The following is a 60,948-nucleotide window of genomic DNA, read 5'->3' on the forward strand; positions in this document are numbered from 1 at the left end:
TTAAATTGTTCCTTATTTTATTCATCTTTATTTAGGCCCTCCTGATGATTCACCTGAGTCATGAAATAGATTTGTTCTTATCTATGATCATTTTATGCTTGTAAATGCATTCCAATAACCAAGTGCTTAAGACTAACATTGCCCATCTGTGTTAGCAAACATCTTACTATCTCATGTACCTTTCATAACAAAATAAACTTTCAGACCAACTTAGAATTTGTCTGTTAATTCTTTTTTCTAGGCACAGTTTTCTCTCCGACTGAAGTGCTTTTTTTTATTTGTTTGTTTATTTTATGAATCAGAACTGTGAAGTATTTCTAACTCTGGGAAGAAAGGTCTCTGCAAAAGTCATCTCAGTTATTAAAAATGACCCAGATAACACTATTAGGGAATTCAGGAGATGCTGAGTTGGAATCCTCATTCTGCCACAGACTCTAGATGTGGCACATAATAGGTATTTAATAAATATTGATTGATTGAAATTACTTCTCTTCTGTGGATAATAATTTCTTCATCTGTAAAAGTAAAAAATACTAGAGTGAAAGCCCCTTCTAGTTCAGAGATTCTAAGAGTCTAGTTTTCTTTTTCTTGGAAGCAATAGGAATTAAGTGACTTGCCCAGGATCACACAGTTAGTAAGTGTCTGAGGCCCATTTTGAACACAGATCCTCCTGACTCCAAGGCCTCTATCCACTATACTACCTACCCTTCATTTTTATTTTTCCCCTTTCTGGCTGGTGCTACTTAGTGCCATAGACACAGCAACAGGGAGCCTAAAGCAGTAATCTGGATCGAATTATTTCCATAGCTGTCCTTTAACATTCAACTGTAACTCATGATTTAAAATGATATCCACATCTGGAGAAAGTCGATGGAGTCTGAATACAGATCGAAGCATACTATTTTGACTTCTTTGTTGTTTTTTATTTCTTGTGGTTTTCCCCTTTTTTTTAATTCTTCCTTCACAACATGACTAATGTAGAAATAGAATTAATATGATTATACATGTATAGTTTAGGTAAGATTGATTATAGTCTTGGGGAGGGAGGGTTGGAAGGAGGAAGAAAAAAGGGAAATCAAAATATAATAAAAACAAATGTTGAAAACTAATAATTTAAAAAAAAAAAAGAAAATTCAGTTTTAGACTACAACCTTAGAACATTATATCCAGAAGGTACCTTAGAGTTTATATCCAACCCCTTCATGTTGTAGGTAAAGAGGCTGTGATCCAGATGAAAGAACTGCCTTGCCCAAGATCATATAATTGTTGGAAATGGAATCTGATTATTTTATTTCTCACGTCTATTATTTCAACTACATTAACATTTAGTTTGTTTTCTATCAGAGATCTTTATAACGTTGCCAATGATTGGCCTTAGGCAGTATTTTATTACTCAATCTGATTCTTAATAAAGTTTCACATTTAATTTGTATTTAAATGATTTATTAAATGAACAATTAAATTTAATAAAACTTTAAAAATATAACTACTGTGTGCAAAGTACTAAGCTAGGTTTCCAGGATAAAAAAGGTAAAATCAAGAGTCCATCTCTTGTTCACAAAAAAGTAAATAAAACTACATACACAGTAAATTCCAAATTATTTCAGGGAATGTTCTGCACACTTTGATCCTTATAACAACCCTGAGAAGCTGGGATTCAAATCCAACTTTTCTGGCTTCACATCTAGTACTCTTTCCCCCATTCTGTGTGAAGCTTTCAATATGTAATCTAAGAGGGTCAGATGGTGTGAATTGAGTTCTGGCTTTATCACTTTTTAGTTACATGATAATTCACCTCTCTGATCCTCAGTTTCCCATCTGGGAGATGATTTAGATCATCTGTATAAATTTTCTGACATCTCCAATATTCTGTGACCTCTTGTGTTCAAATACTTCCCCAGAAACTTAATATATCTGTGTTATCGTTCATTTTGCTTAAACTTCAATTTCCTAATCAATCACCCATGTTTTTACAAATGGGAAAACGGTTTAGAAGCTATTGTTTTCTTATAACTACATAGTAAGATTGTGGCACGGATTGAACTAGAATCCATGTTTCCTGACATATTAAGATGGTGCATCTTTCTGCATTACTACTTGGTGCTAGGATCAAACTTAAAGATGAAGGTATATAACAGAAAGGTATGAAAGGGTCCTGCTCAGATCTAAAACCATTTCTAAAATTCATTCCTCACCCCCACACCTTTAGCGACTTGCTGGATAAACGGCAGTAAAACTTTGAGTGTGAAGTGAATGAGTTGTTGATTGGTCAGAACACACAGGGAAGCTGTAGCTTGCTCAAGGGCAAGACCTTGGTGGCTTTCGTGCCTTTGAAAATTGGAGCAATTTGAATCACCACACAGTCTCTTGTGGTAAGAAGCTTTGTGCTGAAAATATCATCCTATTAGTTTGGGACAAAGAAACACTGGCTAATGAGTGCCTGGATAAATATGAGGGCTGCTGTAGCACGTTTGCTCCTAGAGGAAACAATTCCTAAGTGTGGATCTTCATTTCCATTTGTTCTTTCCCTTTCTTCTAGTTTCATAGTTAGATTTTATTCAGCCATGCCTAAAAAACTGCAAAAAGCTTGGTCCCTAGTTTTACATACCCTTGCAATGGCTTTGAATTATTGGTCCTTCCGCATATATGATCCGCATATCCTACTACTTCATTAATTCTGATTGTTCTACCTCAGTCTATGTGAAGGGAATCACAGAATTTGATACAGGGAAGGACTTCCACAGCTATCTAGTCTAACCCATAAATAGTTTGACCACTTCTCAGTCTCCTTTTGGTGGATTTTTAAGCCAAATCATGCTTGTTAACTCATGAGTATTCCTCCAAACTGTGTTCTGGGTCCCCTTATCTTCCCCTCTATATTTCTTCACTTGATGATCTCATCAGCCCTTGTAGATTCATTGATCATCTCTAGGCTGATCAAATCCCCATGTCTACCCCTAACCTTTCTCTTGACCTCTAAATCTCACATTCCACCTTCCTTTTGGACATCTAGGGACATATATGTTTAATTCAACATGTCCAAAACTAAACTTCTTATTTCTTCTCCTAAAATCTTTTCTTCTTCCTAACTTGTCAATTATTGTTGAATTTACCATTGAGTCACTGAAGCTCAAAACTGAGGTGTTTAGTAAAGTTGTGGGGTGATCAGCTGTGAATGACTTTGCTATTCTCAGCAATACACTATTCCAAGCTTACTCTGAGGGACTTAGGGAAAATGCCATCTACAACCAGAGAAGGAATTAATTGTGTCTGAATACAGACTAAAGCATACTTAAATAAACAAACAAACAAAAAAAAAACAACTTTTTTTTTCTTAAGGGTTTTTTTGGGGAGAGAGGGATTTATGTTTTCTTTTGCAATGTGATTTTTATGAAAGTGTGTATGTGTTTTGTGTGTGTGTGGATGTGTCTTTCTTTCTTACCTCCAGAAACAAACACTAAATCTTTTCTTTGGCTTTAAAAACCTTCCTACCATTCTAGTCTCCTATATACATTACTTATAATCCTTGCTGTTCCTTAAATAAGATACTCTATCTCCTCATTGACCATTTTCTCTGGCTATCCTTCAGCCTGGATTTCTTTTCTTTCTTATCCAGACTTCTGAAAAAGGCAATCCTCTTTAATAATAATCTCTTTTCTGTGAATTAATCTCCAATTTTTCATTGTTTTAATATATTGGATTATATCCAATATACCTAATTTATATATTATATCCCCTACTAGACTGTGGGCTCCTTGAGACAGGGATTATTATTTTTTGCCTTTTTTTTTTTTTTTTTTTTTTTGGTATCTCAGGTGCTTAGCACAGTACCTAGTACACAGTAGGAATTTAATGAATGCTTATTGATTGACCTTATGAATATAACATGTGACAAGTGCTCATTTAGCCTGTGCTTTGAAGAGAGAGAACTCACCACTTCTCTAAACAGTTCATTTTGCTTTTGGACAGCTCTGATAATTGAAGAGTTTTTCCTGACTTCAAGCCTAAATTTGCCTATTTGTAATTTTCACCTTTATTGCTTCTTGCATTTAATTGGAAATGGGAAATTGCTCAAAATATAGTTTCTGGTGATTATCATTTCTCAGAAAAGTTTAATTAATAAAGTCACCTTATCAAGAAGGCCAATAGAGTCTCAGCATCTCCTCAGTAAGTAAATACTTGCTCTCCTTCCTCAGCCTAGAGATATGATAGCCAAATACAATAGGAATTTAAACCATAAGCTCTTTATTTGCAAATAACATTGTGAGTCGTAAAAATCAGTTTAGCTAGTTCAATCCAGCCTTAGGAAAGCTCTTGATGCTAATATGCTAAAACTTAACTGACTATCAAGTCATTTGCTGTGATGTATTAGAATTAAATTTCCTGTCTTCTGCTCCTCTTGCTTTATTAAGAATAATGCCCTAACCAAAACATTCTTTTTTTTTTTAACATTCTTAATTTAATAGTATTTTTCCAATTACATGTAAAAATAATTTTCAACTTTTAAAAAATTTTAATTCCAAATTTTTCTCTCTCCTTTACTCCCTCCTCCCAAGTAATTTGATATACAATTTGATGTACAATCATAGTAAAAATATTATTTAGTCATGTTGTGAAAGAAAAATCAAAACAAAAGAAAAAAATCATGAGAAAGCAAAAACAAAAAAAAATTAAAACTAATATACTTTGATCTATATTCAGTCTCCTTGGTCCTTTTTCTTTTTCTTTTTCTTTTTTTCTTTTCTTTTCTTTTTTTTTTTGGTCCTTTTTCTGAATGTAGATGGCATTTTCCATCTTTTGGAATTGTCTTGGGTCATTGTCTAATAACATTCTACAACATTCCATTATCTTGTTCCATTGGTAACATTGAAGTCTCTTATTGGTACCATGTCAATTCTGTCTGACTCTGTATAAGCTTGAGCCCTGAATAATTTTGTGCCTTTGACAAGAGGCACCTGCCACTGCATAGCCCAAACAACATCTATGGATAAATGGGAATCATATACTCTTACTTCTTCCCTTTGAAACTGTTCTCATCTCATCAGAAGTAACTGCTTACCTTACATAGTACTGTCATCCTTTACCTGAAACACTCCCCTCCCTTTAGCCTTACAATATTGTGGAGAAAGAAAATGGAAAAATAATAACTATAGCAATGGCATATATATATTAATGATAGCAATGGCATATATATATATATATCACTTAAAAGTTTGCAAAGCATATCACAAAGTACTTTTTTTTCTCATGACAGTCCTGGGAGGTAGGAGCTATTACTTTTAGCCATTGACTGTTTGATGGGAATCCATTCCTAATCTTTGATATCACAAATCAATATATACTATAGATACTTTTGTATACATGGGCACTTTGCCTCTTTCTTTGATATCTTTGGGGAATGGAACTAGGAACAATATTTCTAGGTCAGAAGGTCTGTACAGTTAAATAGCTTTGGGAGTTTAGTTCCAACTGCTTTCCAGAATGGATGGACTAGTTCAAAGACATATCACAATTCATTGAAATACCTGTTTTCCCATAACTCCTCCAGTATTTATGATCTTTTTTTTTTGTAATCTAAGCTAATTTGATGGAATTGAGGCAGTACCTCAGAGTTATTTTAATTTGTATTTCCCTACTTATTAGTGATTTAGAACATTTTAATATGGCTATTGATAGATTGGATTTCTTCTTTTGAAAACTATCTATTCATAGTCTTTGACCATTTACCAATTGGAAAATGACTCATATTCCTATCAATTTGATCCAGTTCCCTGTATATCTTACAAATGAGACCTTTATCATTCATATTTGATGTAAAGATTTTTTGCTATTATTATCCCGATTTTACATTGTTGAAGATAATATAACACCACACTGTCTAAATGCATAAATAAAATCTCTTTTGTACTATGCATTCTAAAAGCTTGACAACATATGTCTTACTTTCATACACTTATTCGTCAAGTGTAAAAGATACACCATCAATATCTTCATCTATCAGAATTCTTGTTTTCTTCAAGGTCACACTCTGATGCCACATATGCAGTGAAACCTTTTGTTTACCCTTACAGTCCCCAAACTGCTTGTTTCCTCTCTTATATTATGTTTATCTTTTATATCCTCTACCTCCATCCATAGACGTAAGCTTTTTGAAGTTAGGGAAAATTCCAAAAGATGGAAGGCATTTATATTTATTTATTTATATTTCATTTTTTCAATGAGCAAAAATTTATTGTTTTTATCCCTTCCACTCTTCCCTTCTCCTTCTTAATTCACTCAAACCATGGAAGTAAAGAGATGGGAAATCAGAAGAGAAGATCTTCCGACTCTTTAGACAACTGTTTATTTCTAACAGGAACTTTGAAAAGACTTTTCTACAAATAGTCTGATTCTCACTGAGTTCATCTCAAGTGAAGGCCATTGACAGATTGTTTAATATTCACTCTCTGGCATTAACTTACAGTGCAGAACAGATGAGCTTCATAAATCCCATAGCCAATGAACTGTTTCTAAATATGTCCATTCAAATACTAATATAGTTATAAATTGTTCAGTAAGTCAGCTGGGTGCATCAACTCAGCTTCAAGGGTTCTTGTACATTATTAGGAAGGATAAAATTAAGAAGTCAATTATCCTTAGTATATACATAATACAAAGAGTAAACTGATAAAGGAATTGTCAGGTTGGGTAGAGTGAGAAAGAAGAAAATATCATGTATTTAAATTCCCATATTAATATGGTATCACAGAACCACAGAATTGGAGGAGCTAAAAGATATCTTAGGCTATCTAGTATAATCCATATTTGATCCAGAATCTCTCCTTCACCAAATAATCACTCAGCCTTTACTTAAAGCCTTTAAGTAAGGAAAAGTCCAATCTTCATTCCCCCTCTCCAAATAGCTCTTTACTTCTGCAAAGTTCTACTTTTATCTGTTCAATTAAGACAAAAAACAAAAAAAAACAAAAACAAAAAAAAAAATACTTATGTGCATTTACTATGAAAAAATTTTCTTCTCTGGTATTTTTACCCATTGCTTTCTAGTTTTGTCTGTGGGAACAAGAAGGGGGAGAAACACATTCCATATTATAGGCTTTCAAATACTTCTCTTTACATCTCTTCTCAAGACTAAGCTTCCCTAGTTCCTTTGACAAGTCTTTAAAAGGAATAATCTTGAGACTATCCATCATTCCAGTATATTATTCTTTGCATTTTTTCCAGCTTATTGATGTCATTTGTTTGTTTGTGTTTTATCTTAATTTTCATGGTCAAATGCATGTAATACAAACAAGGGCATTAAAAAAATAGTATAAAAAACAGAACATGAATGTAAAACAAAATTAAGAAATTGTAAATTATTTCATATATTTATATTAACTTCCTTTATTTATTAGCCCAGCCTTAAAAATGTATATGTTGTCTTTATCATATTTGCAGTAATTTTATCTTTTTTACCATTCTGTTCATACTAAAAATTATTATTGTTTATTTTAAATAGTTGTAATCTACATCACAGCATTTTTTTGGTTCTGTTTTCTTCTCTCTGTATTATTTCAAATAAATCTTGCCATATTTATGTTGTTCACATTTGTCATTAAGTCATGAGAATATTTATATTGCATTCAAATATTATGATTTTTTCAGCAATTTCTTGATCATTAGAAATGTATTTTATTTCCAGTGTTTGTTATTTAAAATGTTACTGGCTGTAATATTTTTGTAGATAGATGCTAGTAGCCAGAGTGTGAACATTTTTGTAATTCTTACTGTACAATCACATATTGGTCTCCAAAAGTTTTGGATTAACTTACAACTCCAACAATAATGCAACAATTATCCTATTTTATTTTTTACTATTAGCCCTGCTAGCATTGATTTTTTTGTATTTTGATGTGTATAAGGTATAATATTAGTTTTTATTTATATGCCTCTGATTATAAGAAGTTTTGAATACTTTCATGCATTTATTTATAATTTATGTTTCCTTATTGTAGAATTTCTTATTTAATATCCTTTGATAACTTTAGGAAATTTTTTTATCTTATACATATTTTAGCAATTCTTTATAAATTTGAAAGTTCTGTTTTTCTCAAAAGTGCTTGATACAAACTTATATTGTTACTTCTTATTGGGAAAAAGCTTCTAATTTTACATAGTCAAATTTGTCTAGTAATTAATGTTTTTAGTTTTTTTTAAAGTGGGCATATACATTATGTGAATATCTTTTTCATACCTTGATATTTTTATCTTTTGTGCTTCAATATGAAGTTTATTACTATCTTATCTAATTCTATCAAGACTATTAATATTTTGACTAGTAACATGTTAAATCTACAGATTATTTTGGAAAGTCATTGTGAGTCATTATTATATTAACTTGATCTAACACTGAACCCTAAGTAATTTTTTTGGTAAAAATTTCTTTATATTTGACCTTGTGTAAGTCCCTTATAGATGTCAAAATTATTATTCTCAGATATTTAATACATTTTGTTATTACTCTATCTTAATGTCCATTTCTCTTTTTGTCACTTAGCTGCCCTCATTTGTATTGATAATATTGAATGAATGAAAATTTATTCAATGCAAAGAAAGTCCCTATAAGTCAAAAAACTTATATTGTAATAGGAAGAGACAACAAATAAAGGAATGCTAGCCAAGGAAGAATATTTTGGTTTCCAAAGTTACAGGAATGATGGATAAAATTATAATGGATTAGATGGACATACCCTTTTCAGTATCAATAACAGGGTGGATTTGATTATGGTTCTAGAATTAGAAAACTGGGGGAGGCAGTCAAGAATGCAGAGGGCATACCTACTGGTTATGAGAATGGTCACAGAGTGAAGTATAACTAGAATTGGGGGAAAGTTTCTTACAGAAGTTTGGATTTAGGTGAGATTTGAAGGAAACTACCAAAACCAAGAAACAAAGAGGAAGAGAATTCTAGGTGGGAGACAACTAGTAAAAATATATAAAGTTAGGAGATGCCCTATTTGAAAAATAGAAAATGGCTAGCACTGGATCATTGAGGACCTAGAAAAAAGTAGGAAGACTGGAATAAGAGAAAGGAACTGGCTTATGAAAGGCTTTAAACCTGAAACAGAACAATTTGGGTATGTATGTGGTGATAGGGGGCCATGGTTTAGGAAGAGCACTTTGAAAATGATCACTTTGATCAATCACTGATCATTCAGTCTCCCCAGACTGAAGTGGGGAGAAACGTGATGCAAGAAGACCAACTATTAAAATGGATTATTAGAATAGTTCAGATAAAAATTGATAAGAGCTTGCAATAAAGTGAAATAGAAGAGAGAGTTATGAAGGTAGAATTGACAAGATTAACAAGAGATTGGACATGAGAAAAAAAATTAGGAAGTGAAGATTCAAAGATGACCTAGATTGTGAGACTGGGTGATAGGGAAGATGGTGTTGCTTTTCATCATAATAAAGGAAGGTACTTTTTTTCTCCTGGAAAGTCAGTTGAGGACAGTTAGGTGGTACAGTGGATAGAGTACCAGCCCTGGGCTCAGGTAGATCTGAGTTCAAATATGACCTCAGACACTTAATTACTAGCTGTGTGAGCCTTATTAGCAATGTGATCAAGAAAAAAAAAAAGGATGATTAACAATATTAAAAACTACAGAGAGAGAGGTCAAGAAGGATGAGGATTGAGGAAAGATCATTAGATTTGGAGATTGAGATAATTTGAAGGATAACTCCAAGATTGGAGGATATCTCCAAGGATAACCTTGAAGGAGGCAATTTCAATTGCATAAAGATGACAGAAGCCAAAGTATAGTTAAGTTAAGAGCAAAGTGAAAAAGAATGGAAGTTTATCTTAAAGTACTCAGAAGAAATATCAAGACTGGATATATAGATCAGGGAAAGTGAAATGGAGGGAGCAGGAGAATAAAAAGAAAGCACTGATAGGAAAACCCAGAAAACATCTAGATGGAAAACAGTGTCACATACTATGAAAGAGTCAAGAAAGAAGAGGAATGAGAAAAGATTATGGGATTTAGCAATCAACAGGTCATTTGGTAAAAATTGGAATAGGTAGGTTTAGTTGAATGATAAAGCTGGAAACCAGATTCCAAAATATAGAGAAGTGAATGAAAGGAGAGAAAATGAAAGCAATGAGAGGAGACAGCTTTTTCAAGGAATTTGATTATGAAAGACACTACAAATGCACAAAAATAGCTTAAGGGAACAGTAGGATCAAGTAAAAGTACTAGCAGTTGGGGGAAAGCCTGTAGATTGGAAGAGGCTAAAGATTAGAGAGGGAGATTGAGAATGATTGCAGGAAATGAAAGGAATGAGATCAAGCCAAGTTGCCATCATTTTATTAAATGTTGTATTAGGGGAGAGAAAGGGGACCAGAATAATGTGGTTTTGAGATGTAGATTAAGGGAGAAAAGGGAGGTTAAGAGTGAAAGCCATTTATTTTCTCAATGTGAGATAAGGTGGCAGTGGTATCTGAAACTTAAATAGAAAAGTTTAGAGAATCAGAGTGAAATCATTGCCTGGAAAGTAGTGAGCTTGGGTATGGTGGTGGGAATGAAAGGAAGTTTATAAGTGTATATATGTGTATGTATATATCAACACATGTATACATAAATATATCTTTTCTTAACTGTAGGTTGCTTGGGGATGGAGGGCAAATGAAAGGGGGAGGAAAGAATAAAGTAAATAAGATGTGCAGCAAAGAACAAAAGAACAATTTACAATGAAATAAAGAAAAACACTCATGAATATAATTTATTCCTCAAAAATATATACATATATACTTTCTTTAACTGGTATTTGTTATTATATATTTTGAATCCTCCATGACAATATTCTCTTTTGTTTTGTATTGCTTTTCTGTTATTCTATTACTTTATTCTGTTTCTTCAAATAAAGTAAATTTGGGGAAAAAAATAAAAATAATGATGATGATTAAAAAAAAAATACCACTATGAGAATATACCAGCATTTGCTGGAGAAGATCAAGACATAGAGAAATTCTATGATGAACTAGATAAGACCTTCTAAATTAAATAAACATTAAATACTTGTTGATTTCATTACAAAAGTGTCCATAGAGGAGCACATACCAAAAATATTTCACTTTGAATTTTATTTATTTATTTTATTTGAATTTATGAAATAAAACAAGCATTTCCATAATCTCCTACCCCTAAGCAAAAACAGTAATTTAAAAATTATTTTTGTATGTGTACAGTTAAATAACCTTGCCTGAGATAAAACTTAATATTAAAATATAAGATGAAATTAATGAGAAAATGATATGCAATTATAACAACTTGGCATTTTTATTTTAATAGTGTTTTATTTCTTCCCAATACATGTCAAGACGGTTTTTAGCGTTCATTTTTTAAAAATTAATTTTATAATTATAAAAAAATTTTTTGACAGTACATATGCATGAGTAATTTTTTTTTATATAACATTATCCCTTGTATTCATTTTTCCAAAATTTCCCCTCCCTCCCTCTATTCCCTTCCCTAGATAACAGGCAATCCCATACATATTAAATATGTTACAGTATGTAAATCCAATTTTCTTGTTGCATGTTAAGAATTGGATTCCGAAGGTATAAGTAACCTGGGTAGAAAGACAGTAGTGCTAATAGTTTACATTCAATTCCCAGTGTTCCTTCTCTGGGTGTAGCTGTTTCTGTCCATATCTTTACGTCCCAATATATGGTCAATTTTTGTATAGGTTCCATGAACTGCTGAGAAGAAAGTATACTCCTTTCTATCACCATTCAGTTTTCTCCAAAGATCTATTATACCTAGTTTTTCTAATGTTCTATTTACCTCTTTAATTTCTTTCTTATTTGTTTTGTGGTTTGATTTGTCTAATTCTGAGAGTACAAAGTTGAGATCTCCCACTATTATAGTTTTGCTGTCTATTTCTTCTTGCAACTCTCTTAACTTCTCCTTTAGGAAGTTAGATGCTATACCACTTGGTGCATATATGTTTAGAATTGATATGGCTTCATTGTCTATGCTACCTTTTAGCAGGATATAGTTTCCTTCCTTATCTCTTTTAATTAGATCAATTTCTGCTTTTGCTTGATCTGAGATAAGGATGGCTACCCCTGCTTTTTTGAAGCCTGAAGCATAATAGATTCTGCTCCAACCTTTTGCCTTTACTCTGTATGTATCTCCCTGCTTTAAGTGTGTTTCCTGTAAACAACATATTGTAGGGTTCTGACTTTTGATCTAGTCTGCTCTCCGCTTCCATTTAATGGGAGAGTTCTTCCCATTCACATTTACAGTTAAAATTACTAATTCTGAATTTCCTGCCATCATATTATCCTCTGATTATGCTTTTTTTCCCTTGACCCCCCTGAACCCTTTCCCCAGTATTTAATTTTTGGACCCCACTTGTGATGCACAACCCTCCCTTTTTAGTATCCCTCCCCCTTCCTTTTAAGTCCCTTCCCCTTTCTTGTACCCTTCCCTTATTCCCCTTTTCCTTTTCCCTTTTCCTCCCCTCCCCTGTAATGAGGTGAGAGAGAATTCTCTGAAAAACAAATATGTCAGTTATTTACTCTTTGAGCCTACTCTGATGAGAGTAAGATTCACACAATGTTTCTCCCCCTCTCTAAATTCCCTCAGATGTGGTAGATTTTCTATGCCTCTTCCTGGGATGTAGTTTCCCTCTTTTTATCTCTCCTTTCCCTTTTTCTGATACTATCCCCTTCCCTTTACTACTTCCCTTTTTTATGTTATATCAGTAAAATCAAATTATCCATGTGGACTTTCTGTATATCCACTACAGGGATACAGTTCTCAAGAGTTCTTTTTACCTTTTTCTGCTTCTCTTGAGTCTTGTGGATGTAGATGAAATTTTTTGTTTAAGTCTGTTTTTTTTCTTAAGCTGGTAAGTTGTGCTTCTAATCCTTGTGGTTTTTCAGTCCAGCGTTATTTTTGAGGCTGATTTAACTAGTTGGTATTGAGGGAAGATGGGAGCTTACAAATTTGTGTGTATCTTCTCCACCATCTTGGCTCCGCCCTACTAGCATTCATTTTTTTACAAGATTTGAGTTTGAAATTTTTCTTCTTCTTTCACCTTCCCGCTTACTAAAATGATAGACAATTTGATATAGGTTATATATGTGCTATCATTGAAATCATATGTCCATACTGGTCACAGTTGTGAAAGAAAAAACAGATCAAAAGAAAAAAAAAAAAAACACACAGAGAAAAGGATGTACATGTGCAAAAATGTTTGTGGCAAAGAACTGGAAACTGAGTGGATGCCCATGAGTTGTAGAATGGTTGAATAAATTATGGTATAGGAATGTTATGGAATATTATTGTTCTATAAGAAACTATTGGCAGGATGATTTCAGAGAGGTCTGGAGAGATTTACATGAACTGATGCTAAGTGAAGTAAGTAGAAACAGGAGAACATTGTACATGGCAACAACAATTCTGATGAATGTGGCTCTTTCAAACAGTGAAATGATTCAGACCAGGTCTTGTGATGGAGAAGGCCATCTGCACTTGGAGAGAAGATTGGGGACTGTGTGAGGATTACAACATTGTCACTTTTTTGTAGTTGTTTGTTTGCATTTTATTTTCTTTCTCATTTTTTCCCTTTTTTGAACTGATTTTTCTTGTGCAGCAAGATAATTGTGGAAATATCTATCTATAGAAGAATTACATTTTTAACATATATTGAATTCTGCCATCCACTTCTGTTTTATGGGACATAAAGTTGCTGTCCAGGTCGACCTTTTCAGGTAGTCCAGTGAGTTTGATATTATCTCTCCTGGATCTATTTTCCAGGTCAATTGTTGTTCCAATGAGGCATTTTACATTTTCTTACATTTTTTTTCATTCTTTTGTATTTGATTGATTATGTCTCATAGGGTCATTGTTTCTACTTGCCTAATTCGAGCTCTTAAAGTGTTATTTTTCTCAATTAGCTTTTTTACTTTCTCTCTCATTTGGCCAATTGTATTCTTTAAAAAGTTATTTTCTTCAATGAATTTTTGTATCTCATTTTCCATTTGATTAGTTTTACTTTTAAAGCAGTTTTTTTTCCAAGCTAGCGACTTTTTTCATTAATTTCTTTCATCTCTCTCATTTCTTTTCCCATTTTTTTAAATTCTTGCTCTCTTATTTGATTTTTAGAATCAAAAAAGAACTCTTTTTAAAATTCTTCCATGAATTCTATATGGGCTTGAACTCATTTTCAGTTTTTCTTGGGGGTTTTGTCCATAGATGTTTTGACACTGTTGTCCTATTGTGAGTTTGTGTCTTGATCTTCCCTGTCATCATAATAACTTTCTATGGTCATATTTTTTGCTCATCTTTTTTGGCCTTTTTTCTTTCTTTTAAATTTGAGCTCTTTCCCCAGAGTGGAAGGGACATAGTCTCAGGTTTCTTGTGTCAGGGGCTGCAGGTGTTGACTGTTTATTTGATGCTGCCCTGAAAGGTTGAGGAGGGGGTGGCTGGTACTGTTGGAGCCTGGAGGGGAGCTGGCAGCTTGTCTGGTGCTGAGCTGGGGTCCTCATTGGGATATCTAGTATGTGTTTCTGCATTTCCCCTGGCTATACTGAAGCACTGGCTTTTAGCAGCTGAAGATTGCCTCTTTGCCTGGGCTGTGCTAACACTTCTCAGAGGTAGAGTCTGCCGGATACCCTGGCTATGTTGAAGCATGTGTATAAAGTCACACACTTATTAAGTAGCTTAAACAATATTTGAACCTAAGGATTCTGACTTCAGAGAGAGTACTCTCTACTGTATATTTTTGTCTTTAAACTCCAATAGAGATGAGGAAATAAAGACCTAGGGAATAACTTGTTCAAAGTTACACAGTTAGCAGAACTAAGCCTAGTATTCAGTGGTTTTAAAAAATATATATTTTACTCAAGTACTTCTGCAAAGAAATTGCTGATTTTTCTTCTTTAAGTGAAATACAAACTTTTTGTTAAGGAAAAAAACCCTAATGTAGTTTTTATCCACTGAGTGTGACAATCAGCCAATCCAAGAAGAGTCTTGAAATGGTAGTACAATAAATACTTGGAAACATTCATTTGCTATCAAAAATTGCACAATATTCATTACAAACATTAAGGGTTTTTTTTTTTGATAGCTCTAATTTCTGACTCTCCTAGAAGTATATTTCAGAGACAATTATCCTCATTTAAATTCAATTCTCCATCAAGTTGACCAAACAAAAAATAATTCATCTGGGCTAGGAATACAGAGACATTTTAGGAGTAAGCTATCAAGAATATGTAGAGATTTATAATATCATCCAGCCTCAGCCTTATACTCTTTATAATAAAAAATTGAGGCAGATGACCCTTCATAGCCCTCCTTTACTTAAATCCAATTCATTGTATGTCATGGCATCACATTCCAGATGTCATAGTTCTCTTCAAGAACAAAGGACAAACAACAACAGCAAAATAAAAATGAAGTTGATAGTATCGGAATTATTGCATTTATTGAGTCATTGAATGTTCTAGTTAAAATCATAATTACATATTGAGATTAGTCCTCTTATTTTAGAATTAAGGAACACGATGTACTGATTTTTACCAATGCAAACAGCATTGGATGGTATGTGTAATCATGGAATAAAAGATTCTTTGTCTTTACAAGTTTTACATTTCAGTCAGGAATATGAAAATCCTATTCCCTTATAGATAGTGAAACTGAAGGGACTTACAGTTGGTTATATGGTTAATAAATAATGAAGTCTGCGACTAATACCACTACTTTTTCCACAAAGATTCTGGCAAGAAGTCAATTTCTCATTATTTATCACTATTGGTGAATGTTTTACAAAGTACCTGTAACAGAAGGAAATTTTAGTTATAACTATCATCATTAACAATTTTGTGAAATTGGAATCCAGGGGCCATTTGAGAGCTGCAGGCCTATTAACTTCATGCAAGCAAACCTGTGACATTAAGATATTCTTTGAATTTAGATGGAAGCATTTTCCTCCTAGGTACTTATCTGATATGACTACAATCAGAAATAGAGAGTGCAAATTAGATCCTCTTACAGATGGAGAAACTAAGAAGCAGAGAGGAAAATTGGCTTACTTTCACATGTGCACTAGGATCCTAATTCTATCACTTAACAGCTGTACAACATCGAGGAGAGTTACTTCCTTTCTGTGGAGCTCATCTACTTCACCTGTGAAATGAAATGATTACAATAGATAATTTCTGAGGTCTTGTTTAGTTCTATGACCAAATTAGATAATGTTTGTAAACTGCTTAACACAATGTCTGGCACATAGTAGGTTTTCTTGACAAAGATACTAGACTACTTGGCCATTTTTTTTCTCCAGCTCATTTTACAGATGAGGAAACCGAGAATGATTTTATGACCAGAGCTTACTAAAGAGATACAGTCAGTAAGTCAATAAATATTTATTAAATATTTGCTAAATGCCAGGCACTGTGCTATGGACTAGGAATGTTTTCAAGAAGCTCACAGTCTAATGTGGGCGACTACACATAAGTAAGTATGTACAAACTAACTATATAAAAAATGAAATAAAAATAAACAGAAGAAAAATGGGAATTATGGGAATCAACAGAAGAAAAATTTAGAAAATGGGATTTTATCCAGAACTTGAAGGAAGTCTTAAGAGCTAGAAAACAGATGAGGGGGGAGAGTATTCCATTCATGAGGGAAAGCCAGAGAGAATTCCCAGAGTTAGGAGATGGAATTTCTTGTTTGAGGATGAAAGCAGCATCATGGATAGAGCAAGAGTGAGGAAGACCTGAGTTCAAATCCAGATGCAGACAATTACTAGCTATGTGATCCTGGGCAAGTCACTTATTCCTGTTTGCCTTAGTTTCCTCATCTGTAAAATGAGCTGGAGAAAAAAAAATGGCCAAGTAGTCTAGTATCTTTGTCAAGAAAACTCCAAATGGTATCAAATATTTGGGAATATATCTACCAAAGGAGAGTCAGGAATTATATGAGCAAAATTACAAAACACTTGCCACAAAAATAAAGTCAGATTTAAATAATTGGAAAGACATTCAATGTTCTTGGATAGGCCGAGCGAATATAATAAAGATGACAATACTCCCCAAACTAATCTATTTATTTAGTGCTATACCAATCAGACTCCCAAGAAACTATTTTAATGACCTAGAAAAAATAACAACAAAATTCATATGGAAGAATAAAAGGTCGAGAATTGCAAGGGAACTAATGAAAAAAAAGTCAGAGGAAGGTGGTCTAAGTGTACCTGATTTAAAGCTATATTATAAAGCAACAGTCACCAAAACCATTTGGTATTGGCTAAGAAATAGACTAGTTGATCAGTGGCATAGGTTAGGTTCACAGGACAAGATAGTGAATAAAAATAGCAATCTAATCTTTGACAAACCCAAAGATCCCAAATTTTGGGATAAGAATTCATTATTTGACAAAAACTGCTGGGAAAACTGGAAATTAGTATGGCAGAAACTAGGCATGGACCCACATTTAACACCACATACTAAGATTAGATCAAAATGGGTCCAAGATTTAGGCATAAAGAACGAAATCATAAATAAATTGGAGGAACATGGGATGGTTTACCTCTCAGACTTGTGGAGGAGGAAGGAGTTTGTGTCCAAGGGAGAACTAGAGACCATTATTGATCACAAAATAGAACATTTTGATTACACCAAATTAAAAAGTTTCTGCACAAACAAAACTAATGCAAACAAGATTAGAAGGGAAGTAACAAATTGGGAAAAAATTTTTACAGTTAAAGATTCTGATAAAGGCCTCATCTCCAAAATATACAGAGAATTGACTTTAATTTATAAGAAATCAAGCCATTCTCCAATTGATAAATGGTCAAAGGATATGAACAGACAATTTTCAGATGATGAAATTAAAACTATTTCCACTCATATGAAAGAGTGTTCCAAATCACTATTGATCAGAGAAATGCAAATTAAGACAGCTCTGAGGTATCATTACACACCTGTCAGATTGGCTAAGATGACAGGAACAAATAACGATGAATGTTGGAGGGGCTGTGGGAAAACTGGGACACTGATGCATTGTTGGTGGAGTTGTGAAAGAATCCAACCATTCTGGAGAGCAATCTGGAATTATGCCCAAAAAGTTATCAAAATGTGCATACCCTTTGACCCAGCCATACTACTACTGGGCTTATACCCCAAGGAACTACTAGAGAAGGGAAAGGGTCCTGTATGTGCCAAAATGTTTGTGGCAGCCCTTTTCATAGTGGCTAGAAGAATGGGTGTCCATCAATTGGAGAATGGTTGGGTAAACTATGGTATATGAATGTTATGGAATATTATTGTTCTATAAGAAATGACCAACAGGAGAAATACAGAGAGGCTTGGAGAGACTTACATCAACTGATGCTGAGTGAAATGAGCAGAACCAGAAGATCATTATACACTTCAACAATGATACTGTACGAGGATGTATGCTGATGGAAGTGGATTTCTTCAACATAGAGAAGAGCTAATCCAATTCCAATTGATTAATGATGGACAGAACCAGCTACATCCAGAAAAGGAACACTGGGAAATGAATGTAAACTGTTATTTTTACCTTCTGAATCCAATTCTTCCTGTGCAACAAAAAATTCGGTTCTACACACATATATTGTATCTAAATTATACTGTAATATATTTAACATATATAAGACTGCTTGCCATCTGGGGGAGGGGGTTGGGGGAGGAAGGGAAAAAATCTGAATAGAAGTAAGTGCAAGGGATAATGTTATAAAAAATTACCCATGCATATGTACTGTCAAAAAATGTAATAATTATAAAATAAAATAAAAAATTAAAAAAAAAAAAAAAAGAAAACTCCAAATGGGGTCACAAGGAGTTGCAACTGATTCAACAACAACAATAAGGAAGCCAGGGTCATTATTTAGCAGGCTATTTGCAGGGTGTAAGGCAAGATGAAGACTGGGAAGGCAAGAAAAGACAATGAAGGGTTTTGAATCTCAAACAGAGGATTTTACATTTGATCCTGGAAGTAAAAGGGAGACATGAGAGTTTATTGGGCAGGGAGGTGACATGATCAGAACTGTGGTTTAGGAAAAATCACTTAGACAGTTGAGTGGAGGATGGATTGGATCATGAAGATGAACTGGATCATGCAGAGCATTGCGGCAAGAAGATCATCCTTCAGTTGCAGGAGTCTGGGAATGAGGGGATGAGGTCCTGCCCCAGAGTAACTATAGTGTCACAAGAGAGAAGAGACATATGTGAGAGATGTTATGAAAGTAAAGCACCAGACCTTGGCAATAGATTGGGAAAGAATGAGGAGTGAACAATTACCTAAGTTTCAAATCTGAATGTCTGAGAGGTTTGTGCTGCCCTTGAAAGTAACAGGGAAACTGGGAATAAAGGTTTGGGGGAGAGATAATGAGTTCAGTCTTGAACATGTTGAGTGCAAGAAGTCTACTGGACATCCAGTTTGAGAGATCCAATAGTGGTCGGAGATGAGAGAATGGAGGTCAGTAGAGAAGTTAGAGCAACATAAGTAGACTGTTCATCATAGAGAATAACTTCCATGAAAGCCATATACAAATTAAATGAACCTTCAATAGACACAAAAACTTCCTAAGAGAAGTGGCTATCACAAATATATTATTAACAAACTCTTCCATATATATAGTGAGGCTACATGATAGTGTAGTCAAAAGAACACAGGGCTTAGAGTCAGGGAATATAGAGTTGGATCTCTATTCTTTTAGTTACTGTCTATCATCTTGGACCAGTCCTCATAGCCTTGTGATGGTTATAGATGTAGAGTCAGAAGGGACCTTAGATGTCATCTAGGAAAATTCTCTCATTTTACAGAAAGCTGAGACTTAGAGAATTTATGTGACTGCAAGTCAGTCACACAGTAAGTGGTATAGCTAGGATTCAGTTCAATTCAAAAACATTTATTAAATGTCTACTATCTGCCAAGTACTGCATTAAGACAGTCTCTGTCCTCAAGGAGCTTAGCATATGCAAATATATCCAAAGCAAGCTATGTACAGGATAACTTGTTCATTTTTTTTCAGTCATATCTGACTCTTTGTGACCCCATTTGGGGTTTTCTTGGCAAAGATACTGGAGTGGTTTGTCATTTCCTTCTGCAGCTCATTTTACAGAAGAGGAAACTGAGGCAAACAGAGCTAAGTGATTTGATCAGAGTCACGCAACTAATAAACCGAATTTGAACTCAGGAAAATTATTGAATGGGGGGTGATATGATCAGACCTGCATGATAGGAAAACCATTGTCATGGCTGAAGGGGGGATAGATCAGATGGGGAGAGAGAGGTCTAAGGCAGCCAGACCCAGCAGCCGGCTTTCACAGTGATCCAGGGGTGAAGTGATGAGGGGTTGTACTTCTACCTACTTCCCACTGCACCACCACTGTGTTAGCTCATGACTCTTAGGCTGGATGACTTCTGGGGACACTGGGCCTCTGACTAATGATCTTTAGTTGCAACTGCTCCTTTTGCTTTTCCAGGGTCAATGTGAGAAGAAAGCTGCAATAACCTGCTACCTCTAGAAACCCTGCCTAATGACCCAGACAGATGCTCATTTGTTTGACTTGTTCTGTCAAGCACTCCCAAACCTGTTTTCTGGCAGTAAAAAACAAAAACATCTGTTTGCAATTGGCAAATTTGAAACATTTATGAACAAAGTTGTTTTAACTTTCTAATTTCCTGTTTCTCAGAAACTCAGAAGCTGATTTCCCAGGTGGCTGATAATGCTGCTGACTCCCCTAATTAATTCTAGTGTCATAGAATTAGTGAAGACTTTAGAGTTCATTGAATCCAATCCACTTATTTTACAAATAAGTTGTAAGGCCGGGAAAAGTCAGTCTTAGCAAAGTTATCTTATAGATTGATTTTAGCAACTGAGTTTGGATGGCTATAATTGAACCAAGAAGAAGAGGTCAGACAGGAAAGGAAGATATTGGTGTAAAGAAATCTCATTTTCACTCTTGAGTCACTGAATCAAATTCCCACAGAGTGGTGATGTGCTTGTTAGCAGCTTAGTACCAGTCTAGGCCTCTCTGCAATCCCTTTCTTGGTATAATAACCACCACAGTGACCTAACTACCTACGTGGGGATTTCTTGCCAAGACATCTGTTTGAACCCTTAGTAAACAAAGTTTCAAAGTTGACAAAAGTGAGCTTCCTGATACAGGTTGCCTGAAATGACAATGATGGCTTTAATCACATGACATTTCAAAAAAAAAAAATTTAAAGGGAAAACAAAGAAGAGAAGCAAGACAGTGGTTATTTTTAAACATTTTGAGAGGTAGTTACTTAGAAATATAGGCAATGAACTTAGAAATTCAGAAATCACAAATCATAATTTTTGTTTTTATGCAGCACATTTTTGAGTGTTTGCCATGTGCCCAATCATTGTGATAGGTGTTACTGGTGACATGAAAGGAGTAGAAGACATTTCTCCTGCTTTTGAGAAGATTGTAATCTAAGAGGGAAGGCAAGAAACAAGGGACAAAGGAAGTCCACTAGGGAATTAAAAAAGAGAACAGATAATCAATTTTTAGATTATGTGATACAAAGATGAGGATGACTGAATACTATATATGAAGCTCCAGTGACTCTTCTACATTATTTAGAAATGTAACATGGCTTTGCTGTGTGTGCCCAATGACTAAAATTGTAGAAACTCATGTGGAAAATGCCAGAGATCTATTTCTGAGAGTACATACTCTGTCTCATCAATGTGAACAGCTTCCTCTTTCTGTGTCTCTGTGTCTGTCTCTCTCAATCTCTGTCTCTCTGTCTCTCTCCCTCTCTCTCTCTGTCTCTGTATCTCTCTGTGTGTGTGTCTCTCTCTCTGTCTCTCTCTCTCTCTCTGTCTCTGTCTCTCTCTCTGTCTCCTCTCTCTGTCTCTCTCTTCCTCTCTCTCTCTGTCTCTGTCTCTCTCTGTCTCTCTCTGTTCTCTGTCTCTCTCTGTCTCCTCTCTCTCTCTCTGTCTCCTGTCTCTCTGTGTCTCTCTCTCTGTCTCTCTCTCTCTCTCTCTCTCTCTCTGTCTCTCTCTCTCTCTGTCTCTCTCTCTCTCTGTCTCTCTCTCTCTCTCTCTGTCTCTCTCTCTCTCTCTCTCTCTGTCTCTCTCTCTCTCTGTCTCTCTGTCTCTCTGTCTCTGTCTCTGTCTCTCTCTCTCTCTCTCTCTCTCTCTCTCTCTCTCTGTCTCTCTCTCTCTCTGTCTCTCTGTCTCTCTCTCTTTCTCTGTCTCTCTGTCTCTCTCTCTCTTTCTCTCGTGTCTCTTTCTGTCTCTCAATGTGTCTCTGTCTCTTTCTCTTTATGTGTGTGTGTGTCTCTGTGTCTCTCTCTTCTCTAAGTCTCTCTGTCTGTCTCTCTTGCTCGCTTTTTTTTTCTGTTCATCTCAAGTAAAGGTGAAGATCTTATGAAACTTAGGCCCCATGCACTGAGCTGGGAATAAGGGGAGGCAGCTAAGTAGCTGGTGGTACAGTAGTTGGAATATTGGGCTCTACTCAGGAAGACCTCAATTCAAATTGAGCTTCAAACCCTTACTAGCTCTGTGACTCTGGGGAAGTCTGTTTGCCTCCATTTTTTAAATTATAAAATGGGGAATACTAACAGCACCTACCTTGAAGAGTTGCTATGAGACTCAAATGAGATAATATTTGTAAAAAATAAATAAAGTATTTAGCACATTACCTAGCAAATAATAACCACTACATAAATGACTTTTCCTCTTTAGGACTTGGAGTTTTGATCTGTTTTGTTTATCCTTTTTGGTTCTAAGCATTGGTACTTGTGGAAGAAAATTCCTGCTAAGAAGTTGAATAGTTAGGATTCCTGTGATGTTCACTGGAACCTCTTATTTCTATCCCCTTGTTAACATTCATAGTCTGCAGATGGGCAAAGTGAGTAGGTATTGGGTCCTAACTTTGTAACATCCTGCCAGAATTTTGAAAACATTTGAATTAACAATGCTGACATTTCAGTGAGTGTTGAGGGGTCCGGACAAACTAGAATCAGCTTACCTGCTTTTCTGTTGACAGTATAACTTCCTTGGGAAATTTTAAGCTCACTTCGGTATATTCCAGGTACAGATAGTCTTTATTTCTCCAATCACCATGTCTAAGCCTTGTCATAGGCTTAAAGGTATTTCCTCAAATATCTGTCTTAAAAAAGATTGGAAAATGACGATAACTTGATATCCACTGTCCAAGACAGCACTGCAGTCTGCATTCTCAGTTTGTCCTCTCACCTCTGCAGAAAGTCATAGAAGTCCAGATAAAACAAAACTATAATGAATTTACGATCAACCTGATGATCTTTGGAGGGTACAAGATGACCTTCTGCCCTGATCATGCTCTGGTTTCCCAAAGCTGGATCAGAAGATTGTAACTTCATGACAAATGCTACTTTCTCTTTGCTAAAACATCCAACATAAGTACATCTTCTAATCCAGTAGTTCTCAAGGGGTGGTCCAGATCCTGGGGTTTCTGGAACTCTTTTAGAGGGTTTACAATTCAAAATTATTTTTTAATTCTAATATGGGTAGAAATCTATAAATATAACCCACATAACAAAAAAAAATTAACGATATTCAATTTTTATAATATAATAATATTGAGAACAAAAATTTGAGAACCATTGTTCTAATCCACAATTATAAAAAAAAAATAGATCTATTATTCTAGAGATCACTTGAAGGAGGTGTTTTTATGGGCTAATGTTTATGCCTTCCATTCCCTTGGAAAAGAAAAAAGAATGTGGACTATTCCATTTTCCACATGATTATCTCTGATCTTGTATCTGCAGTTCAGCTCTGGTGGTAGGTACTTCTGTAGACAACAGTGGAGACCTGGATCCTACTGAAGTTGAGCCCTATGAATTATATTGACTCTTGAAATTATGGCCTTCCTTGGCAGATCTGCACAGATCTGATGACATCAGCTACATGAGAGTCTGTAGGTAAGAAGCTCTGAAAAGGTTTCTTTCTACTGTGTAATTTTCCTTAGAATCTATAGAACTAATCTGTATGAGTCTCTGTACATGTTGTTCAACTGTAAGGAGGAACTCAATCAATCAACACTAAATGTTAATTGAATCTATTCATGTCCTTGAATCAAAGAAATTGCTAAAAAAAAAAAAAAAAAGAGTTGTATAAAAAGGAGAGCTCTTTGAGAAGTAGCTAGTTTCTGAGGAGGAGGAGAGGAATCTTTCCATCACAGAGATGGAGAATAGGTCATGGGTAAATAGGAGAGAAAAGAACCAGCAGCCGGAAGAACTAGCAATTTAAGTTCTGGGCAATTGAACTGTTGCTGAGAAGGGAGATACTGAAAAGGGTTTTATTAGCCCAATTGACATTTTGGAATAGAATGCTTGGGCTGATATCACCAGTTATATTGACCTACTCAAGAACTGAGAAAGATTCCAAGAAAAGAGCTGCTCTTTCTCCAGCTTCTCTTCTCAATATTCATTAGATATACTGTCATCCGCTGCTTCGTTACTTCGATGTTTTTGGCTACCTGATTCTTGCCTAAACTACAAAGAGGCCATGAGCAACTGGAGTTAGTAGCAAAAGTAAATTAAGTCAGAGAATGAAACCGCTGCCCAAATTTTAAAATTTCCCTATCTGGGATTGGAGAAATAATTTTACTATTAAAATTCCAAAAACTTTTTTAATGTACAGAAATCTATTTTCTCTCCTTTCTGCCTCTATCCCCACCCTGTTGGTGGGAGGGATTGAAGAAAAACAAATATGCACAATTATACAAAACAAGTCCTTCACTGAACATATCAAAATATACATATATGATAAATATATATTTCATTCTGTACTACCACTCTATTACCTTTCTGTCAAGAGCTGGATAACATCTATCCCTTAGAATTATATTTGGTCAATACCATTGATTCTAGTGCTCACAACTTTTAAAATTGTTTATTTTTACACTATTATAATTGTATGAATTGTTTTATTGTTTCTGTTCATTTCATCCTTCATTAGTTTATGCAAGTATTCAAATTTATTTATTTTCATTTATTGATGTATAGTGTAAAATATTCTGGTTCTCACTTCATTCTGTATAAGTTAATTAAGTTTTTTCATGTCTCTGAAATCATGTATTTCCTTATTTCAGCCATTCTATAATAATGGGTATCCCCTTAATTTCAAGGGTTCTTGAGTACTACAAAAAGGCTAAAGATGTTTTTTGTACATGTCAGAACTTTTCCTCTTTCTTTGATTTCTTTTGGATATAAGGCTGCCAGTAGAATATCTGTGTTAAATGGTATACACTGTTTAGTAACTTTTCTCTATTATTTCAAATTATTACCCAGGATGTATGCCTAGCCTCACTAATATTTTGTCTTATTTGGGAGTCATTTTTGTAAATCTGATGAGAGTGAGATGGAACCTCAGAATTGCTCTAACTTGCATTTCTCACATTGAAATTGTTATTCTCTTAGAGAATTTGTTCATATGACTATAAATAAAGTTTCTCCTCTAAAAAACTGACTTTTCATATCCTTAAAGCATTTATCAATTGGGGAATAGTTCATATTCATATAAACTTGAATCATTTCCTTATATATCTAGGAAATGAGAAACCTATCAAAATAGCTTGCTATAAAAAAATTTCCACCAATTGTTTCCTTTTTAATTTTTGTTTTATTCAATTGGAACAAAATCTTTTTAAATTTTATGTTACTTTTTATTAATTATCCATTATGTGAATAATTTTGTCATCTCCTCTAGCTCGTTTGTGAATTTTTCTTATAGTTATTGATCTGATAGGGTTCTCTCTCTCCCCCTATGTTTGCCTAACATGCTTATGTTGTGACCTTTTGTATCTGAATCATATATTCTTTTGGTGTTTATGGATCTTATCTTGATATATGGTATAAGGAGTTGATCTAAATCTAAATTTTTCTATAATGTTACACAATTTTCCCAGCAGTGTTTAGATTAAGTAACTGGAGTTATTTTGTTTATTGAACACTAGAATCTTAAATTCATTTGCTTCTGTTTGTTGTACATTTAATCTGTTCCACTGATTAATTAAACTATCACATATTATGGGGATTTTTAAAAACAACTTCTTTAATAATGTTTTATCCATTACTTTTTTATTTGTATTATTATGGGTAACATTTCTAGTACCCAAGCCTGTAGAAGACTTCTTTCTAAAGCTACATAAGGAAACTGAAGTCAGTTGGATGCCTGAGGCATTATGGGCAAAATTCTGTCTTTAGAGTCTGGCAACTTCAGTGTCTGACAGCACTCTGTCTCTAGATAAATCTGTGTTTCTTTATGTGATTATACTGAGGTAATACCAAAAAATGTAGACAAAGGTCTACAAACAAGAATAACATGCTCAGCAAAGCTAAATATAATCCTGCAACTCTCCCCTCTTGATTTCCCCCCAGAAAAAAAATCCAGAAACAGAACTTCAATGAAATAGGGGCCATTTACACATTCCTAATAAAAAGAAATCAGAGCTTAAAAGGAAATATGATATACACATTCATTAGTCAAAGGAAAAATAAAAAGACAAATAAACAAATAAACAATTAGAAGGGACTTGACGTGAATTTTTTCTTTTTAAAGAAGGGAATGATAAAAGCTTTGATTTTTTTAGACTTACTATTACAAGGGCTCAAAGAGGTAGTCAAATGAGACAAAAGAACTATAATTAATTTTGCTATGTTTTGAATATCTTGTAAGAAAAAATAGAGAAAGTGAGGAAAAGAGAAAGTACAACACTTTGTGATTTGCATAAAATAATAAAAAGCAAAATAAACAGAACCAAGAAAACATTGTACATGTAACAGCAATATTGTTTTAAGAACAACTTTGATTTACTAAGTCATTTTGACTATTATAAATACCTTAACTACAAAGGATCTATACAGGATGATGCTTTCTGCATCCAGAGAAAGAACTGAAAAATATAAAAATGTATATGTGTGTGTGTATATATATATATATATAAAATTCATAAACAGTATAGTAATTTTCTCAATTTCATAATAGTATTTAGAATGTTTGCAGAATTCACAATTAATCAATAAACATTTATTAAGTATTTCTGTGCTAGACACTTATACTAAGCCCTGGAAAATGAACAAAGTCCCTGCTCTCAAAAAGCTCTAAGTTTAATGGGAGAGAATATACAAACAATTATTGCAAACAAGCTATGTATAAGACAAACTAGAAATAACTACCAGAGAAGGTATTAAATAAGGGGGATTGGGAAAAACTTTTTGTATTAAATAGACTTTTAAGTAGGACTTGACGGAATTCAGGAAAGTCAGGAGATGGAGATGGAGAAAGAAAGCTTTCTAGGCATGGAGAACAGCCAGTGAAAAAGCCCAGGAGTGGGAAGATGAAGTTTCTTCTTTGAGGAGCAGCAAGGAGTCCAATGTCATTAAATTAAAGAATACTTGGTGGATTACATAGTGTAAGAAGAATGGAAAGGTCGGGAAAGGAAGTTATGGTAGGCTTTGGATAGCAGAGGATTTTATGCTTGATCTTAGAGGTAAAAGGGAGCCACAGGAGTTTAAGTGTGGAGGGGTGTGCGATTGTTGTAAGTTTAAATAGTACTTTTTTAGGTTTGATTGTTTTTTTAATTTATTTGGGAGGAATGGTGGTGGTGTTTGGTTATACTGCAGCCATAGCTACAGAGGAGTACCCAGAAAGTTGAGTTGGAAATTCAGTGGCTTTTGGCATGTTATTGCTTACTTTATTAATAGAAGTAGTTTGTGGAGGGGATAGAGAGGCCACAGACTGGCATGGTCTGACCTGTGCTTTGGAATTGTTTTAACAGATGAGGAAATGGAATGGAGTGGGTAGAGACTTGTGGCAGGCAGATTAAACAACAAGGGATTATAATTATTTAGGTGTGAGGTGCTAAGGGTCTGCACTAGAGTAGTCAGAGAATAGGGAGTATACATGAGGTATTTGAAAGATAAAATTGACTGACCTCAACAACAGATTGGATAATGGTAGTAAAAGAGAAAGAAAAGTGGAGAATGTCACCTAGGTTTAGAGCTTAATGACATCTTTTGTCACTTGTGTCTGTATCTTTTCCCCTCCCAATTTCAGAAAGTCATCCCTTATAATAAAAACAACAAAGACTAAGTAAAAGGAGAAAAAATCAGTAAAAATTAATTAATACACTGGGATAATATCTAAAAATAAATGTAAAGTTCCATATCTAATAACATCTCCCCATTGTTCACCTCTGCAAAGGAGTGGGGAAAGATATTTTCTTATATTTCTTCTGTGGAACAAAGCTTGTTTTCAATTACAACATTCATTTTTGTGGTTTTGTGGTTCTTTCAATTTACATTGTTATAATCATTATGTATACTGTCTTCTTGGCTCTTCTCTGAATCAGATCATGTAAGTATTTCAGTGATTTTTTGTATGCATCATATTCATAATTTTAATATCATAGTAATATTTCATTACATCCACATATCACTGTTTGATTGGCTGTTCTCTAATCAATGAGTATTTGTGATGTTTCCAAATTTTTGCTTCCACAAAAAATGTTGCTGTAAGTAATCTGGTACATAGGAAGCCTTTCTTTTTATAAATAAAACTCCTATGGCTATTAGTGAATTCTTTGAGTCAAAGATTCTGGACATTTTAACTACTTTATTTGCATATTTTCAGTATGGTGGTATTCATTCACAGTTCCACCCACAGTGCACTGATATGTCCTATTTTTCTACAATCCCTCCAATATTTACTATTCTTATCTTTTGACATCTTTGCCAATATATTGGGTATAAGGTGAAATCTTAGGGTTGTTTTAATGTGCATTTCTTTGTTATTAGTGATTTGGAAAATCCACTCATATGACTTTTAATAGTTTATAATTCTTTGAGAAAATATTTGTATTTTTAACTACTTTTCTAAAGGAGAATGGCTCTCAGTCATATATTTTTATTAGTTATCTTTATATTTTGAATATGAGGATATCTATAAAGATTTTTCTTCCGTTCAACTGTTATCCTAGATGCAGTGATTTTGTTCATAGAAAAAAATTTCTATTTCATGTAGTTAAACTGATCTGTTTTATTTTTTGTCATTGCTTTTATCCCTTGTTTGGTTAAGAATTTACTTCTGAATTCACTATAGCCTTTTTTTTTTTTTTTTTTTTTTGCTAGAAACTTGTTTTTGGAAAAGAGGCATTGCTTTGCTGATTCTTTAAAGAAAAGCTGAAACAACTGTTGGAAGATCATTTGGGGAAAAAAAAACTGGCTCATCCTACTGAAAAAAATCTTCTCTAGTACTACTGTTGTCTAGGTTGGGAGAAGGGAAAACTCTTAGGGATGTCTATGGTCTTCTCTGGTTTATTTTATCCCCTATTTATTCCTTTTCCTGCTTCTGTTCCTGTGCTGCTTCTGTTCTTGTCTTCAGTTTTCCAATTCTGAAGCAATATGAAGATCAACTCTATGATTGTTCATGAAAAGCACATGCCAATCAGATTTTATGAAGGATCCCCACAACTTTCTAAATAAAATTTTCATTTTCTGGCTCCTCTTTATATGCTTTTTCTCCAATAAGGATGTGCTATGAAAAGTAGAAAATGAAGCATGGAATGATTACAGATTTTAAGCACTTTGTGAGTCAGTAGCAGATCTGATAGATAGAAAGATAGATAGAAAATGGAGAATGTTTTTACATCAGATCCCAGAATTCAATCTTATTTTTGATACCCTTTGCGTAATTGCTGACATTGAAATACAAATGCCTAAGGTAGCTCTCAAACTTTTTTGCTCATGGCACAATATTCTTTGCCATGAGAAATTATAACACATTAAATATTTATATTGGCAATAAGGAATGGTTCCTGAAAAGTCAACCTGGAGACTCATCCCATAGACTCTGGAATCCTTTTGACTTTCATTCATAATGTAAACATTATGAATTTCATCATATAAACATATGAATTTCATTTAATCATAAATGTAAACATTATGCCAAGACATAGATTTTCCATTTCCACTAGTCTAGACTGTTTCATAATTCTAGCCTTGCATTACTTCAGATCCAAAAAGGATTAACAAAATAATAATGTGCTTTGAAGTTATATTAATGAGGTCCTAGGTAGTTAGGTGGGAGTTAGCACTAACAGGATTATAATATTCCTTAAGGCAAGCAGGGAAGGGCACTGATGGGTACCATCCCAGCCTTAAGTGAGCCTTTGTTCTTAAGTAGATCTTTTGCTCTTTCAATTACAGTGCCATCCCAGATAGAAGTCTCCAGAAACCCCATTTTCATCATGTCTAATAGAAAGCCAAGTGATGATATCAAATTTCCAGGTTATATTTTCACTATAAAAGATCTACTCATAATCATCTACTCAAAGATCTTTGCTAATTCCTTTTAAGGGCTAGCCACTATGGGATACTCTCAATTCATGGTGTCTTTCTTCTTGTTATAGCTAGCTCTTTTAAGTGATAAATCCTTCTTAGGATTATTAGCCACTAGTCAATAGTGCAATTTACCTTCCCTGCTAACTCCCTTTTGGGGTTAGTCTGCTTAACTTCTTTATGAATTTAGCCTACCAGGCAATGGTATATTCCCACCTCATAGTATCTTCCCTTTAATGGCTTCTTCCTTCTGATTAATTGTGAGTTTCCCCTAGAAAACTTGTCTTTCCCCTTGTTAATTGTTTAAAAAAAAAAAAACTCTTTTCCCCCCCTAATTCTGGTGTGCTAGTCGTGTAATAAAATAGCAAAATCTTTGTAATCTGTGATGGATGTCTGATATCTGACTTGAACTGTAACCTAATCTCTAGTATACTATTTTTTAATATTTTTTTACACTCAAGCTCTCCCAAATCTATTGCTCTGTCAAATCTATTTACCATTTCTGGTACTCTATTACCACTTCAATACATATAAGCTATTTCTATTCATAAAGCTGATCTAAACAAAACCTTTTCACATTCATCCTCTAACCTACATGTATTGTGGTTATTGTCGACTTGTGTATGACTCTACACAACTTATGGAATTTGTCCAAGAATTTTCTTTTGGCAAAGTGACTGAAGTGGTATGCCATTTCCTTCTCCAATGTGTCTCTATTTTACAGGTGAGGAGCTGAGGAAAATAAGAGTTATGATTTGCCCAGGTTTACATAGCTAGAAAGTGTTTAAGGCAAGACTAAGTTCAGATTTTCCTGACTCTAGGACTAATGCTCTAAGTACTGCACCAGCTAGCTGTCCCAGTGTACACAAATGACACTTTTTTAATTACCTACTACCCTGTTTAATGCTGAATGCAATAAAATACATCAATCACTCACACAAGCCAAGGAAAAGCACCAACATAGCAGTTTACAACCTTAATACTTCTCTGATGGGTAGACAGGGAAATCACTGTTCAATGAAAATTTCACTCTGGGGGTTAGGTTCTTTGTTCATTCCTGTCCCATCAATCTTACACTCGCTGACTGACCTCAATTAGTCAATAAGTACAGACACAAGCCTTAGTAATTCCTGAATTTTCCTCTTACTGATGGCAGAAGGAAAAAATTTATTCTATAAATGAAATACAAATCAGGAGCAATCAGTCAGTCAAAAAAAAAAATTGAGAAATTAATGATGAATTAGCTTACATGGGCTTCCTCCTTAACTGGAGGTTCTGAAAGGGACTATGATGTCCACCCTCCATCCTCTCCAATCAGAAGGGCCCCAGAAGCAGTAGGTATTAAGAAGTGTGAGTTTCAGAGTTGAGGAGATTTTGCAGGATGATGAGTTTTTTGAGACAATGATGAAGTTTAGGATATCTACTAGATGGGAAATGGATGAGGCGGCTGCCAACATCCCATTCCTTAAATGGAAAATCTGGGAGAAATATATAATTGAGTAGCATTAAAACAGATGTGTAGTATCTACTTGTACGCCACTCACTCACACTCACCTCACAGGACAGAGCCTTCATTCCCTAAAGAGTCAGAGCACAAGTCCTATTTTTTGGGTACCTTTAATTTTCAAAAGATTCCATTAGTTCAAAGCAGAGACTTAAAATAATAATGCATAAAAAGGCATAATAACAAAAACAGTCATAAAACAGTTTTCCCATGAACCTGAGGCATATTTCCCCATACATACACTTATCAACAGAAGTAGCAAATACAAAGGTCATGAAAAGAAAACATGTGGCCATGTCACACTCATGAGAGTCATGTCACCATTCATCCAGGTTAGTTGCTGCAGGGCTAGTGATCATTTAAGTGGTGTCTCCCTACTGCTTTGGCCTGATTCACTATTTTCAACTTGGGCTAAGCTGAAATCCTAGGCTCTCTCTCTCCCTAATGGGAAGATAAAGCTTTCACATTTTTTTTAAAAACTAGTCTTTCTAGCTATAGATCTTTTAGAAAAGACAGGAAACCTTGCAAAAAGCTTTCCCTTAAGGTTCTCCTTACTTCTCCCTTCCAACTTCTTTAGACTACAAAGTCTTAACTTCCAACAGAGATTCTAATCCTTATGTGAAGAGTTCTTCAGGACAAAGAATGATATCTTCTCAGTTAATACCCTCAAGTTTAATTTTTTGTTTGGATTAAACTTCATGATCTCACTTTAGTTCACTGCAAGCATCTATACATTTCTCAATTTTAATCTCAGGAGTCAATAAAGCAAGTAAAGGTATTTATCCAATAAATGTAAAACTGGGATTTGGGTTCTCCAGTTTTATAACTCTAAGCCTTTTCCAATCTCCTGTGTAAATGAGTAGACAAGAGGGGAAAGGTACATAGAAACAAATCTTAATTCTGGAGATTAGGTCAAAGTCTCTTTGACCAGTTTGTACAAATTCCCAGTCCTTTCATGTACAGATAAAGCCAAACAAAGTTGGAAGAGGCTTTTACACACACCCTTATAATCCTTTCCTCAGTGTATAGTACCACCAGGGCATAAAACAGAATATAGTAATATATCTATGGGCTTACAAAATTGTATTTAGAAATTAGCCTATCACATAGGTGGAAAAATTATAAAGGCTAGCACAATAAACACAAATTTGGTAAAAGGTCAATATTTCATATTTACATTAGAATTGTATGTCATTAGCTAAAGTTCAACATAAAATGAAATAATACACATCCTGACAGCATTGATAGCAACTTTGAAGTTTAACCATGGAAGACATGATATATAGTATATGTAATAGATTTGTATGTAGTAAGCAGATAGACTATGCACATGCAGAAACAGTGCATACACACAGAAAAATTACAAATGTATAATAACTTCATGCTAACATGTCAAAAATTATATGTCAAGGGTACAGATCTATGGAAGAAAGTTCAACAGTATCATTTAGTTCTCATTGACCAGATTATCAGTCAGCAATGAATTGAGGAGTAGTCTTTTCAGAGTCAGACAGATTGCTATTCTTAGATTGGGAGTGTGGGAAGTCCCAGAGGCAGATTCTAAAGCCAGAAGATTTAGGATTACTGACTTATTGTTAGAACAGAAGCCCCACCCCCTACTCAGGAGACCACAAAATCATTGCTATATTACATCATTTTCCTCTCTCAAGCAGTTTATACCCCAAATTCATTTGGGACAAAGGGACAGAGGTCTCATTTTCTGGAGTGTTTCATGCTGATAAGGGGCATAGAGCTGTCCCTACTCAGTGGGGTTCAGCCCAGAAGGGGAAATGGGAGATTTGAAGATGGCAGCAGAAACATCTAGAGGATGTTAGGTGTCCAAGTCAGTCAGCCCATGGTATTCAGATTGAGCGAGTAGTTGGAAGTTCACAGCTTGATGCAGAGGCTGAGTGGCACTTCACACTGCTATGATAGGTGTTGCACGAGAAGCTGAATTCTTCCCAGGCAGTTCCTAGACAGAACCTGCTGAAAGCTGGGGTGACTAGTGCCAGGATATCCCTTTAATGGTAGTTTCAGGTGCCAGGACTCAGGGAATACTGAGCTTTGATCCTTACCCCCACTCCATCCCCCTTTCCAAGCTGGGGTGGGGAGGTGTTTGGGTAAGGTTGTGTGGGGTCCCCACGGGCTGCTTCCCCTATTTCTACAAGTAAGGCAGAATTTGAGTTTTAATCTGATCTGAGATGAGAGGGGTTAGCAAACAGAGGGACTTGGAGTATATTGATATTGTTAGCAGTTTCCACTACTGAGATACACTCTGGGGACTGGAGTGGAGAGGATCTCTTCTGGAGTGCTTTTCCATAGGAGCAAAAGGGGACTAAAGACAAGATATGGGTCAAAGAAGAGTTAGTAAAAAGTTGATATTTACCTGGTTTGTTTTACCTTTTTCTTTTCTTCCAGAATGGGGATAAATTCCTGGAATTATCCCCATTGTTTCAGGAATTTTTCTTGCAATCTTAAAATGACTAATTGCTGAACTTCTTAATCATTGCTCTCAAAATTTTGAGACTCTGCTAATATGTTAGTTTAATTTTAATTAGCTAATGTTTTGTGTATCCCCTAGCTTGGCCAGAAAAAAAAAAAAGGCTTTTTAAGAAATTTTCCCAGCATGCTAACTACAGCATAGAAGTTTGTTGGGATTTGTTTTTGCTGGTTGCATTTTAAATCTTTCCAGGTAACAAAATCTAGTGCATAGGACAAACATGACACAAACATTCTGCACAGAGACACAAACACAGACAAAATGACATGAAAGAGGGCTGTCCTATCTTTGCCAAAAGCCATAAAATTTTGCCAAAAGTTATCCTATAGCAGTTCTGTCTTCTCTGGCATCCCAGAGAATGTGAAAGAGTGGCAAAGGTTCCCCAGGAAATTTGCCAAAAATTGGAAGAATTTCCCAGTCTGGGTATCCCCAGTCAAGGAAAACTTGCAGAGCATAGAACTCATGATAACTCAGATAAACCTTTACCCAGTGGCTTGGAATGTCCCACTATAGGATTATAGGAGAAAAAATGGGGGTTTTACCTTGACAAGGAGAAAATCAAGCCAAGGGAGGCCAGACTCTTCCCATACAGGTCACCAAATGTTGAACCCTAAACTTATGCAACTTGTGCAAACTATTCACTCCATCTCCTTTGGTGGCTATCTGCTTCCTAGAACATTGTACAACTACAATCTTATATTAGAAGAAGCTTCCTCTAGATTCAGACATGTACCATTTCATTTTTGTCTTTGTATCTCCAGTACCAAGTACAATACCTGCTCACTAAATGCTTGTTGATGGTCTGAAAAGAAGTGCCACTGAGCCTGGGAAAAACTTGTGTAGTGAAAATGTTCTGGCTCACGTTTCCATGCAAGGCTGCTGAATCTGTTCCTCAGTTTCCAGAGGATGCTGAGGGATTGGAGGAGATCTCTTCCTCTAATGCAATCAGTTTTAGTTACCATATGCATTAGGTGTCAAAGAGTCGAGCACTACTTCCATTTAACCACTTAATATCAAAGTAGTTTTTACAGAGGGACATTTATGTTGAAGATTTAGTAAGAAAACCAAATATTTCCCATATCATTTTGGGGGCATATTTTCCCCTATCTTCGTATCAGGGAAGATTAGGTTCACTCTTAGTGCTGTTATTATATAACATTGATTCCATTAAGTTCATGTCTAAATGCAGCATGGCTCAACTCAGCAACCCATGACTTGGATCCAAAAGGAATGAAAAAAAGTCATTTTTAAGTGCCTATTATGGGCCAAGCACTATGCTAAATATTTTATGAACATTATCTCATTTGATCCACACAACAATCCTGGGAAATAGGTGCTGTTGTTATCCCCATTTTACAACTGAAGAACCTCAGAGGGACAGAGATTAAATAGTTTGTCTAGGTTCACACAGCTAATAATTTGCATTCTGGTGTTCTAGGCCCAGCACACTATCCACTATTGCCCAAAGCTCACCCTTGGCTCCTTGGGCATCAATGCTCTAATGGCTGAAAACTTGGATTCCAGGATGCCAGAGTGTTCTCCTGACCTTCCAGGACTCACAAGATCAAAGACCCCGATTCTTTTACCTAAAATGGAAAAGGACAAATGCAGAGGCCAAAAACAAAAACTCTTTTGCAGGGCTACATGGCCTTGGTAAGGAGGTGATCTTCCTTTGCTGCATCATCTCTCATTGAACACTATGTGTGGAAAGTCATATCACCAAAACATAATTGAAAAGAAATGAGCAAGAGAGCAGGCTAAGATTTCATTTTTTAAAAATTTTGTAAAAATTATCTCATTTATTCCTTGCAACACTTCTGTATTATAGGTACTATTTTAATCCACATTTTACAATTGAGGAAACTGAGGCTAACAGAGGTGAAAATAATTTGCCCAGGATCACACAACTAATAAGTGTCTGAAGTCAAATTTCAGCTCAGGTTATTCTGACTCAAAACCCCATGCTTTTTCCACTGTGCAACCAGTTACTTCTTAAATATCAATGAAAATATCTTTGTAAATAACTATACTTTGTAAGTGATATACACCACTTTACCCTCTCCCAATTCTAGTGCTACATCAAGACCTGCAATTGATCTTGTATTAAGATTTCATTTTTAATATTTTTTGAATGACTCTTTTTTGCAAAGGTGAATGTTGAAAACTATGTTTGTATGTATTTTAAAAATAAAAAGCTATTATTAAAAATAAAGAGTCATCATCAACTTTTTATTGGACACTTCATATTAGATGTCCTGAATACATCTCAAACTCAAATTCATGTACAAAATAAAACTTATTGTTTTTCTCCCCAAATCCAGTTCTCTAAGTTTCCCTATTTCTATTGTAAGTTCCACTATTCTTCCAGTCACTCAGATTTGCAACTTCAGAGTCATCCTCAGTTATTTGATTTCCATCATCCCATACATCCAGTCACTAACTCTTGCCATTTATACGTCCACAATATCTCACACATTTCTCCCCTTCTCTTTATTCATATGACCAACATCTCCATCATCTCTCACCTGGACTATTACAACAGTCTCTTAATTGGTCTAACTTCCTCAAGTATCTATCTCCCCTCTTCAATCTATATCCCATATATTCCCAAGTGATCTAATTAAAGAATAGGTCAGATTAAGTAACCTCCTTGCTCCCCTCCAACTCAAAAAATTCCAATGGTTCCCTGTTCTTAAGTCAAACACAAGTGCTTTTGTTTTGGATTTACAGTTCTTTACAATCTTATTCCACTCTAATTCTCCAGCTTACTCTTGATATGCTTCACAGCCTTTCCAAAGGCTATCTACCATGTCCAGAATGTATTCCCTCTTCACCATAACTTCTGCCTCTTAGATTTCCTAGTTTCCTTCAAATTTTAGCTCAGATCCCACCTCCTACATGAGATCTTTGTTGATTCCCCAACTGCAAGTACATCTCCCTTCCACTGTGTTTCTGACTCTAGCTAGGACTCACGCTCCCAGATATGGGATAGGATTTCAGCATTTCCTCATTGCAGACTTGTATTGCCCTCAGGGAAGTTCTGACTGCCAGAGTTTTCTCTCTGATCCTCATATTTAGGTGTTACTGTCTAAACTAGCACTTTTCCTTCTCCAGCTTCTAGATTCTGATTCAACTAACTCAACCCACTTGTTACTCTTTAACATGTTCACAAGTGTCCTTTATACACTGTCTAGAAGAATTGAAGTTCCTGTTCTCAAAATTGATGCAGTAATCTGATTCAATAACTCATCTAGCAGCAATACTTAGCCCCATAGTCCTGCAAAGCTAAATAAGCTTCTAACTCCAGGCTAGGATACATAGGGAACTTCCTGAGGTTTCATTGTTCTGTTGTCTTCTCTGAAGACATCAATAGTTAGATTGAAAGAATTTAGGCAAAGCCCTTAGTAGTAAATGCAATTACAGCATTGCAGCTCTCTACTTTCCAAAGCAACACTGCTTCCTACTTGGGCAAAGCATTTTATCAATGAACTTGGAAGTGGGGAAAGAAGTAGGGAGGGAGGGCAGCAAGGAAGAGGAAAATAGATTGAAGAGAGGAATGAGAGCTACATGACGTGAACACCTTGTTCTGATTTTATTACAACCAAATGAAGATAGTGTGACTGGAATTATGATTCAACCCCGTGATCTATCACTTTTATATATACTCAAGAGAGTAAAGCGGTTTCCATAGAGAGACAATATCACAGCCCACTTAATAAGAACACAAGAAAGAGAAAGCGGTGACCATGACAGCAACATAAGTTCAGACAGATGCCAGATGAACGTTTCTGAAGCATCATCCCTCTCTATCCTGAAGCTCCTGTCTGCTGCTATTGGCCGAGCCTACAGCATAGTCAACTTATCGGTGAGTATTTGACTTGAGATTCATTTTTGAAAGGCAAATTAATTTTCACCAAGTGAGACTCAACTTACAAGTGTGAGATCTTGTACTATTTAGCTTTGTAAATACCTACGTAAATGTGCAGAGGTATTTTGGGCTAAGTCTTATTGAACAAAAGTAATTCTTTTTCAAATGGTGAGAAAATAGGAATCTAAAAAACTGTTCAGAGGCAAAAGTACTTCATTTGTTAACCTGAAGGAAAAGCAGGGCCATAAAGGAAATAGCAACTTCAAGGTCAGAAAAAGTATTAAAAGTCTACTTGTCTGAGAACAAAACCATCTGTGTATATGTAGTCATGTTTCTGGTTTCCAAACTTCGGAACCAATTCAAAAGAAACAAAGAGTCATTCTACAAAATTCAGTGGGACAGCTCCTTCTAAAAGTGCACCAAAAGGAAGGGGAATAATGATTTAGCAAAGCTGAAGGTTTGAATATCTAGGAAATCTCAGCATTATGTAAGAGATCCAATTTGCAATCTTTCCCCCATCCCCAGTTAATATTAAATAGCAGAAAAATACAGAATTGCTGGAATCTTATTAGGTTACACATTCAAAAATGAAGTAGATTGCTAATATACCCATTTCCTTGGTGCTGACATTTTTAGGGAAAAAACTTCAGTCCCACCTTGCTGATTGAAGTTATGTATCACTCCCTTCTGATTCCTTGGACCTGAAGTTTTCAAAGCTGAAAAAGATCTTAGAGTTAACTTTATAGAATTCCCTCATTTTATAGATAGAGACTTGCTCAAATGTATGTAGGCAGTAAATAGCAAAGCTAGTCTTTGAACTGAGAATCTACTGATTGCAAATTTGGCATTCTTTCCAGCATACCTACTTTTTCTTAGAAATATGATAATAATTTGATTGCACTTCTTTTTAGAAATAAAAAAAAACTTAAAATGGTGTAGTTTTTTAAAGTTCTAAATATCTTTTGAGAAAAGTTCAGCTATATCCTTCTTCTCTATTCCCATGAAGACAAAAGCTGATTCCCTGTCAAAACTGAAGTATTTTTAGATCCATGTTAAAATCTTCTCCATCTAGCACTATTTCCTGTCTTCCAAGGCCTAGTACTCCCTTCCTGACTCAGGTCCTTCATGTCAATAAATTTTAGGGACTCAATATATATTATTCCTCTAAAGATGACTTGTATATTACCAAGTATCCTAGAATGGGATAGCTAAATGGCACAGTGGATAGAGCAGTGACCCTGGAGTCAGGAGCACCTGAATTCAAATGCAGCCTTGTGATTCTAGGCAAGTCACTTAGCCCAAGTTAGCTGCAAAAATAAAAAAAATTAAAATAAAAAAAAAATTTTTAAAAGGAGGGGAAAAAAAAGAAAGTATCCTAGAATAGTCGCTGCTTAAACCCAAAATGTTTCTGAAAGTAGAATTTCAGGATATGTAGCACGTTAATTTTCCTAATTCTTTAAATTAGATCATATAGATTATCACCACAGTCAGCACCAAACAGTTGAACTAGCGGGGAACATTTGGGTGGTAGCTGATAAGAAAACTCTTAAAATCTTTCCCCCTTGGCACTTTGACAAGGATAAGGAATTTGAATAGTGGAAGTCCTAGGACCATAGATTTAGAACTGGACAGGAGGTGATATGGTTTGACCCCCTTGTCTTTTAAATAAGGAAAATAAGAGATTAGTTAATTTACCTATGAACACACTGGTAATAAGCAGCAGAGTCAGTATGCTAAATCCATATCCTTTCACTTTAAGTCCAATATGCTTCCTTTCCATGATTACACTCTTGCCCTTTAAGAGGCAGGTTAGAAATACCTGGTTAAAACCAGCCTTCTGAGGAAAGCAGTATTTCCTTTGTGCCAGATTTCTTTTTTCTTATACATCATCTCCTTCAATTATACTAAGAATCAAAAAGATTTCACAACTGTATGCTGTCCCAGACTAACTGCTGGTGAAATAATCTAGGTTTCAAAATAGCTTATTCTTTCTATCAAACTGCAAGGAAACTTATTTCAGGTACAAAGTAACTAAAGACAGTAAAGTGTTTCTAGATCAAAACAATTAAGAACAGGCAGTTAAGAATAGCTCTAGTTGCTCATAATTCTTCACTGAAGTATTGCATGGACAATGAAAACTGCCACCTTCTCATTTCCTCCTCTCCTTTCCTCCATTAACCCTTCCTCTCCAATCCAAGCAAGCTGAAGGAAAAAATTGTGAGACAGAAAAAAGAGAAAGTTGGGTGAGACTCTAGCTTCAATCCAAATTTTAAAAAACTTTGGGTGGTTGGAAGAGGGAGCTAAGGAAATAAAAGAAATCATCTAGCATACCATCTTCCTTATAGATGAAGATACTAAAAGGATTATTATGTGCCAGCATTTTACTAAGTTCTAGGGATACAAAGAAAGAAAAAAAATTGGACCCTGGTCTCAAGGAGCTTACTTCTAAGGGGGGAAAGTTCAGGGAAATGCTTCCTGGAAATCTCCCTATATAATCTGTGGAAAGCTGTTTGAGTAAAACACAGTAGAAAGAGAATTGAATTTGAAATCAGATTACCTATATCAGAACCCCAGCTATAGTGTGTTAATTATATGACTGTGGACAAGTCATTCAGGATCTCAGTTCCAAAATGGAAATAATAATTTTGTCACTACTTATCCTATAACGTTGTTATCAGGAAAGTAATATGTAAACAGTAAGTTGCTAAGTTATCATTTTATGTTAAAACTTTTTAAGGCACATATAACTGTTCAAGAAAATCTTTAATTCAGTTGTATACTTAAGATACCTGAAAGGTATCTACAAAAATAATTGTATTTTTTCAATTACAATATCAATTAATACTTAGTTGACCATCTAATGAATTTATTAGGTACATTTCCTCATTAAAGACTATCTATTAAGGAAGAGAGAGATTGTGGTGTAGAGGAGGATCTAAAGGAAAAACATCAATTATCTTCTCAAGCATACAGGTGTATGCCCTAGAGATAGGCAAAAGAATAATGTTTTGCTATAGATGATAAGATAACTGAATTAAGTGCTGGAAAAATGTTTTATTATTTGTAAGATATATAAGTGGCACTATAATCAAGGATTATTAATTTTTCGCACATCATGATCTACATGTACTCCTTTGGCAATCTGGTGAAATCTATGGATCCCTCCTCAGAACAAATTTTTTTTTTTTTTACAAATTTGTAATTAAAAGAAAGTCTAAATTATAATTAGAAATTCAGATAGAGAATTATAACTATAATGTGTTTTTTTTCCTGATCCTGATTCCTGATCATTATAGATATAATGTTTTTTATAGATCTCCTGAAATCAATTCATGGACTGGATATTTTTTAGGTGTATATGTATATATATACCCCATACATATAGTATATGCTCCTTAAAAAATCATAACAGAAAATAATAACTTGCCAAAGGAGTCCAATCAACCTAACTTTACCATTCCTTTCACATGGTATTTCATGCTTTTAATTAGTTATTCTCCTTGCCAGGACTACACTCTCACCCAATACATCTGCCTCTTAGAATCTCTGATTTTGTTCAAAGCTTGGCTCCAATGCCAGCATGTATATGAAGCCTATCTTGATCCTGCAAGCTGCTGATGCTTTCCTCACAAATGATCTTGTATCTGTACATATATACTGTACATGTTAGATCCCAAGCTAAACTGTCAGCTCCTTAATGTCAATGATATTTCCATTGTTGTCTTTCTTCCTACCCCCACTGCCTTACACATAATACGGTAAATGGTTATTGACTGATTATAGAACTAACTGCAAGGAAAGTCATGATGAACACTATTCTGAATTTCTATATATCCTTTGGTTCATCAATCATTTGTAATTGAGAGATTACTCCAGTTTGGGTTAAATAAATGTCAAACAATCCCTTTTGTTGTTGTTGTTGGGTTTGGGGGGGGGGGTTGGTCATTTTTTGGTCACGTCCAACTCTTCATGACCCCTTTTTGGGGGGAGGCAGTTCTTGGCAAAGATACTAGAATGGCTTTCCATTTCCTTCTCCAGCTCACTTTCTAGATGAAAAAACTGAGACAAACAGAGTTAAGTGACTTGCCCAGGGTTATATAGCTAATAAGTGTCTAAGCCTTTCTGACTGCAGGCCTGGCATTCTATTTCCTGTGCTACTTAGCTGCTCAGTGAGCAATCCCTACATGGAAGTTGTTCTCAGTGAGACATTGCAGTTAAGTAGAAACAGTCTAAGGACTGTTTGTGCTCCTCTGGTATAACTTTCAAGAATCCAAGGTCACTCTCCAATAAGGAACTTAAGCAGGATATCTTCCTGCCTCCTGCCCCCGCTACACACTTAACTAGGTAAGTGACTTTAGACAAACCTCTAAGTCCAAATTTTTTCATAAAGATGAAAATGGAAATAATCCAAATGCCCAAAGCAGTTATAAGGAAAGTGCCTTCAAATTTTTAAATGTGAGTTATTTATCCTTTGTTCTTTTTAGTCCTGACCTAGTATCTATGCAGATGAGAACCTTTTTCAATCTACTGACTCTAGGATTCAATATTATTTTCTCTTTTTAAAATTTCTATTTTTTGTATGAGTTTTATAAAGTATATAATTATTAGTACAGCAGTATATGTATATACTTTACAAATAAATATCCACATATTAGGAGTGCATGCTCAGAAATTTCTTACTGTGGAAGATCCTTTCAAAAAAAAAAATATATATATATATACAGAGAGAGAAAGAGAGACAGACAGACAGAAACACACACACACACACACAGAGATAAAGAGAGAGAGAGAGACAGAGAGAGAGAGAGAGAGAGAGAAAGAAAGAGAGAGAAAGAGAGAGAGAGAGAGAGAGAGAGAGAGAGAGAGAGTGTGTGTGTGAGAGAGAGAGAGAGAGAGAGAGAGAGAGAGAGAGAGAGTGTGTGTGTGTGTGAGAGAGAGAGAGAGAGAGACACACACACACACACACCATGGGTATAGTGGTTAGAGTGCTAGATCTGAGTCAGGAAAACTGTTGGTGGTAGTGTTGTTTCCAACTCTTCCTAGATCCATTTGAGATTTTCTTGGCAAAGATTAGTACTAGAATGGTTTGCCATTTCCTTCTCTCACAGATATTATTTGTCCTTCTTTCTTGAAGAGGACATGACATCAGGGAGGTGATACCATGACATACAAGTAAATTGGATTTGAGTGAGGATGGGCTGTTCACTTGCCTCACTTTCTTTTCCAGAACCATCTGGGTTCAGTAGCCAGATATGGATCAAGATGGCTGGAGATGGTCCTGGATGCAATGGGAGACTGTGGTCTTTTTAAGATAAGGTCTTTAGCAGGTCTCTTTCCCTTACTCATTGAGAATGGGAGTCTAAACTCTGAGATACCACTACACACCTGTCAGATTGGCTAAGATGACAGGAACAAATAATGATGAATGTTGGAGGGGATGTGGGAAAACTGGGACACTGATACATTGTTGGTGGAGTTGTGCAGAATCTGGCCATTCTGGAGAGCAATTTGGAACTATGCCCAAAAAGTTATCAAACACTGCAAACCCTATGATCCAGCAGTGCTACTACTGGGATTATATCCCAAGGAAATACTAAAGATGGGAAAGGGACCTGTATGTGCCAAAATGTTTGTGGCAGCCCTTTTCATAGTGGCTAGAAACTGGAAACTGAGTGGATGTCCATCAATTGGAGAATGGTTGGGTAAATTATGGTATATGAATGTTATAGAATATTATTGCTCTGTAAGAAATGACCAGCAGGATGAATACAGAGAAGTTTGGAGAGACTTACATCAACTGATGCTGAGTGAAATGAGCAGAACCAAAAGATCCCTGTACACTTCAACAACAATACTGTATGAAGATATATTCTGATGGAAGTGGAAATCTTCAACATAAAGAAGATCCCAACTCACTTCCAGTTGATCAATGATGGACAGAAACAACTACACCCAGAGAAGGAACACTGGGAAGTGAATGTAAACTGTTAGCACTACTGTCTATCTACCCAGATTACTTATACCTTTGGAATCCAATTCTTAACGTGCAACAAGAAAATTGGATTTACACACATATATAGTATCTAGGTTATACTGTAACAAATGTAATATGTATGGGATTGCCTGTCATCTAGGTGAGGGAATAAAGGGAGAGAGGGGAAAATTTGGAAAAATGAATACAAGAGATAATGTTATTTTAAAAATTACTCATGTACTGTCAAAAAAATTATAATTTTATAATTATAAAATTAATTTTAAAAATTAATAAAAATTTAAAAAAAGAGAATGGGAGTCTAGAGCAAACAGGTTAAGTGACTTTACCAAGGTCATACATTTAATGACTGAACTCAGCTCTTCTGAGACTTCATTGCTCTATCCATTGAACTACCTGGGTGCCTCAAGGAAAACTATGTTTAAATGCAAATCTTTAAACCCAAAGACAATGGTGTGATGAGACTTTTTCTGAGCTCAAAAACTGTGTTATAAATGCAAATCTTTAAACCCAAAGACAATGGTGTGATGAGACTTTTTCTGAGCTCAAAAACTGTGTTATAAATGCAAATCTTTAAACCCAAAGACAATGGTGTGATGAGACTTTTTCTGAGCTCAAAAACTGTGATATAAATGCAAATCTTTAAACCCAAAGACAATGGTGTGATAAGACTTTTTCTGAGCTCAAAAACTTAACCTATCTAGGGCAACTCCCTGAAGCTACAAGTTATAGAGAATTTGCTCTCAGATCCTTTAAATATGTAGAGAATATGTTAAATTAATTACTCTATTATTATATTATACTATTTAAACGATGGCACAAAATACATTTTTTTTCTTTTCTTTATTGAAACGGTGAGATTTTAAATAGAAAAAAGTATTTGGCTTTAGAATTAGAGCACCTGACTTTGAATCCTGGTTTTTCTATTTGCTTTTGGTGAAATCTTGAACAAGAAGTTTGAACTCTCTGATCTTAATGTACTTCAGTAAAATAAGGGGGTAGAAATAAATAATGTGTAAGGCTCTTTCCAACACCAAATCTTATGAACTTTTATATGCTTTCTTTCTTTCTACAGGCACAATTGTCCAGTTCTCAAGAACAGTACACATCAAATACACCAGCCTCTAATTCTTCAGGTTAGCTAATTCCTTCTGATGACTTCACAATCTAAATGAAGAGAAAGCTGAGAGCCTCTGGACTCAGAGATGTTAAACTCATATAGAAAAAGAGGGCCACTAAACCTGACATAAATATCTCTGACTTAGAAAACCATGTAGTTATATTATCTTATTATATATATCATAGTATGTATAGATAATATTGTATTTTTACTTATTTACTTATTGAGAGTGAGTATCTAGGACAGAGTTTTAGAATGTAATTATATTAAAGTGGAATGACATGAAGGATGAATCAGTAAAAAATTTATAGGGAATGGGGGTACAGGTAAAGATAGAACCAACAAAGAACAGTGTCACAAAAACCCAAATAGAGTCGATTGCATCAAATAGTACAGATATATATTTTTTTAAAGTGAAGACTGAAAAAAGGTCAGTAAATCTGTCAATTAAGAGATGACTGGTAGCTTTGGAGAGATTACTTTCAGTTGAGCCATAAAGTCAAAAACCAGGAACAAGATGCTCCTAACTGGATGTTCCCACATCCATAGTCTGTTCCTCTTCTTAAAGTTTAAGAATGAAAAGTCATAGGTTACCTAAGCTGTCATTCTGGATCCTTTTGGATCTAGCAGCATCATTTAAATGTGTATCACCCCAAGGTATCTTGATTTACCATAAAACAGTGAATATCATAAATGCCATCTGACCTGTAATTAATATCCTATTTCTTTTTTGTCTTTGTCTTGCCTTCTTCCCAATATAGGGCAGAATGCTGTTTCCTGTTCAATTTCTGTTCCTACTGCTACTGCTAGGAACCTCAAGAACAAGCAACTCCCATAAGCTCTACCAGAAAGACTCCATCTTCAGCTGTATTAATGCAGCCCTGTCTGGGCCTAAGAGTCGACTGGATGATGAGTCCTCATTGAACAAGAGGAGCTTTGGTTACATTCCCAGTGAGGAACTATCATCTGAGAAGGAAGACAAGAAGGAGAAAGAAGAGGATGAAGAAAATAAGGAAAAAAGAACATTATCTGGGGGCAGGGATGGGATTGGGGCAGGGATTGAGGGTACCAGGTATAAGTACCAGTCCCAGGCACAGCTAACCAGGAAGTTATACCAGAACAAGGCCCAGAGTGATCGGCGAACTAAGTTCACCCTGTCCCTTGATGTCCCTACCAATATTATGAATATCCTCTTCAACATAGCTAAGGCTAAGAACTTGAAGGCTAAAGCAGCTGCCAATGCTCACCTTATGGCACAAATTGGGCGAAGGAAATAAAAAATGAAGGGAAGGGAATAGAAGCATGACAGAGAGGTTAAGCATGTATTTAGAGCGAGAAGAGATGAAGGGTTGGGTTATCTAATTAGTATGTATAATAGTTGAGACCTACTCCTGATTTATCTAAGTCTCTTGTTCCTTCTTGGGTCTGCCTGGTGACTATTTTTTTTTTCTGTAAATGTAAACAAAATTGTGTTTTTTAAACTTTAAAAGTCCCAGAGGCTAATGCCTCTCACAACTTGCTGTGTTTCCTTGACTTAAACAAAGCTAATGTTTCTCTTTCCTCTGATCCTGTCCCTTTTGACCCTTTATAAAGAGAATTACCAGTGTTTAGCTCTTTCTCATCCTATCTTAACCCTTCTTCCTCCAAAGCAGGTGACCAAATCCTATTTCTCCATACTATATTAAAGTTAATATATCTTGAAATCATTCTGACTTGTTTGAGTTCCTTTTTTCTACTGTGCTTCATTCCCACTGTCAAGAAAAACCAAGCCTGATAGTTCTGGTCACTCACAAATAGACTGGCTCCCTACTCAATACCAAAAAGAAAATAATGTATAATTTGTGCTTTTGGGAAAGTTTATGCTGTGTGACAGTTGTGCATATGTGGTGGTGGTGGTGAGGGGGATGTTGAGAGACTAGGCTGGCTTTAGATTATATATGCTGTGAATTGAAGCCATTCCCAGTATCAAGAACTACCCATAACAAGCTAGATTCATTTCTAAAAGGGGAATAAAGGGAAAGAGCCATTTCTGTAAAGCACATGTGACAAAGAGAGAGAAAACAAAAACTATATTTGAAGTCAGAAGCTCTGATACTATCTCTGTGATCTTGATTAAATCACTTAAACTTTTCTGAGCCTCAATTTCCTAAATTGTAAAGTGAGGCCTTTAAATCAGATTATTTCCAAGGCATCTTCCAGCTTAATCACCCAATGACAGTCATAGCACCCTTCTTCCAAGGAACTCAAAGAGAACATCACAAAATCACGGAATTTGAGAGTTGGAAAGGACCTCACCTCTTACCTTCAAAGAATTCCCAGTGCAACATACCTGACTAGTGACCATCCAGTACCTGCCCAAAGACCTCCAAATAGAGACTTTCCTCGAGCCAAGTTTTTCAACATGAAGATTCCTCTAACTGACAGGAAATTTTTCTTGGCAGCAGGTCTAAATTTCTACTTCTACCTTCTGGAGCCAAACAGAGCAATTTTAATCCTTCTTTCACACAACAGCCTTTTAGATGTTTTAACAGAGATATTGAGAAGCACCATGGTATTGGGAAAGAATTCTTATTGTGAAGTTAGAGACCTTGGGTTCAAATATTGCCTTTTACGCTCAGTACTCTTGTGAGTTTGGGCAAGTCTCATTGTTTCCTGTGCCTTAGTTAACATCTGCAGAATACATTGGTTGGAGATGGACTTTGAGGTTCCTCCAGTTCTTAATCTCCCTCTTAAGACTTCTTTTCAAGGCTAAACATTGGCAAATGTTTCTTCAACTGATTCTAATATAAAATGGATTCAAGGACTTTACCTTCCTAGATGTTCTTTTGAGTTATAATCTCTGGTTTAGCAATGTTCTTCTTAAATTATATGGCTCCAAACTGAACACAATATTCCAGATAAGTTTTGAACAGGAGATATTATAAAGGAACTCTCATTTCCCTATCTTAAGAGCCAAGTCCCTCATTGCAACCTAGGATCACATTAAAATATTTTTTAGCTTCTAATCTACACTGCTGATGTACTTTGAACCTTAAGTCCACTAAGACTCCTGAAATTTTTCTTTACAAATTGCTGTCTAATGAATTTCATCAAAGTTCAGTTCAAAACTCTAGCTATTAGGATATTTTAAAATCCTAATAACCATTTTTACCTTTAACCAAGTCATTGACCAAAATGTTAAACAACAGAAGTTTTATTCCTGTGGTACTGGAGGTTTTTTACCATGTTGACATTAAACCATTAATGAGTGTTTCTTGAGTACAGATATCCAATTGATTTGAATACAATTAATATTAATATTTTATAATTTATATCTCTCCCTATTCATCACAAGCATTGTATGAAACTTTATCAAAAAAACTTGTTCAAATCTTGATAAACTATAGTCTCCTCATGTATAAGTTTTGTAACCAAAAAATGGAAAATTTGTTACTTTGATGTGACCAATTTTTGGTGAATTTTAGATGGCTCTTCATAATAATGACTTCCTTTTCTAGATTTTGATCAATAATTTTGATGATCCATTCAAAATTTTCCCTGAAAATGAAGTCAAGATGTTCTATATCTTTTATTTTTTAAAATTGGAACATTTTCCCTTTCCCAATTTTGTGTGGTATCTCCTCCATTTTCTCTAATTTTCCAAATATTGGTGATAATGGCTTCTCAATCAAATCTGCAAATTTATCAGGGACAAGTAATTTTGCATCATCTAAGTCAACAATGTGCTCTCTTCATAAAAGTTTTTTTTTTTAATATCAACTCCCTCTTAGCTTATTTTATTTTATTATTTTCAGTATAAAAAAAGCCATTCTCCTTGACAGAGAAAACAAAAGCAGAATAGGATAGCTCATTCTTAGTGAGCAATTCTGCCTTCTCTCTATTGTTGATTATAGTCCTATGCACCTAAACAAAATTTCTATCCTTCTTTGATCTACTTTTTTCTTCTAAGATAGCAAAAATGAAAAGAAAAACAAAACAAAACCCATCTTTTTGTAATGCTTGATTTCCTTTGCCAACTTTAGCTCATTCTGAACTTTAGTCCTTTTGATATAATTTTTGCAGGACTGCTCAATGCCTCAGTTAGCTGGGATTTCTTCCATCTTTAGTTGATTAGCAAATTTCCTTCATATCCCATTAACCTTTTGAGATAAATCCCATTTTCTTCTTCATTTGAAATACTGCCCTGTAAATCTTCAAGATTTCATTTTTGATTATCCCCAACTCTTTCTTACCACTAATACCCCTAACTGTGAGACATCTAAATATTAAAGTGTTAAGTCTAATCAAAGTTTTTCTCACATTCAATAACTGGATTGGCCAGAGGGAGAGATATTCTCCCATGGGAAGTTTTTGACTAGCTCTATGCCTTTATAACTTCTTGAATTTCCTCACATAAGTATGGCTTCTAAATATTTGATGCTACATCAACCTTTTCTTTCTTTTCCTCTTATTTGTTTTGAATAATGTATGCCCATCTAGAGCCATAGTCTATATTCATGGGTTAATTTTTTTCTTTGCTTTAGGACTTTATAGTTCCTCTTATTTGATGTATAAATTTTATGTATTTTATTGCTTTTTTTGCATGTTGTAAAATTCTAGATGTCTCACATACTAGTCTTCATTCTTTATAGTTATTAAATATAATGCCTACTTTGCTAGATATCCATAGACAATCTTCCTCCTCTATCTTTTCTAGTTAAAGCTCTTTTGATCTTTGATTATTTTTTCTTGAACTGATTGAATTGCAAACCACCAGGCAAATGAATTTTTATTAGTATTTTAGGCAGTATATTCCACCCCTGACCAGGAATCTCTTATCCATATCTTTTAAACACAGTTTAGAACACATTCCAATCTTAAATACAGCACTTTCATAGCTAGCTGTTCACTCCCCAAATAATTTTTTCTTGTGTATCCCTTCACTTTTATAGATAATCATTAGGAAAACAAAACCAGTGATTTTAAGATTTTAATTTTTTTTGGCTTAAGAGTTTGTCATCTTTGAAAATACTTTTTAGGTTCTCTCTGAAGTATCATCTGTACATACATAAATCATCAAGAGTGATTTATAAGTTATTTATTTATTTATCCATTCATTTATCTACCTATTTATTTCTTTATTTATCTGCCTATTTATTTATTTGTTTATTTATTTATTTATTCATTGGTGTTCTCTTTTTCCCGGGACACTTACTGGATCTCTTTATCTTTCTGTATTTGCACAGGCTATCCCATATGCCTAGAATGCATTCTCTTAGAATCTCTCAGAACTCTTAGAATCCCTAACATGCTTATTATCCTCTATGTTTTTTTCTACATGAGACCTTTCTTGATCTTCCTAGTTGCCACTGCCTTCCACCAAAATTGTATTGTATTTGCTTTTTATATACTTTTGTATGTACATATTGTCTCTCCTAATAGAATGGAAGCTTCATTAAGGTAGGAATCTGTTTCATTTTTGCTTTTGTATCCCCCATTTTTATCACAATGTCCATCTGGCACAAAGTTAGTACTTAATAAATGCCAATTGATTAATTGTATAGCATAACTGCTTTTTGTTCTCCTTGGACTTTTCCTTTACATACAACAAAATAATAAATTAAGTTCTCATTTGTAATGCTTTCATTCATCTCAGATTTTCTTTGAGCAAGTCACAAATTCTAGAGCTTCTGATCAGTAAGTTATAACTATCTTTGATGCTGTAGCTGCAGGAACCTTCTTGCAAGGTACTCTTTTTCTCTAAGAAGCTTGTTTAGAATTGGCAATTACCTCACCTGATTTAGGAATTCAAGAACAGAAGGGCAGAAGAAGCAGCCAAGAATTCAAGGCACATAGCAGGTATTTATGGACTTTTAGCAACAATTGCCACTGTGAGGGAAAAGGAAAAAGAAAAATACAATTATCCTTACCTCTTGCTCTCTTCCCCTAACCATATTATTACATCCTTTTTATATGGTTCAAGGAGTAGGAAGGTTCCTCAACAAGAGTATGTCCCCAGTAATGTTCAGAGGCCAATTGTCATTAATATACTATAGTTTTCTCCCTAGTCCCAGTCATTGTAAAGAAATCAAAGGAGTTCATTATATGCTGATTCCAGCAAACAGAAAGAGAATATATCCCAGATCCTTAGGGGACTTTGTCTGACAAAACAGAGGTTTTTCTCATAATGTCCCAACAAATGCAGAGAATCTAGAGTGATTTAAAATGTTAACACAATCTGCTGGTCAGGGACACATTGTAGAGGGTTACTGGGACAGTCATTGAAAAGGCTCTAACACCCTGTTAGTCAATAAGCATATTATTATGTACTGGACACTGGCGTAAACATTGAAGAGAAAAAGAAAGGCAAAATACAGTCCCTGCTCTCAAGGAGCTCACAATCTAATGGTGAATACAACATGCAAAAACATACATATAAGCAAGTTATAGATAGGATAAAAAAGGAATAATTGGAAGAGAGATGATAGTATTTAAAGGGATTAGAAAAGGTTTCCTGAAGAACAAAAGATTTTAGTTGGAACTTAAAAGAAGACAGGGAAATAAGGAGACAGAGATGAGGAAAGAGAACACTCCAAGCATGGAGACTGTCAGAGAAAATAACTAAAGAGGGAGATGGAGTGCAGGGAATAGCAAAGATGCCAGTATTACTGGATCAAATTAAAATTGGTATATAAGTTATAGGTATAAAGTGTAAGGAGAATGGAAAGGGAGAGGGAAGAGCAAGGTATAGAAGACCTTCAATACCCAAAGAGTGGATTTTTAAAGGTGATAAACACTGGAGTTTATTGAAGTGTGTGTGTGTGTGTGTGTGTGTGTGTGTGTGTGTGTGTGTGTGTGTGTGTGTAAGTGACATGGTTGGATCTGTATTTTAGGAAAATCACTTTGATGGACAAATGGAGAATGGATTGGAATGTAAGATAATTGAGACAGACTATTGCAATAGTCCCATGATAAGGAGATAAAGGCTTACAGTAGGGTGATAGCAGTGTCTGAGGGGAGAAAAGGGTATTACAAGGAATGCTATAAAAGTGAAATGCAGAAGACTTAGCAACAGATTGGCTGTGGAGGGGAAAGGAGTGAGAGATAGTAAGGAGTCAAGGATGATATCTGTTTCTTGCGTAGGCCACTGGGAGGATGCTGGTACCCTCTACAGTATAAGAGAAGTTTGGAAGGGAAAAGGTTTAAGAAGAAATTATAGGAAACTTCACTATGTAACCACAGAAAATTAATTTAAACAAATATTTAATATAAATGCACTAAATAGCATAGTATCTAAATTCTTAAAGAAAAAGTCAATTGATTTGTAGGGAAAAAAAAGATAGTAAAAATAAAATATTTGGGAATCTCAATGAAATCCTCTCAGATCTAGACAAATCCAAGGAAAAGATACCTAAAAAATAAATTTAAAATCTTAATGGAATTTTGGAAAAATTAGATATGACCACAGGATCAGAAATCTAGAGTTGAAAGAGACATAGTCAAATATCTTGCAGTTATTGAATGGGAACAGAAAGGGTTATAAATATTTCTTAATTGCACATGGTACCTTTGCAAAAAATTGTTAGGCATAAAAATTTCACAAACAAATGCAAAAAAGCAAAAATGTTAAATACATTCTTAATTGAAATAATGCAATAAAAATTAAATTAAGGGCCTATAAAGAGTGAGATGCTGATCAATAGATTTTTCCTATTTCTATTTTCCCTTCATGTTCTATTACTCCAGGCCAATTTACTGTGTCAAGGTCTTTTTTTTTGGTGACAGCTTTCAGTCAGTCAAATTATTCTTATATTTTCTCTTCTTGATCTATTCTCCAGCTCTTCATTTTTATTACAAGATGTTTCACATTCTGTTCTATTTTTTCATTTTTTATAATCTGTTTTTGTTATTTCTTGGTCTCTCGTAGCTTCACTGGCTTCCCCTTGCCCAATTCTAATTTTCAAAGAGTTAATATCATCTTTGAGATTCTGTATCTTCTTTTCTAGTTGATTAACTTTTTTCATAATCTTGTTTTTCTTGGATGGTTTTTTAGTTTTTCCTCCATGTCTCTTATTTGACTTATAAATTCTTTTTTGAGTTCTTCCATAAATTCTCTCTGGCCAGGGAGCCATTTCATATTACTCTTTGGTTAGAAGCTTTTCTTTTTATTTCAGTGTCCTCCTATGAAGATGACCCCCCCTTCCCATAGTGAGTTTTTAGGGGGGAAGTTTCTTTCTTCTTTGCCAGCTCATGGGGTAAGGGAGGGTGGTACCTTTAGTTTCACTTCAGCTTTCTCCTCTGGCCAGGAACTCTAAAACAAAAGCTTTACACTCCAGCAAATGTTTGCAGCCTGCAGCATCCCTGCCCCACTGCCTCAGAACTCACCAGTGCTGCTTCCTTCTCATCAGGGCCATTTGGGCAGCACAGCCAGGCCTTGCATTCCTAATCAGCGGAGGTTCCCTCAGGCTTCCCAGACTCAGACCCAGATCCAACAAACAATCCCAGGGGTGAAAGTTTCTGTGACTCCTGCTGAGATTCCAGCCATACTCATCTCATCCTGGAGCTGCTCATTTGATGTTTCTGGGGAACTAGCCCAGTTTGCACATCACATAGATCAATCCTAGCATCAGCTGTCTGTTGGGAACTTCTTAGGTTGTATCAGGAGGACCCCCAAGTTCTACCCCAAGTCTTCTTGATTTTTTCAGGCGTCTATGTTTGCCCTGAGGCACAAATTTGTTCTATTTGTGGGGGGGAAAGGAAGAGCTTGGAATTTACCAACTTACTCAGTCATCTTCCCAAAATCTTCCCCCATGTCCTTTATTCTTGCAGAGAATTCCACATCAAGATGTTGAGGAGCAAGGAAAAACTGCCCAACAACTCTAAATGCTCACAGAGCTGTTATCTAGGGATCCAGGGCAAGAGCATTGTCCTAGCAATTATAAGCATGAAAAATTGACTGAGAACAGAGATCACTTTATGACATTATTCATGAATAGAGGCAATTGGAGAAATCAATGAGTGGCTTGTCAGTGAAATCCTAAAGAAGACTTGCTGCTGGCATTGATGAGATAAGGAAAAACTCTGGTTCTAAAGTTTCTTTTTTCCCTTGTTTTCTCATAGCACTGAGGATAGTTTTTATTAATCTGCCCAAGCCTTTTCCTTTCTGTTCTACACAAATCAAGTTGGAAAAAGAACAAAAGCTGTGACAATACCAAAGCTTCTCATGTGAGGCTCCAATTTATTATTTTCTTGAATTTTCTATGTGATATTTTATCAAAAGGCCATTAACAGTGAATTATAGAATCTAGTGAATTTGGAGAAAGGTATTGTGATAAAGGTAGCCATGAGAGGATAGGTTAAGTACTCAATAGTACTTAAGTAGGTTAAACAGAAATTTCCAATTGGGTAATTTGGATGTATTTTGTATCATATCAGTAGATTTTCCTTGGAACTCAAGAATTCTTAATGACACTGTAGCTGAGTGTAAAAGAACGATGAATGGTAGTAGACTACATATGAATATAAACATCACCATCTAGTGGCCAAAAGTTGCTTTCAGCTTGTTAATATCGACAAATGATATGGCAGCTTGCTGCTTTTCTGATCTGCTAGAAACAGGTGGTTGAATTTATTCCTAAGTGTATCTTTTATCACACTTATTGATATATATGTGTGTGTGTGTGTATGTGTGTGTGTGTGTGTGTGTATCCTCAGGACTGAAGAAGTAAAAATAAAATTAATAGCAAACCAGACAGACTGAAGTATTTGATTCTTCATGATCCCATTTAGTATTCTTGGCAAAGGCACTTCACTGATTTGCTGCTTCCTTTTCCTACTCATTTTCCAGATGAAGAATTAGGGCAAACAGAATTAAATGATTTCCCCAGGACAATACAATTAGTAAGTCTCTGAAGCCAGATTTGAACTCATAAAAATGAGTCTTCCTGACTCGGTACTGTACTATCTACTCTGCCCCTGAGTATTGAACACAAAACAAATTCCAGAAACTTAGATATGTCTCTTAGCCCAGGAGCAAATGTAAACAGAATGAACTTATCAGAGTGAAGTAAAAATATTATACTTATCTTAGTTATATATCTCACTAATATGTCATTTACAAGAAACATTTGAAACAGAAGGATACACCAAATTCAAGTAAGAGGCTGGAGTACAATCTAGTATTATTTCAGCTGAAGCTAAAAAGGCAGGAATGGTAACCGTGATTTAAAAAAAAAAAAAAAAAAAAAGCAAAACCAAAAATAGGCCAAATAAAAGAGATTAAAGAGGAAAACTACAATTTACTAAAAGGTACTATAGACAATTAATATCAATATTGAACCTATATAAACAAAATCTAGATTTCTTAATAAAAAAAGTTAAATGAGGTATAGGAGGACATAAACAATAAAAATATAATGGTAGGAGACCTCAATTCATCCCACTCAGATCTAGATAAACTTAACCATAAATTAAAAAAGAAAGAAGTTAGAAGAACAGAATTTGAGAAAAATGTGCTATACTCATTCTCTGGAGAATACTGAATGGGAATAGAAAAGTTTGTCAATAAATTGAGAGCCTTGGGAAATAAGAAGTATGCATGAGTGGCAATGGAAGTGGGCAGCCTCCAGAGGACTCAGCTCAAGGGAAGTATCTTTACAAGCACTGAGGAAAGACTCTGTTGCTGTAGCACATTAGAACTTAAAACTACAATGGAGTGGGGACATTCCAAACAATTCCAGGGCAGTGAAGAGTGCTTGTGTTCAGGTCCCTAAAAGGATCTCTGAAAGCAGCTGCACAAAATCTCTGAAGCAACTTGGGACAATGCACCCTCCACCCTGGAAATGGAGTCCCACTTTAACAAAGAGCTAAAAACCACAAAATAAGCTTGGAAAATGAGCAGACAACAGAAAAATATTCTGATCATAGAAAGTTACAATTGTAACAAGAAAGCTCTAAACACACACTCAAAAGTTCTACATTCAAAGCCTCCAAGAAAAATAAGATTTGGAGTCAATGACTATAGCAATCTTGTATTTGACAAACCCAAAGATCCTAACTTTTGGGATGAGAATTCACTATTTGACAAAAACTGCTAGGAAAACTGAAAATTAGTATGACAGAAATTAGGCATGGACCCACACTTAACACCACATACCAAGATAAGATCAAAATGGACCCATGATTTAGCCATAAAGAACGAGATCATAAATAAATTAGAGGAACATAATATAGTTTACCTCTCAGACCTGTGGAGGAGGAAGGAATTTGTGACCAAAGAAGAACTAGAGATCATTATTGATCACAAAATAGAAATTTTTGATTACATCAAATTAAAAAGCCTTTGTACAAACAAAACTAATGCAAACAAAATTAGAAGGGAAGAAACAAACTGGTAAAACATTTTTACAGTTAAAGGTTCTGATAAAGGCCTCATTTCCAAAATATATAGAAAATTGACTCTAATTTATATATTCAGCCATTCTCCAATTGATAAATGGTCAAAGGATATGAACAGACAATTTTCAGATGATGAAATTGAAACTATTTCCACTCATATGAAAGTGTTCCAAATTACTACTGATCAGAGAAATGCAAATTAAGACAACTCTGAGATACCACTACATACCTGTCAGATTGGCTAAGATGACAGGAAAAAATAATGATAAATATTGGAGGGGATGTGGAAAAACTGGGACACTGATGCATTGTTGGTGGAGTTGTGAAAGAATCTGGCCATTCTGGAGAGCAATCTGGAATTATGCTCAAAAAGTTATCAAACTGTGCATATCCTTTGATCCAGCAGTGTGGGGTCTTATATCCCAAAGAGATCTTAAAGAAGGGAAAGGAACCACATGGGAAAAAATGTTTGTGACACCCCTTTTTGTAGTGGCTAGAAACTGGAAATTGAAAGGGATGCCCATCAGTTGGAGAATGGCTGAATAAATTGTGGTATATGAATATTATGGAATATTATTGTTCTGTAAGAAATGACCAGCAGGATGATTTCAGAAAAGCCTGGAGAGACTTACATGAACTGATGCTGAGTGAAATGAACAGGACCAGGAGATCATTATATACTTCAACAACAATACTATATGATAATCAATTCTGATGGATATGGCTCTCTTCGACAATGAGATGAACCAATTCAATTCCATTTGTTCAATAATGAAGAGAACCAGCTACACCCAGCAAAAGAACTTTGGGAAATGAGTGTGAACCACAACATAGCATTTCTACTCCCTCTGTTTTTGTCCACTTGCATTTTTGATTTCCTTCTCAAGTTAATTTTATCTTATTTCTAAGTCTAATTTTTCTTGTGCAGCAAAATAACTGTATGGATATGTATACATATATTGTATTTAACATATGTTTTAACATATTTAACATGTATTGGTCTACCTGCCATCTAAGGGTGGGGGTGGGGGCAGGAGGGGAAAAGTTGGAACAGAAGGTTTTGCAAGGGTCAATGCTGAAAAAATTACCCATGCATATATCTTGTAAATAAAAAGCTATAATAAAAAAAAATTAAATTATTGGTCCACCTGAAAACCACGATCAAAAAAAAAAAAAAGGTGTAGACATCATCTTTTGAGAAATTATCAAGGAAAACTGTCCTGATTTTCTAGAACCAGAAGGTAAAAATAGAAATGGAAAGAATCCACCAATCACCTCTTGAAAGAGACTCCAAAATAAAAACTTCCAGGAATACTATACCCAAATTCTATAACTCTGAGGTCAAGGAGAAAATATTGCAAGCATTCAGAAAGAAACAATTCCAATATAGTGGAGCCACAGTCAGGATAATACAAGATTTAGCAGCTTCTATATTAAAATATCTGAGGGTTTGGAATGTGATATTCCAAAAAGCAATGGAGCTATTATCTGTTTACATTCCTACATGACAGGATGGATGATACTTGAAACACTTTATAATTTTCTCATTATTATGTCAATTAGAAGGAGTATAGAAGAAGACAGAGGCACAGGTGTGAGTTGAATATAAAGAAATAATGTCTAAAAAAATTAAATTAAGGAGAGAGGAACGTATTGGAAGAATGGGAAAGGGAGAAGTGGAATGGTATAAATTACCTGCCATAAAAAGCTTTTACAATGGAGGGGAAGAAGAGAAGTAAATGAGCCTTATTCTCATCACAATTGGCTCAAGGAGGAAATAATATATATGGGTATATGGGTATGGAAATATATCTTACCCTTATAGGAAAGTAGTAGGGAAAGGTGTGTGAGAAGGGAGGAGGATGACAGAAAAGAGGACATATTGGAGGAATCATTTTTGAGGAGGGTTAAGATTGTTGTGCCACAGTTCCCTTTTACTTATAAATTAGTGCAACAGGTTAAGAAATTAAGAACCACAAGCAATTTTTTTCTTAAAACTTTAACAGAGCTCTTAAATCAACAAAACAGAGAAGTAACACAGAACACTAATCACACAACCATAGACTGCACAATTACAACTTTCAACAAAATGTTTAAGACATATAGCCAGATAGTGCCAAAAAAAAAAAAAAAGGCTTACTTGTAACGGGCCCTCCTGGCAGTTACAATTACTAGTCTGTCCTAGACCCACCAGAGTACCTTTGACCACTGACCTTTGCAGTGTCAACTCTACCCGGCTCGCCTCCTCTGAGGCCTTCTAAGGTCTCTGGCCACAATCTCTTGAATCTATAGCTTAATAACCGGTAGCACGCTCAAGAACAACCACGTGTAATCTTAAAAGCCTTTATTATACCTACTCACATAATGCCCTAACTGATGCCCTGACTTGTTGGTTCCCTGGTGAACACCTGGTCAGAAGAACCACGTGTTCACTACCAAAACCCTTACCTCTTTTGGCTACCCATCTTGGCTTGGCCACCCAGGCTAGGGAGCCAGGGTCAAGAGCATGAGGTTAAAGAGGGCGGTTGCTGCCTGCAGTGGGCTTACATAGGGCCTGTGAGGTCACACACACAGCCAATCAGCGAGAGAGTCACCCATTACGAAGCTATCTCATCGTGGCCAAGATCCCACCCAAGGGCAGTCCTAATATCCACAGAAATTACTTCTGGGCCTCAATCTCCCGATGCGCTGTGGCGCCCATTTAAAGGGCCCTTACAATTCCCTTTCTCTTGTTTTGCGGGAACCGCACATCTCACCAAGCTAAACTTTTAGCACCAGCTATAGTTCACTTGATCCATGAGATGACAGAGTGTTATGCCCAAGGAGGTACAAAGCAGCAGATCAGTAAACAGAAGTATGACAATGAGAACCAGGCTCAACAGTGGCCAAGTGTTCAACCCATTCATCAAAGTCATACTCAAGGAGATAATAAGCCAAAGAGGTTGGATGCCAATGAGGTAGGATGTCAACACTGAGGTGGGAAGTCAACAAGGTAAAACATCACAATTCTAGTTAACAAATATCAGTAGGTAGTTGTCACAATTCTAGTTACATTTATCACAGTTCTAGACCAATTCTAGTTCCTCACAATTCTCTATTGCACTTTTCACAATCCTAGAACAATTCTAGTTCCTCACAATTCTCTACTGCATTTTTCACAATCCTAGAACAATTCTAGCTTATCACAATTCTCTATTGCACTTTTCACAATCCTAGAACAATTCTAGTTCCTCACAATTCTCTACTGCATTTTTCACAATTCTAGAGCAATTCTAGCTTATCACAATTCTCTATTGCACTTTTCACAATCCTAGAGCAATTCTAGTTTCACAGGTGCACATAAGCAAAGTCTTGTCCAGTAACATTGTCTCAATAACAACAGCAGGTGGGTGCGTTGGTTTTTCACCCACTAATTTAAAAGCATAGTCCTTCAATAGAAAGTATAGGGCAAAGCCTCTCCCCAGGCCACCATATGGCAAGTAGCCACGGGAGGAGCAAGCAGGACCATTGTCCATTTAGAGTCTTTATATTGCATATCACCGGAAACAGTCCATTTCAGCTGCTACACTGGAACTGGGTCTGGTGTCTCTGGTGTCACGGTCAGGAGGGACATTGTTGCCATCAGCGTCTGGAGGGCTGCTGACATCTGGCTGGTCCCTCTGGGCTGTTGTCTGGTCCTTCTCTTGGATCCCCAGGTTACAAATGTCTCTGATGAGATGAACTCTGCTCCTGGATCTGCACCTAGGAAGGAATGTCCCCAAGGCCCAACTTGGGCCTTTCCAAATGCCATCCAGGCCTTTCCACATCACAGTGGAAAGAAAGTTCTTGTCAAAAAGATGAACAAAAGTCAGACAAAAGTTAATCAGTCTTTCACTTAGCTGCACTTTCTGTATATGCCCAAAGTTCATTGCTAAAGTAAAAGGCAAAGAATTTAAAAATGTAAAACCAAAATAATTTAAAAGTGTAAAACCAAAATAGATTAAAAGTGTAAAACCAAAATAGATTAAAAGTGTAAAACCAAAATAACTTTAAAATGTAAAATCAAAATAACTTAGCAAGATCAAAATACTTTGAAGATGTAAAATCAAAAATGTTTAAAAATATAAAATCAAAATTTTTAAATTGCAAGCAATCACATATATGCACTGCCACATCTTGTACATATCCCAAAATTCCCTTCTCTTGTTTAGAAGAGAAGA

At 35.3% G+C, this 60,948-nt stretch overlaps 1 protein-coding gene across 2 annotated transcripts; it reads left to right on the forward strand.

The window, feature by feature from the left end:
* Nucleotides 1-38,054: 38,054 nt before the first annotated feature.
* UCN3 (urocortin 3) lies at nucleotides 38,055-47,079 on the forward strand. Of its 2 annotated transcripts, none has more exons than XM_074267198.1 (3): nucleotides 38,055-38,258; nucleotides 45,329-45,389; nucleotides 46,135-47,079. In XM_074267198.1, exon 3 carries the CDS (start codon nucleotides 46,141-46,143, stop codon nucleotides 46,648-46,650), a length of 510 nt encoding a protein of 169 aa, XP_074123299.1. In that variant the 5' UTR covers nucleotides 38,055-38,258; nucleotides 45,329-45,389; nucleotides 46,135-46,140; the 3' UTR covers nucleotides 46,651-47,079. The 2 variants fall into 2 exon arrangements, with proteins under 2 accessions (XP_074123299.1, XP_074123298.1); XM_074267197.1 differs by lacking the exon at nucleotides 38,055-38,258 and adding an exon at nucleotides 42,494-42,605.
* The last annotated feature ends 13,869 nt before the right edge of the window (nucleotides 47,080-60,948 follow it).

This window comes from Sminthopsis crassicaudata, chromosome 5 (genome assembly GCF_048593235.1).
Source record: "Sminthopsis crassicaudata isolate SCR6 chromosome 5, ASM4859323v1, whole genome shotgun sequence".
Lineage (NCBI taxonomy): Eukaryota > Metazoa > Chordata > Mammalia > Dasyuromorphia > Dasyuridae > Sminthopsis > Sminthopsis crassicaudata.

Excerpts from the sequence above, each read along its gene's own strand:
- UCN3 (XM_074267198.1), top strand. The coding sequence starts at position 46,141 with ATGCTGTTTCCTGTTCAATTTCTGTTCCTACTGCTACTGCTAGGAACC.